Genomic DNA, 72089 nt, shown 5'->3' with positions numbered 1-72089 from the left:
ATTCAACCGGATCGCATTTGAAACTACGCCGAATCGAAGATATAGGCCCTATTTGGCTTTCACGACTCTATCGCAGTCTGCTATTAGTTATCGTAAAAAAAATTAACATCGTCATCAGCCCGCCAAATCCTGCATCATATCCTCTGTTCTAGACGACCTGGCTCTGGCTGATTCTGGCCAATCAATATGACCACAAATTTTCCAGGATTCAGTAGGATTGGTCTGTTTTTTTTTTGCTTGTGAAATAGAAGATGTGAAAGTTTGTATGGAAGCTTGCATAAATTATTGCCTACACATAATTATATCCAAACAAGGCTTATTTATATTAAATTTTCAATTTTCTCTTTTTTCAATTTATGTATTTTTCGGTGAACAAAACTCGATGTTTCTGAGTCAGTTTATAATTTGTTAATTTAGTCAAGATTTTTTTTGCTAACGCTACATATACCGCGTAGGATGCTCTCCATATAATACGTGGAAATCTGAACACTGGATCGACATCAACGTATCTTGTTGAATTCATTGTCAGATAAGCTGAGCCAATTTTGATTAAACTCAAACGGCCATATCAACTGTAGTTTATATTTTAAGGAGTTCAAAGAGTTGGTATGACACAGATTTATGGTTGTTAGAAGTGTACATAATATACTCATATAGGTAAGCTTACAAGTAGATATATCAAGTACCTACACTATAAGTATACCAAAGATTTACAAAAGACACGTTTATACACGTTACTTTAAACAGATCATACAATTTTAAAAATATATGTACATACTCACAGGTAGGTACATGCAAAATATTGTTACTTAAAACTTTCTAGGTAGGTAAGTTCTTGATTTGGAAACTATCTACACTAATAATATAACGTGGAAAGATTTGTATTTTTGTTTGTAGCGAACAGACTCAAAACTACTGGGCTGATTTGAAAAAAAATTCACCAACAGAAAGCTACATTATCAAGGAGTAACGTGTATTTTAATCCCGTATTCCCACGGAATGGGAACTAGCTAGTTTGATATGAAAAAAACCAATCTTAAATATAATGATGCTGTTAAGGTTAACGCACATTACACTGTGCCAGAAATGGACCATGTCAGGATTGTCACAGTTAAAGGTCTTAAGAGTGTGCAATATGTAATTTGGTGGTTACAAATGGTTCTGGATCTCAGATTCTGGAAAAGTTTGGAGCCTGATATTTGGGTAAATGATATTTCAAAGTGTTAGCTTCGTTATGACTATACAAAATACACAATTTGTAAAACTTTTCTTGATAGTTTATTTTTTTGAAAAATACATGTTTTGCTCACATTTTTCTTTCAATCTCAGGAAAAGCAAACTTATTTTCTTGAATTTTTGTTTTGTATAGAAAATTAGGTATATATCTTGAACATGGCCATTTTGTTTTTCGTTATGTTGTTTAATTTACATGCAATTAGGTAAAAATGGTTTTGGTGCTCACGTCATAAAATTTGCGTCGCGCGTCAATCACTCCATGCTTTTCACTCACGTGAAAGTCATAATTCAGCGTCTCGCTTGCGCTTCGAATTTTATCCATATCGTACCGACACGCTGCGCGCTCTTAAGCTTCCTATTAACTAATTAATGCAGCAGTACGTATTAACCCGAATAGGTAGATATATGATTTTATTACTAATCGGTTTATAAATACAACTAAAAACTTAAAAGAAATCCATACAACACCGACAGACAAACGTATTCAATATCACACAAACAGATAATGATAAACGCATGGTGCTCTACAAAAACCGTACTTAACTACAAGCATCAGACGACAGCATATTTACCGTAAGAAAAATACCCACTACAGTAGCATCACTTAAGACTAAAGTTCTCATATCTACCCGAAACCGCTTTATCATTAATTATCTTCAAAATTCGAACCTTAAAAAAAATCGACCAATAGGAACGCGGCTTACGTTGTTTTAAAATAGAACTCTTCGGTCGAAGCAGACAAGTCGTTAATCATCGGGAGCAGTACACCTACCCACTAATATGTAATAATAATATTCGTCTGGTTCGGTTTATGTAAGTCTGTATCTATTTAATAAGTAGAGTGGATATCCTATGAACAATTAAAAAAAATTATTAATTTCAAAAATATCCCTTACCTACTTTGATTTCTGTTATCCAGGAAATAGAATTTTAGAATTTTAATATAAAAGCTACTAACATTTTGAATGGAAATAGAATTATTTTGCGGTAGGACAGGTTTTATCTTAAGGCTTCATATACACTATACTTACCTATCAAAAATTCAAGCGTGAGCTTACCTAAAGGTATCTATTATAGTAAGAAATAAAATTTAATAAGACGATGACAACTAGCTTTAACTAGTAGACAAAAGCTAAAATAAAAGTAATATTATATAGGTACCATGTCAAAGGTCTTGTTATAGAAACAGGTCGTTATGTGCTTTTCAAGTTTCTGCATAGGCTGCATGTATGTACCAACTCACTAGTTCACTAGTAATTTCATATTTACTAATTATTACTCAAGAGCTGGCGCTTATTTGGCCCAAAGGTTAAGCCTTGCCATCCAGAGGGTTAATGGCGCTAGCGTATTGGGTACCTTGCCTCTGGGTGAACGATTAGATGGTGTGTATTTCTTATAATTATTTTATTAAAAAATTTAAATTTAGTATACTGTGCGTAGTTTTAATTTATATATATTATATATAAACTTAAATATCTAAATCTGATTTCACTAACTTGCAATCGATCACCTTTAGAAAAGGTTGACTTAGCTAACTGCAACTGTTGACTTAAGAAAATGTATTCAATGTAGTTTACGTAAATACTACAACGAACAAGTATCTAATATTATGAACAGGAAATAATTATTATGAATCATTATCCTTTATTTTATTACCTACCTACTACTACCAACACTCATCTAAGATAAATTATTAATTAAAGGAATAGAGCTAAAAAGTCAAGGTAATTAATTACATGACAGTCTAAGCTGATTATCAAGATACCTTCAAAGTCAAGCGAAGGATATTACCTAAAGTATCATGCACAGTAAAGGTACAATTTGTACACCGTTGGTACTTTTCCTATTAAATTAACCCAAACTAACAATGAAGCTCGCCCAGAGACATAATACCTCCTTTTTTTTATTTACAAGTTAGCCCTTGATTACAATCTCACCTGGTGGTAAGTGGAAGTCAGATGGAAGCGGGCTAACTTGATAGGAGGATGAAAGTCCACACCCCTTTCGGTTTCTACACGACATCGTACCGGAACGCTAAATCGCTTGGCGGTACGTCTTTGTCGGTAGGGTGGTAACTAGCCAAGGCCAAAGCCCCCCACCAGCCAAACCTGGACCAATTAAGAAAACCTTAATCGGCCCAGCTGGGGATCGAACCCAGGACCTCCGTCTTGTAAATCCACCGCGCATACCACTACGCCACGGAGGCCGCCAAAAAGGTCCTTCTATGGTCCTCTTCTCTTAGGTGTCATTTATAAAAGCTCAAAATTGCCAAACAAAATAGAACACTATGATTTGTCAACATTAGCTTATGGCACTAAAAGCTCTCTGATCTGTTAAGTCTAAACGGACCTTTACTTAAAATACAGTTTCACTTTGATGCAAAGCTTTATTGACTAACGACATAGAAAGATAGATTTACCTAGTCCAAGAGAGAAGGTACACCGCGATAAGTCGACGCAAATCGCGGTGGAAATGGAAATATAATGGAAATTCCCCCCTCCACCCGCCGCCCCCCCGGCACACAATGCCGAATGGACGACTTGTTACATTTCATTGTTCAGTTATCAGCGTAGAGGCCTTTGTGAAGGCCCGATGATTGAATACAAGAATTTGTTTTGGGGCCTGCTTCTGATTTTCCACGTTTGCGAATGAAAGCCCGGAATCGGTTGGTATTAAACGAAATGAGTGTTGGTATTTTGTTGAGAACTTGGCTTCAACTATAATATTTTTAAGGTGGAATGATACAGTGATTTTTGATAAAGATAGCTTACCTTCTAACAGTTCTTAAAGTCAATAATTAAAACATCAGACTATGATTCGTGTTTTACATTGAGTACCAATAAGCTAGCTATAAGCTCGATTGGCTCACCAATTTTTAAATAATTAACCATAACCATTCAGTATTTTAGTACTTAACCAATAACAAGTAAAACGTTTTAATCTAGAAGATTTTTTCATTTAGAAAAATTTCATTAAAACAGCTCTAGAACAAATGCATGTTATTTATAGAAATTTTCAAAATTAAACCTTCCAGAGATTACATAAAGGTACATACATAGTCAGAGTTGATCTACTTGAAAAAAAAAAACTTTATTTACTCAAAAACGTTTCAACCATAACAGATTTCTTTCGCACCATTGAGAATTCAAACAGTTTATTGTTCGAACACCTACAAGAAACTTTAAAAAGTATTCAAAATATTTACTCACGCATTCGAATCTCTCATCCGTGTCCGCTAACATCTGAAAATAGTGGAAGGTACCTATTTTCCGCTTACGAAACAATGTTTTCCTTCATGTCGTTAGTTAATAAACTAGAATATTAAGGTTTGTAATCACATATTATGCCAAAAATATAAAAAAAACCAAACCAAACTGATGTTTAAATTAAAACACTTATAGATTAACTAGTAGACGCTGCACGGTTTCACCCGCGTGGTTCCCGTTCCCGTAAGAATACAGGGATAAAATAAAGCCTATAGCCTTTCTCGATAAATGGGCTATCTAAAACTGAAAAAAAAATTCAAATCAAGCAAACAAACAAACAAACTCCTCTGCAGCTTTATAATATTAGTACCTATAAATTCAGAAAGTGGAATGCGAACAGATAATAAATAGATTTCAGTAGTTAAAGTGACTACATTATTCCTTACCTACTTTATATTTTAGAATTTTGGATTCAACATAGACAACGTACATACTACGAGTAAGTGCACATTTCATTTTAAATATCTCTTTATTAGCATTTTACCCGACTTACGCAAATTATATGATTACTGACCGATTTCCTGTAGTTTCATGGGATACGGGGAGAAAATAATAGTCTATGTTACTTATTGATAATGTAGTTTTTCGTCGGTGAATAGAATGATAATGTCAGTCTAGCTAGCTTAGGCGTGAAAGCGTAACTAATAAAAATCTCACATTAGCATTTATAATATTAGTCACGATACGTATACCTAATTATAGGTAATACCTACTTATAATAACTAGTACTCGTAGTACCTAGTACTCGTAGTAATGTGTATGGTATTATGTACTTACCATTTAAAATTTCACGGACAGCAAAATAAATAAAATGCTAAAAACCTCCTCCTCCAAAGGCTGTATTACCGAAACCGTTTCCCCATGCTCGCTGCTGATAAGACCCATTGTGAATTTCGTTCATTTCATTCATTTCGATCACCATTGATCGATTGCATTGTCGCGGCAACAATGACGGTGAATGGTTGTTCAGATTGGAAGTTCCGATTCTTTAGTATCGAGGCTCCCCTTCAATTGATAGACCTGAAAGCTTTTCTTCCTCAAGGCGTTCATGAAATTACTTCCGATCCTTATGTAGTTTGCTTCTTAATATAAATGTTTTCCTCTCACTAATACCTTCCATTTACTTATTTAAAACTCCTCGGTCAAGAAAAAGGGACTCATATTATGTGATTTAGAATGTCTAAATTAAAAATCATTCATCTTTTTTTCTGAAAATACCCTCAAAATAATCATTGAAGAATAATGAACAGAGAACGTATTCCTTCTAAATGTTCTAAATTCGAATACATTTTGTATTTTCTTAGTCATTATTGATTAGGTGGTTTAAAAATTCCTTGCCAACCTCGCCCTCTGGTTACATGTGATGTTATTTGCATAAATATTTTTATTAAGAGGGGTGTAAAAATACTGATCTAATTCGGTACCGTCTTTCCGGTAGGACCGACAGCGTCCGGACGTTGAAGGATCGGCTTTCTTGTATTATTTTGGATACGGTGCCTTTGAACTAGGTAACAGAAAATAGAAATTTACCCTCAATACAGACTATCTATGCCTACCTGACTTTCATAACTGAGTATGTAGCTGCTACTGGAATTGGTACATAGAGTAGGTATTGTTCTTTGTAAATAAAAGGTCTTTATTTCAATTTCTGACGCCGATTAATTGGAATTTGATAATTTTGAGTCTGGCGAACATTATAATGATATGCAATTTAATATTTGCAATCTCCTAATTTTATTTTATCCCTGATTAGCACTAAATCGCTTATTGTGACTGCCATGTTATACCTTGATTGGGGTACGTTTAAGTATCTATGCCTAGTTCTTGATAATAACTTTTTTTTATGCTTTCTGCGTGTTTAGATGTTCTAAATATGTATATATTTATAATGATACTAGCGGACGCCCGCGATTTCGTCCGCGTAAAAATCGATAATAATAATAATAATAATAATTTATTTATTCATGAGAAAGTACAGAAGGTTTACAGAACTTGCTATAGACATACATACTTTCTACCTTGACAGGTGTATGAATATTAAAAATAATATTATACTAACTAATAATTCCAAAATTCCAATAATTAAATATTCAATCGGTGAACATGGTATAAATACAAAAATAAAAAAAATACAAGTACAATTAGCATAATTTGACGAAGCATTCTTAACATCAAATATAAATAATTAATATACTATCAGAATCCATTAAAATTAAACAATGTCAATATAAATGCTATGTCAGGTGTAATGCAACATTAAATGTCAACTTTCCACCCCTATTTCTCATTCTATTTTTCAAGTTTTATAACTTATGCCTAATTAATAGTCCACTTATCATTTTACATTCACAAATGTACGAAGAAAAATTAAGAGTAATTAAGATATATGATACCAATATATAATATAGCCTAAAGCACTCCCCGATAATGTAGCATTCTACTGGTGAAAGAATTTTTGAAATCGGACCAGTGGTTCCGAAGATTACCTGCCCCATTTAATGAATGTTACAAACTTGCAAACTTTACCTCTTTATAATATTAGTAGGTATAGATCAAACACTCACGTAATTAATTAATGATTCATCAGCATATTCATCTTTTAAAGACGGTTTATTATTACCATTAAAATTGATATAGATTTTTTAGTTTTATTGGACGTTGGTAGCGCTATAAACTGCCGTAGAAGTGTTACCGCTTGTCAATAGATGGCGCTGAAAGTAATAGAATTACAGACGAACTTTAGAATTCTTTTAAGGACTTACTTTCAACAAAATGTGTGAAACAAAATCCTAATGACTTGAACGGAACTGTTGATATGATTTTATAAACAATATTTCTTATTTCTATTTTGATACCTAATAGTTTAGAATTGTAAGATCTATTAAAGATACTTAATTTATTTACCAAAATGCCTTAAAATACAAATCTTTACTAAAACCAAGGCCTTATTAAAAAGCTATTATGGTTCACATAATAATACTATTCCACATCGAAAGACTCCAATCCCATCAATTTGAGTCCGCCGACTCACACACACGAACTATGAAAAGGGTGCACGCACATTCGAAAAGTTTGAAAATCGAATAGAGTTGTTAATGTTGCCACATGGCGATTTTTTCCCAATTTTCGTGCAACATACTCGATGACATAGTCAATTAATGCGGACTTGTATTGATTTTATTTGATTTCCATCATTCACAATTAAAACAATTTACTTATCTATACAACAAGCCTTCTTGGGTTTGTTGTATATGTTTTTGTTAAGATCTTTCTAATTCGGTTCAGCATCTTCTTTCCAATGGTAGTTTCTATTTTACCCTTCAGTTTAAATATGCATAAGTTCCATTGTTAAGTAGCTGGACTGAAATTTGAGGTGGGATCCCCCTTTGGCATAATAAAACAAAAAAATCAGCAAATACTTATAAATAATGTTTATTGTATAAACTTAGGTATAACTTCTTAACTACTAGCATCACTAACTAAGCTGTTGATTTTCTATTGTCAGGGAGGTATTTATTTAGGTAGGTATTTTTATATACATATTTTTTTTCGTGATACGTGGGAAATACGAACTTATTTAAAAATTATACGTATATCACTTAAAGACATCTTGTAAATAGGCATTTTATCTATCATTGAGCAGGTAGGTAATTACGTATGTACATGTACAACTACAATCTAGGGAATATATTTTAATATTATAGAAAGTTTCGTATTGGAAAATTCAATTTAAATTTTAAAATCAAAATACTTAGGCTAGTCATGTCATCCACTTTCTCGTTACTTAGCATGTCGACCCGGAACTTCAAGCGACCCGAACCAGAAATTGACTAAACTGCTAACTTCGAGAGAAACTTTTGTTCTATTATCTGGCAACATTCTGAGAAACTACTTGTCTCGTTCCAACTCGAATTCTCCTTCTCTCTTCAACGCGAAGTTGGGATAGCTAGCCCTACATTAATTAAACGTCGGGTTAGAACGCCAATCAAACTTTGACCGCTGCTAAGCCGATGAAGCCGAACTTATTATGTGGTATTAAAATTCAATTTTCGAACCAAGCATTCCAAATTGAAATGAACGTTGTAATACGGAACCATAATTAGGATATTAGATGCAATAAACTTTATGACGTAAACGATCCATAACAAGTTTCTATACTGATTACCTTTAATCGCTATAAATATTAAATTAGAAATGGTATCATGGAAACGTTATTGATGTGATAAAAGATGGATTCATTAGTGGAATTACAAAAAGCGCCGCATCGTAGGGCATCACATGTGCAAGTCAACGGGGGCGCATAAATCATAACGTATCATACTTACGCCTCGTACGTAGATATAGACGGAGGCGCGGAAAAAACCCCTCGTTTCCTGCCCGGAATCACACATGACCGTGCTGTCTATCTGCCAGACCCGTGTCAAATATTCTCTGGAGCGGAGACCGCCCCTGGGCGTTCGAGGGAAGCCTCCTGGGGCCTGCCGTCCCGCGGCGAACCTCATCTTAGACCCCTAATGCGTTCCCGAGATGAATTTTTCGTATGCGTTGCTATTTTCCTCCAAATTGGATAGCACGAAATATAAAATCGTATCTATATGTAGGTACTACTCGATACGAAGGGAAACAATCCCGTAGTGGTTAGTGATTGAATACTTTCTTTTTTTTCATTAAGATTTCGCGTTCACGACGGCCGATGAAAAATCACCCTCGCCAACACCTTTCATAACTTTTCGCTTCGTGATCCGATGCAATTACTCACATTCTATCGCCTTCTCAAATATTCATTTTTGCTTTCCTGCAAATTATTGTAATGGTCTCGGCATGCCGTAATTATGGAGGGAGCGACGAATTTGATACAAAAATAGTATTGGTTTATTGTTGTGTAATAGGCTACTTGCCTCTTTTGTAAACAGTGTTTAAACTTAATTATGGAAGTATTTTAAGCTATATTTTATTTTGTTCCGTCAATAATAACCAGTAAAAAATTTAATATAAATGAAAAAATATCTAGTACGTAATATTTTTGCCGCCGAAACACAGCACATTAGCAAGTGACGTCATTCATAGAGATAAAAGCGTGATTGGCGTTTGCAGTGATGTGATTATATCACGTCACCGCAAGCGCCAATCACAAACCGATGCCTTATAGCGAATGACGTTACAGTTTATGATTGGCGTTTGCGGTGACGTGATAAAAATACAATTTTGTTTTATAAAAATATTACAATTAGGCGATTATTTTCACAAATAAAAATGTGATTAGAGTTCCTAGGCATCTAAACTGCCCTTATGCAAAAAATCTTCTTAGTTTTGTACAGCAGGCGAGTAGCCTATTACTATAATAGTGTAACGGGAAAGTATAGTGTAGATCGAGCGGCTTTAATGTGGGATTGAAATTAATTATCGGCGTAGGCAGTGTGGGTGGGTAGGAGTCGGGACGCCGGGCGACGACAGGCGGAGTCGCGCGCCGCGCCGAGCTGCGCCTAACAAAGACGTCACCGGCCGTGGCTGCGACGCGGAGTTATGGCACCCATTGTGCGCAACAATACCCAACAAACGAGTTTGTATAAGCTATTAGGTACGCGCATTAATATATATTTTTTGTTGGCCTGAAAATTTAGCATTCCATTACGAGGGAGAGAAATGAAACGCCCGCCGCATGAATTATATTAAAATATATTTGAATATTTCATTTGACACCTTTTTTGCGGGGCGGAATTTCGTTCAATCCCCGGCCCGAGTCGCGTAATTTTTAGCGTACGCCGAAGCGGAATTTTCGGTGAATAACATTCCATTTCGGATGCGAAACACGACGGGAATCAGCGTCGACACAACACTGACTGATGGCTTTGTATTCGCGATATAAATTCTTTCCGAGGTCCGATGCTTTTTTTATTATGATTTCTGATTTCATCCGCCCAAACGCAGGATTACATTTTTGTAAGATGTTATTGACAATTTAATCTCTCATGTTATCGACACAAAGTACCTATTTCCGATTATATCGACACAGATATTATAAAGAGTAAAATAAAATTTGCGAGGTTTTAGGGTAAACTCTGGACCTACTGAACCGATTTTGAAAATTCTTAGAAAGACACGTTATTTGTGAGTGTCATAGGCTAAATTTTATTCTGATATTCCCGCGTTAACAAAAAATTCGCAGGTGAAACCGAGAGGTGTCTGCTAAAGAGATATAACGCTAAAATGGCTATAGTATAATATATTAATCAACCACCACCGAGTTACGTTTGAAAACTACTAAAGTAGAGCTAAAAATCGAACTTATGTATAATCTATCATCTATCTATATAAAACACACTATTCTCAAAAGTCATTAGGGCGTATAATGTACACGAGTAGGTATGCACATAGCTGGGCAAGTAGATAATGTCTCCGCCCGCCCAGCCTAGCCGATGATTAATGGATATCAGAGGCCTCCATGTTTCTGCCTTTTTTAATTCGGCTGTTTTAATCAATTCCCCAACCATGATTTTTCATATGAATAACAATATCTTCAGATATAAGTATGATACAATGTACCTACAATGCTAAATTATAAACGCGAAAGTTTGTATGATGTACCTATGTTTGTTACTTCTTAACGCCGCTACTACAGAAGCGATTTATCTGAAATTTGAAATGGAAATAGATTTTACTCTAGATTAACACATAGGCATATACTTTTTATCCCGAAAAGAATTGCGACAAACTGATGATTTTGGTGGTACGAAGGTTTGTTTTTTTTTGTCAAAAACTAAATTCCACGCGGACGAAGTCGTTGCCATCCGCTATTTTTACCATAATAATATGGTGCTATGTTGTACCACAAACTCTCGATAACAAATTGACAAGTGTACCTACTCGTAGATGTACTTGTCAATTTGTCATCGAGAGTTCGTGGTCAAATGCGAGCTTTGTCAAGTTCATCTAAATTGGCAATTCGTTTAGAGATTGATTTTTAAGTCTCAATATGAATGGAACAAAAGCCATTGATGTCCTTCCTCATTATAGTTTCTATGAAATTTTGTTCAGGATAAAACGAGAAATCATGTACCTACTAAGTCGTCAGACACCATCTTTAGGGTACTTTATCGGTGCCCAGCAAAAAATATAAAAAAATGGACGATACAAGGTTTAGGACTTTTTATTATAATTATTTCCGACATCTTGATTTCTCAGGAATTACGAAGTTAAACAGTTACTGCTTTACATTTTTATTTTTCGATTGAGTGTTAATTAAACGCACTGAAGCAAGTTTGACCTTCGCTTCTCGGACCTTCGAAACCAGTAATTTTATTTACGACGTGTAAGCGTTTAAGAGAAATTGCATTAATATGAATACACGTTTGATATCATGTGCCGTGTTGCAATACACCGAGTGGCGCCTCCGTTTCACAAAGGCGTAAACAAAGCGTGTCACCACAGGAGTTTCAACTCTGCCCCCCAGTTAATAAAGTTATGATTCAATCGTGCGCGAAATATGTTTTATTGCTATTCAATTGTATGCGAACGTATGAAATTGTAGGACATGAATTATGGATTGTCGATATCGCTTCAAGCTGTTGCTGTATATTTTTTTTCATATTCCTCCGCGCGATACCGCAACGAATTAAATTAAAAGCTCTTTTCACTTGTCATCCCTTGATGAATTTGGTAGGCATTTAAGTTTATGTCGCTGAAATGTATTTTTTGTTACCTAAATATACCGCGTAGGTACCGTATAGGTACTCAGTAGCAATCGCTTAGATAACACTTTTGTCGCAACTTTATTTAGTCTCCACATTTTTGAAGTTGCTGCAAGGCTTGGGACCATGGAAATCCGTACAAAAGGCATACATTATATCCTGGACGTCTATCGGCTAAAATGATGATATTACTCTTTTGTCAAATTCATGGAAAATATTGATTTTTGATGCTAAATGAGATTTGTTAAAATGCACCAATATGTATTGGCATTATTTAGGGACTATTAGGGTGATAATCTGAAAATGTTAGACTCTATTCTAAATATCAAATCTTAATAGGTAATAAGTAACGGGGTGTAACACTAGTTTCGGACTGATACTGAGAATTCCTCGGAAATAAGAAAAGTCAATATTTTCAAACCTCGACCCTTATATAATACATAGGTTCCAAAAGGACATCAGACTTTTATATAACCTAAATATTGAGAAGTGTGAAGGTATTATCTTAAGAAGGTACTTATGAACATTGTAAATACTGAAATACGAGTACTTATAGCTATTTATATAGTTGGTAAAATACTTAATCATCTATTGCGAGTATTCTCAATCTCACGCGTGTCCACGCTCGTCGTGAAAGTAATCCGGGGCCGACTTTGTTCCCCTGCCATGATTTATGTGCTCGCGCGACACATGCAGCGTCGCTGGGGCCACGACACACACGGTGTCACGGACACGAGCGGGCGAAACGCTGCGTTTTATACGCTCTACACAAACTCAATATCATGTATTTTGTAAGACAAAGACAGGTCTGTTACAACGATTAAAACAATAGAAAAGCTGAGTTTGGATGCTGCAGACTTTCCTATTTTTCTAAAGAATTTTGAATATTATAAATGTCGTGGTAAACCACAACCTCAACAGTGTCCACATGTTATATGGATCGATAGCTATCGTTATCTTCGCTAGCGTATAGGAAAGAGTAAAGTTCATCGTGTTGGTAAACAGCTTCTTGGTCTTTTCCCGGTTGTATTGACAATATTATTATCAACTTTCCCAAGCTGCAGTTTTCCCGCCGCATAATGTGTTTGAAATAAACAAGTGTTAGTAGTAGTTGAAAAGTAGTGGTAGTTGAAAACATTAACAGGAAAGCATTCCAAGCGCAATTAGCAAGTGCCTCTAATACCACATTTCGGATGCGTATTTTCTAAGCCTTTCTCTTGCCTTTTTGCTCAAGGCAAGTTATCTATTACATACTGTATAATTTCCAAAGGAACGAGATCTACTTGGGTGAACGAAATTTTATTGTAGTATGTAGGTATTAATATTTTAACCTCTACCACTAAGCTGAGAGATTCGGTTTCAAGATTATGATTGCCATTAAAATTTAAAATAACAGACCGAGTTAGTCGACTTCTTCTTCAAACTGCATTTTCAGATGGCATAATTCTGAGTGTTTTGCAAGCAGCTGCTTTATTTAGACGATGTTGTTTAGCTAAACATTAGGTCATTTTCAGTGAACTGGTGTTAGAATATCACATTGGAGTTACTAGCTTAAGAACTTAAATATTTTAATCTACTCTGTACCGTGTAGACTATGGTGACCACGAGAATTGCCAATTAAGTGCCTATTGTCTCTCTATTGAAGTCCCTGTGATCAAAATCATTGGCATTGTATTAACATAAACATTCCGTAAAACAAATCAATGACTTTCAGCTGATGTCAAAAAATGGCAGTCTGAAAAATGCATCACTTGACTTTTTTTTATTATGCGTGGCAGTCTGTTTTCGACCCAACACCACTGAGTGGTATTAAAAATGTATACGAATATAACTTTTAAATCAGAATTGTCGTTTAGTGCAACAACAACGTGATTGCGAAGTCATTCTAAATGGGTACTAGATGTCTATAAAAATACTTCCTATATAACATCTACTACTTGAGTACGTCGTAATTTTGTCGCCATGTACGCTTTCTGTGTGAAACGGATGCCTTGTCCGCTCACATACCTACTTTCTATTATGCTAATCTTTTATGAATCTCATTTGGAGTGTGAATGAATGTGAATGAAGCGCACTAACTGTGAAAGTCCAGATTATTTTATCATTAATTATTTCAATTAATTCGAGCGCGTTTTGTCCGCTCAAACGTTTTCGTATCCACAGTGCATTTGAAACTGGCGGGAAGCTATGTTTGGCGTTTCTTTACATACCAATGCATCATCATAGCTCGCGAACTATCTCAACTGCTGACCAATTAACATTTTATAAAATGCATCGAGCAATATTCGCTTCTAAATTAAGCTGTAAGTGTCTTGCCGCGAGCGTCTCACCCGCTCAGACGCGTCCTTTAATGCTCTTATTACGTACGGTTTAAATCTGACGGCGGGATCATGTTTTATGCATCTGAGTGCGCGATGAAACCGCCAGTGTAATATATAAAGCCCGCTGGGAAGGGGATTTCATAAGCTATATCGTATATGATTTTGTTTAGCGTCTTCTGGACGTAAAATTTAGTTTTCGTTGTCCTAGATGCTGCTTATAAGCTTTTCTTTTTTATTTTATACTTTAGTCTGTGATACTTTTGTTTCACCAAAACTTTCACAACATTTAATTTTTTTGGCTATTTTGCTAAAGAACTCACTAAACACGTCCTCTAATCCATCTGCCATTTTCTGGGTTATCCTTTAGTTATCACAAAATATAGACGTTGTTATACGATCAATAAAAGCAGTGATGCTTGTTTACGATAAATTGATTCCACAAAATTCGAATCACGATGAGGGTTCGATAAGGTTTTCATTACCAACGCATACTAATTCACATCAATAGCCAATATTCGGTGGCCAATAGCATTTGCATTCTTGAATGCGTCCCAAAATTCGGTAGCTGGGGCCACGATGAGGCTGTTATCAATTTCCTGCGCAACAAGTGGCCGATAATTTTGAATCCGCTACTGCTGCAATCCTACAGCTTGGAGCACTGAATCTTTTATACTTACTACTTTGACTATATTTACGAAAAACTTACTGAAACTAATAGTGATTGTTAAAGACTTGAAAGTTTTTTTTAATTTTAATTTATTTATTTGTAAGTACAATGTTTACAACTCTCTTTGTTCTATCTAGGTCATCTACTGTGCATATAAGTTTGACATTATCTTCTCGACATTTAAATGATGAATTCAACTTGAACATGATTGTGACTTGAAAGTTTTTTTCATTTAAATTAATTTATTTATTTGAAAGTACAATGTTTACAACTCTCTTTGTTCTATCTAGGTCATCTACTGTGTATATAAGTTTAACATTATCTTCTCGATATTTGGATGAATTCAACTTGACAGAGGTTTCTGTGCAAATATCACAATCTTTCTTTACACTCCGCAGATTTATCAACACCAGCTAAAAGCTTGCTAAACGCCGCGTTAGTCATCATAACATTTGTGTTTGTTTTTCCAAGTTATGAATATTGTCTTTCTGGGAAACAGTGGGCAGGACGTTATTTGCAATGTAATCCAAGTTCGTGTCAAAGTTTCCCCGAAGTTGGCGTGTTTATCTTGTATTGCAAGTTGTTTTGCGTGCTTCCGTTGAAATGAAAATAATCAACCGTGTTCGAAATTATAGACAACGTTGCGAAGTTTCTTTTGGCTGCCTTGACTCAATTTGAAATAAATTGCTTTTATTTTGAAACTGTCTGTTACACTTTGTATGAGTGAAAGGCTTAAGAATTAGTCATAGCATATAACAGAAGAGATAATAATACCAAATCATAGTAAACTGTGATGTATTTTATACACTAACATTTTTTTCATCTGCTGCATAATATTTTAAAAGTAGTAAGATTAATAATGTCTTCTAAACAGCTCGTATAAAATATTTCATCTTTAAATTTACAAACTTTAAAATATTAGATTCTTGTCAGACTCATCGTGTTTTCAATTTACGGCCCAAATTACAGCTCAAAGAATATTCTAAAACAAGTGAACATGGTTTGGATATTCTCGAAGATGAATGATTACAAAATGAAAAAGGCTACAGGCGTCTTAAATTATTTTAATTGGCATCGGTAGCGTTGTGGATACAAATCTTGGGATAAAGATGCGTACAGACGAATAAAGTACGAGTTACGACAAAGTTACCGATAATAAATAGGTAGATCTATTTCAAAATGTTCAGAATAATGACAAAAATATCCAGAAACAAAAGAGAGGCTATATGTTTGCAATGCTGGTTGGCAATTGATATTATAGATTTTAGATATTATTAGAAGTTCATTTGGGATGAAACATTACTCTTTTATATTTTCATTCTTTTACTAATACAACTATATGCATAAAAATGGTTAATTATTTAAGATGGTGATATAAGTTAGAACCATAACTTTGTTTAGTATCAAATAATTCAATTTATGTTTAACTCTATATGATCCATTAACTTAGCTACCCCCGACAACCGAGAGAAATGCCGAACAAGCAAAAACAATTAACAAATTGATAAGCTCAGAACAATTTTCAATTAACTTCGCCGGGAGTGTTCGCTGTTTACAAATAACCACCATTTGTCAGAAATGCCTATGCAGTTTTTAATGTCTGAGTAATGGCGCTGCCAGACTGACTTCGCACGTTTCTTTTTGTGCACACTAAAGTTTATTGTTCTCTGATTTCAGAACGAAAGCGGGGACGGCAAACGTACACCCGGTACCAGACCCTCGAGTTGGAGAAGGAGTTCCACTTCAACCGATACCTGACGCGGAGGAGACGGATCGAGATCGCGCACGCCCTCTGTCTCACCGAGCGCCAAATCAAGATCTGGTTCCAGAACCGGCGCATGAAGTGGAAGAAAGAAAACAAGACCAAAGGCGAACCCGGCTCCGGCGATGAACCGGACAACATGAGTCCGCCCACCTCGCCCCAGTAAAAGCCTTTAGCTTAGTTCGTGCGGTCCAAGTGACAGATCGATTTGTTTCAGATTTAGACCTCATGACACCGAGTCGGTTTGTGTCCATTTATTTTCATATAACATTGAATTTTGTGCACTGGAATGATGAATCTGAAACTTATGATCCGGTGGCCGAAGTTACTAGAACGGTTTAATTTGTATAAATTGTATGTTGGACTTTTCATGATAATATTATGATTATAACTAATGCGTAATTAGTGACTTGGCATAAAGAGTAATGATAGTGTGATGAAGAGATTTTTACAGTTGTTAAGTATAAATTAATTTATAGAACAATCTCAATACCAATAATTACCAAAAAAGCAGTGTATATGATTAGTGAAGCTGCATCAGTACCGATGTGATTAAATACATTTAACGTACCTAGTTTGGTTATTGTTTTGAATATTTACAGTAACTTGGGAGTCTCTCCTGAGGTACTGTTTATCATTTATCAATGAACAAAGTGCTCGGTATATTATTTTATGGTTTTCTTTTAAATTTATTTTTAATAAATGATTTAAAACGTACTTATTTAATTATAATATACGAAATCAATATAAAACTATTAATTATACCGGTTAAAGCACTTTGTAATAAGAAATGATAAACCTTTTGATTAGTATTGAATTACAAAACCATAAGGACCTCTTATAATTAACCATTGATAAGAAGGCAATTAGTAACGATATTGTTATTATTTAATATATTTGATGTTTTATTTCTAATTAAGCTATCGAAATGCTATTTTGTACATATAAAAATGATAATTTTAGATTTTATGATTATGTACAATTGTTTTAGTGTGAATAATATTATTGATATTTTGGAAATCGACGATCGGTTCTTGACTCGATCTTACAGGAACTAGGATATTTTATTTTGTGAATCTTCTCTGATTTTAACTCTCAACTTCGTAGTTGGAAAGGCCAGTTCAACAAGTGCAATGTATACGATTTTTCGATGACACATATACGTAATTAATGATACTGATAATAAATTCATAGGAAATCTATTTAATATTATTGTAAAATGTTGCAAGGGTGAAGCTTAAGAATCTTAATGTACTTTTCTAATTCTATTGAAAGCGGGCGTTTGTAGCGGTTTGGTATTAACGAAACAAATTGGAATTGAAGAAACAGACAGAGAAATTCACTCATTGTGTAATTATACTTAGTGGAACAAAAGTTACCTTCAGTTTTGTGGGTGCGGTGGTATTTACTTATTTAACTCATAATTTGAGACCTTTACGAGATGAATCTAAGTAGTTGCGAGGATGTGTACACAGTATACCAAAGTTAGGAAATAAACTGGTTGTTCAGTGTTATAGGCGCCTTCTAAGCGCGTTGAAGGTGCATGTTATTCGGCCATTTCATATTATACGTGTCTCACGGAGACAAACAAAGGTATTTTTATAAAATCATTGCCTATCGAAACCAATATACGTAAAAATCGAACATTAATTATTTACTTACTTGTATCTTGATAGTCTTATGAATAAGTACTGTTAAAGAAGAGTGGATAGATGTCTGATGAAAGTCGGGATTCGCGTTATACGTTTTTTCGATTTAATGTAAACTATTTATTGTAAATTGTTTTTTTCGCATACTTAGATATTAATTAGAGAATGTTTTATTAAGAACTCGGTGAGCCCGTTTTATCTTACACATATATTTTTATTTGTGCTGTGTTCGTTAAGTAATGTAAATTGTATTAACTGTATATTGTCGATATTTTACACGATATTTATTTATTGATTCGCTTTAGGTTCGCTGTCACATTTTGTTTTTATTATTTTCCAATTAGACTGGACGATGTTAGTGGTCTGGCTGGGATGCATTTTTTTATATAATTTATAAAATTTGCTCAAATATTTCATTTTATTTCGTTTAAAAGCATCCTTCAAAGTGAATTGTTACGGTAATTGCACAAAATTATTTGTCAAATACATTCTCAAGTGGGTTCGATTATTTAGTACCAGTATGTTTTGTGTTTTCTTATATTATTATATATAGTAACATAGTTTTCTTTAGGTATTATGAAACAAACCTTTCTATTACTTAGTCTATTTGGTACAGAAGATTCTAAAATTGATCGATCGTAATCCAAAATGAATGAAATTATGTTGTTTAAGCTTTTAATAAACTGAATTCCTGTATAATTAAAGTAATCCATCATTAATTAATTATCAATTTTTAAATTTACCTTTGAATAAAAAACATTAATAAAAATCCGAAGGTTTTTAACGGGCACTCATTATGATGATATTTTAAAGTGGCTAAATTAATGATTTAATGGAAATAAAAATAAGGATTTATGAAGGCTGGCCTTTAAAAACCTTTAGTGAAATAGATCCCATTTCTGATCCACTGGACGATTCCTACCACAGATAAATGCTGTTCCTAAATTAAAAAGAACGACTCATTTAAATGTATCATTAGAAACTTTTTGACACAGTGATTTAATTATTAATGAATGAATCAATTCATATTTTCTCGAAACAAAGCAGGTTTTATATTGGTAGAAGTTAAACCCATATGTATTTAATATTTAATTTCTTCTATTGAAAGCTACTGTAACAATTCGCTTTAGGTTGTAATAACATGCGCGTTGGTACCTAATGTTATCGAATCCCACAGGCTATGGCGGTAGAAGACCATAGAGTGTTATATGTTTTCTATTTTGTGCAATCTAACTAAATCCCGCGCCAGATGTTAGATATTTGGTTTGTAAAAAAAAACGAAATATTAGTTTTATAAAATTACAATTAAGTTTTGGTCGTTAGGTCTACTGACAGTTCTTGAATTATTAAAAAAAAATATTAGGACCGTAGAAAAGATTATTGGATCCTAATTTGGGGGATTTTATTTACCATTATTTCCTATCGATTCAAAATTTATGAAATATAACTATAATTAGTAACATAATAAGGTTAGGCGAGACGATATTGTCATAAATATATAAATAAATACATGAAATTAATAAAGCATAATGATTGTAAATTACAGATTTTTATTATACCATCACCTTACGTAAAGCACCTACATTAAGTAAATTAAAATTAAATGAAGAAAAGATAAACATACCTACTTGGTATAAACTTCACTAAAGACAGTTCATGTGGACTTGTCAGAGCAAATGTAGGCATGTATGAAGTAGCTAATATATTTAGATTGTGTTATTTTATACTTACCTAATTAGATATTGTTTCTAATAAGGTTGAGAGGTAGATAATAATTAACGTACCTAAGTACGAGTACGTACGTAATAATTATTAACGTAGGTACGTCTATGTTCAATGTTCAGCAACTGTAATGTCCAAACTAAAGTAGTTTTTTTCATCTATACCTACGAGTATCTAAAGTTGCAACAAAGCAAAATCCAAGGATTTAATAAGTAGTACCTACTTTTGTTAATTAAATCGAAATAGAGTTATAATTTTAAATTAACATTGATAGTACCTACCTGTGTATTTTTAAAAGTCGATTGGAACATTGCTTTTACTCAATACTGAACAAATAAAAAACAAACATGAGGACCTGTTTTTATGTAAAATAATATCAAAGAAGATAATATCAAGATATCAATCAATTATAATGTGAGAAAGTCACTAAGTGTTCACTAGATGGCGCTGTAACCATTACTTAGACAGAATATCAAATGGTTTGCTCTATCCAATAATTTTCAATTTCTAAAACAACTGCAACCAATGTTTTTTAAATATCTTTGTAAATTTTTGATTTTGCAAATACAACTAAGAAAACAGCGTTTTTGAATACGTAGTTACTACTGTTATGTAGGTATAGGTTTATGGGTAACATTGCCACAAATTAATTCAGAGTAAATTTTACAAATCTGTATTTTTGCACAATGAGGATACTACAGTAGTATGAATAAGATAAGCATTAGACATAGGTCCTATAGTAACAGATAAGGTAGGGTATTAAGTATCTACGCATTTTCAAGAGACGAAACAACAGAAGAAACTAAAGACGAACTTGTATTGCAAAATGAATGTTACAATACAGATTCAATCAATAATATTCATCAATTATGTAGTAAATCATATGGGATCCACTACACAATGCATTAATTATATAAACCAAGGATATAAATTGTTAAGATACTATCTCGATTTGGTTGTTATCTATAATTGCTAATTGTATTTTTTTTATACAAAGCATAAACGTTACATGAAACACTGTGGTAGGTATAATACAGGTAAAAGTACCCGCATTTCCAAACACATAGGCAATATCAGGCTAACGACAAAATAATGATTTGCGTGGAGGCCCCGCTCCTTCCGTGTCAGTCACGGTTGATTGACCCCTCCCTCCGGCAGTCGGCACAAATCTCAAAATTACTTTTTTGTTTCAACACGAACATTATGTATGCCTAGGTGTGGTGACGCTAATGACTATTTAATAATCCCCCTTCCAGCTGAAGGCGAACCATTATGGGAGGTGAACTAATGTGATTTTGACAAGTTTGAAATCGAGGCAATTACGGTTTTGCAGGCTTTTAAATGGCCGCGTATTTGTCTGTCCGACGTTTCATGACTGATTTGCCGGAAGTCATTATTGAGATTTGATTTTTGAAGTTTGCTCTCAGTGTTATTAGTTACCTTAAATACCAAATTGTTTAAGTATCATTTAAAAGGATACCTTTAGATGTGATACCTGTATAATGGTAAATAATGTTTAGTTTATCAAAAGTAGGTAAATTTTATCTATTTTATGTGCTTTTTTCTTAGGTACATATATTATATGTGTAGGTATACCTACCTACTAGTTGTTTGATATATGCTATAATCTATACCTACATCATAATAATTAAGAATACGATATATCAGACTTCGGTCGTTTTTATTACATATTCAATGCAGCAGAGTCATGATGGACACAATATAACCTAAAAGATAATAGGTACCTTTCAACTAAGTGAAATTAAATTCATACATTTTATTTTAATAAATTAACATATTATATAGGTACCTATTTACCGTGCACTTATTATCTTTTCTTAAATGCACTATTATTTGGTATACAATAAAATTTGCTTATTGCTTACTAAACATTTGTTCTGAAAATGAAGAAGGTTACGATTTCAGACTTTGTGTCAAAGAAAAATAAACACGAAGACACAGATTCTGTTTATTTAGGAGCATCTGTCTCACATCGACCGTATCTGTGAGTTGAAAGGTCAAAGTAAATTGGTCAGTCAGTCATCTCGCAATGATAGCAAGTGTGATTGATGAGCCCCCCTTGTGCCATTGCACTTGTACAGATTGGGTTCACGGCCGTACTGAGATAGTGAGCTAGGATCTTTGTTTTTTTGTTAGTCACTTGTAGATTTTTTTTTTTTTATTCTTTACAAGTTAGCCCTTGACTACAATCTCACCTGATGGTAAGTGATGATGCAGTCTAAGATGGAAGCGGGCTAACTTGTTAGGAGGAGGATGAAAATCCACAGCCCTTTCGGTTTCTACACGGCATCGTACCGGAACGCTAAATCGCTTGGCGGTACGTCTTTGCCGGTAGGGTGGTAACTAGCCACGGCCAAAGCCTCCCACCAGCCAGACCTGGACAAATTAAGAAAATCTCAGTCTGCCCAGCCAGGGATCGAACCCAGGACCTCCGTCTTGTAAATCCACCGCGCATACCACTGCGCCACGGAGGTCGTCGAAACGTATCGTAACGTATATATGTATAACGTCGTGTAGATGCGTATTGAAAGCTGCAGTTCATATAAACAGAAAAACATTGTCTACTCTTAGTGATTTATCAACCCCTTGTATTTAATTTTAAAAAGTACCTATGTCTAACTACCCCTAAAGCTTACAGGGGTTACCTTCTACATAATAAGAAAAAATTGTCTGCTTATTTGTATGTTTAAGTTTCAAACTCTAACATATTCGTTTCTACTTAATTTGTATCTACCTAGCAGATATAAACTATAAGTAGATATAAGTTATGTTTATTGACTAGATATTGTTTATGTTTAACCAAACTCAACTTTACTTAATTTTGATTTAAAAAGAGAAATAGGCTTTTATTAAATCCACTGAACATAAAACCAGAGGAGTGCAAAAGTTTTAATAACTAGGGTATGCACTATAAGAGAAAAATTGCAAAATTTCATGTCCAACTATGTTGGCATTCTATGGTCCGACATAGGTTTGTATTGCGACCTTGGGGTAGGCAGTGCTTTTTTGCATATATGAAGTGCACTGCACACAACCTATTTGAAAAGACGTAGGTACTTTTAATAGATGAATGTAACCGAGAGGAGACTCTACTATCTTGGTATGATCTTAAAAACTAAAAAACTGGTCCCAAAACACCGTATTGAACGTATTTTCGAGATGAAGACATAAATCACTATCTTTCACGTGCGACCTTGCCTCATAACATTCAATTTTATTGACTGTAATAAACCAAAGCAATGTTTGAATCAACGCCGCTGTATCGATATAAACACCTCGTAAATATTGTCCCTTCTTTTCACACTTATGAGTTATTGCACGAATCAAAAAAGGACAGATGTGTCGTCTCTTCATTTTGCCGGTACAGAAAATAGTTTATGAGAACTAAGGCTCTTGTACTCATCGCGCAAATTTAGACCATCAGTATAATTGGATTAGGGTTGTTTTTGCATTGCTCTGGACGATTTATAGCTTTTAAATAGGTCCTTAAATCGCAATAACGATTTGTTTATAGATGCTTGTGTGACGTCGGCAGTCTTTGCATGTTTAATTTATGATACGTAATGTTAGGACATTTATTACTCTGCTGTAAACATGATATAATCATTTGGATAACGGCTTTTTTCTGACGTAATGTAAATTTTATAAGGTTTTTTAATACGAACAGGTAGGTATGGTAGAATTGGTAGATAAATAAACATAATGCTTCTGTTATAAGCTTGAACTATTAAGTCATGTACAATATCAATATGTTTTTTTTTAATTTTATAAATTTATTGATATGATCTACCTACCCACTTATTTTGAAAATTCAATTATTTAATATTATATTATTTTTCTATAAAAGTATATGTAACATTAATAATTATATTATTAATAATTAATTAATGAAGTGAGTGCTACGTAGGTCAATCCATTTCAAACATTAGTATTTCAAAAACCCAGCTGATTCTAACGGTTCAAAAGGTTCCTAATTCAAAAATTGGCGCGTTCGCCAGCCATTTTGTTTTGGGCGGACCCCCCGCTCGCCCCGCCCCCCGCCAGCCACTCCCAGGCGTCGGCGACTCGGACGCAGCCCAACTCATTTGTTATATTGTACACTAGGCCAAACAAGTTGCGCCACTAAAAATACTAGACTTATTCGGTGGAATATTTTTAGATTATTCATCATTTACTCAATTTGGTGTAAATTAGTAAGTAGGTGAGTTGAGATGTTCTATTGTTAATTAAATGTCAGCGATAATTTTATTTATAAGTTCGAAAATACCTAGATAGGTAAGAAATCAGACCTTACACAATACAAATCTAATGAGAGTGATATGGTCTCTAAATTTTCTTCGTGTCAACTTCTTGTTTAGGAGTTCAAAACGAATTTGGTTCATAAAATTTTAAATTTTGACATAGAAATACCTACCTATGCGAGTAGATAGGTATGATGAGGATTCATTAAAATACGTTGAAAAATACACACATCAAGTATTCCTGGTAGGAATTTCAATATTCAATTCATTTTAAGGTAGGATAGGTAATACGTACCTATGAAAAAACCTACTTGGTTTCTAAGTAGGTCCTCAAATGTCCTCAATCAAATGATGAAGTTAGACATCATGAGGAACTTATAACTTAATAATCTGTAGGTAATCTTAAAATATACTTAGGTAATTTAAAGTTGGTTTCTAGGTATTAGATATGTTTTTAGAGTCAGTCAAAAACGATATTTTTAGCTATGAAGTAGGTAGTTTGTGATGTTTCAACAGAGATTTGGTTCTGGACAAAATTTCAATGCATCCAAAACCTTCGCTTTCTTATCTAAGCAGTTTTCTATTTCTGCATTTGGTGTTCGGCAAACAGTTGTTATTGAAACTGCTACACTGAAGACACGTTAATAGGACGACTAAAAGTATCTCCACGAGAAAGTTGAATTAACAAAAGCGTCTGACCGACCAGATCACAAGCGCTCTCAATGGTTAGCTGCACGAAAGTGCTGGAAGAGCTACCAGTACGCGAATGGTGAAGGATCATAAAGTCACCACCCCTTATGTGGTGAACACGACCACTCTGTCAAGTTCTACGATGAAGAAGAAGAATAGGCATAGATCCATGTATAACCCCTGTATGACCCCTACATAACTGTTCTTGTTCTACATAGGTTCTATTAATAGAACCTAATTTGATATAGGTAGGTATATCTTATCAAGTGATTATGGTATTAGGTGTACCTAATAGGTAATAGTTTTTCTGTCAAAATCAAACCTATTACATTCTTAAAAAAAGTTAACAAAATGGTATCATTATCTTTTTTTTCTTATTTTTGCCAGTATAATAAAATATTTATTATAAAGTCATTGGAAGGCAAACTTACCATCACAGGATACTCTACCCATTAACGTATTTGAAGATGACATCAGCTGACGTTGGCCATCTCCTTTCCATATATGGCAAGTTGTGTATATCTATCCTTATCTAGATTGTTTTTATAAGTTCCGACTAGAAGTGGAACGGTAGGGAGTTAGGTAGATCGGTAACGAGGGATGTATGAGGTAGCGAGTCACCTAGCTATGAGAAGTAGGTGTCTACGTATTCACTTACGCAGATTTTAATATAGATAGCTTCTAGGGTGTCAGCAACGTTTTGAAAATTTTACCAGATAGGTTATCTACCCCTGATTTACCAAGTTTCCCGAGCACTGATAACCTGAGCAAAATCATAATACCTGCCTCATCATCATCATCATCATGTCAGCCGATGGACGTCTACTGCAGGACATAGGCCTTTTGTAGGGACTTCCAAACATCACGATACTGAGCCACCTATATCCAGCGAATATTTACCTGCGACTCGCTTAATGTCGTCAGTCCACCTGGTGGGGGGTCGACCAACACTGAGTTTTCTGGTGCGGGGCCGCCATTCCAGCACCTTGGGACCCCAACGGCCATCGGCTGTACGAAATATGTGCTCGCTCATTGTAATTTCAGCTTCGCGACACGTTGAGCTATGTCGGTGACTTTGGTTTTTCTGCGGATCTTCTCATTTCTCGATCACGATTCGATCACGCAGAGATACCTACTCCTAGCAGTCTTGGAACCATAGGTCACCACTGGAAACACGCACTGTTCGAAGACTTACCTACCTGCCTACATAGGTCTAATTGTCTAACAAAAGATTTAAGAATTCATGATAAATGTTCATAACCACTGGTATAGATAAGATAGGTAGGTACATACATACATATATCTAGAATATACGTAGGTATACCTACGCCTTACGGGATAGAAACACTGAAATACGAGTAAATAATAAGGTAAGCTACCTATATAAGATTTTCTAATATTTAAGTTAGCAAGAAGTTATAGTTAACAAACTTGTTTGTATCTTAAAACAAGTTTCATCTAATAGTTGGTATCTGGCATTCGAACTTAGAACCTCTAGTAACAAGGCTACCAACGTTGCCAGTGAAGTTGTCACTCTCAAATACTCGTGCCAATATTCGTGGATATATTTCCACGAATAGGTAAGCCCTGCTTACTTTCCTTGGTAGGGTCTTCCCTCTTCCGTCACTCAAGTATTGTTTGCCTGCGGCATAAGGAACACGACCTACCAAATGCTGTCTGGACCATCAATCCGAAGCATAGGTGTTAGGCGGCTACCTAACATATGGCTGTAATTACACTAGCAGCCATGCCTTTCTCGCCGAAATAGAACCAAAGCTGCTTAGTGACAGAAACAAACTTGCAGTAGTACCTACTTACTTCCCTTGACGAGCTCTCTCACAGAAAGCTCTATAATACTACTAAAATAATCTAGCAAAGATCTACTGTGAAGTTATCCTATTAGAGCAAAATGCTACCAAGATACCTGTAGATAGATACATGTAGGAACTATATTCTGGCAAAATAATTAATGATTTAATTCGAAAACATACCGTTGCCTCCCTTGCACAGAGAGGTAAGTACCTAGATAGGCCTCATAAGTTTGAGGAAGCTCGTTCGTTTACTATAGTTATGTTAAAAAACACAAGTAGATATTCATTTCATCTTTAAGTACCTACCTACCATACAATAAGCTACAATATCCATTATTTTACACCGTTTAGAAGATCCCACATAAGGAGGTGGCTGGTGGTCACTATTAAATCGCCATCAACTAAAGTAATTATCCCGATTAATGATGTTTTAATGGTGATGGCACACTTCACTCGGCGGCTCGGGCCTAATCCTCGCCGACAAAGTGCAAAAATGTTGTCATTATGTTTGAAAAATGATATCAATGTCATACAAGACTGATGAAAGCGCTCGGAATAATGTTGTTAAAGTGTCATGATTGTCATGTAATTATTTATATAGTCTTTAAGATGTCATGAAACATTTTTAAATGTTCATATTTTATCAGTGATGGAGTAATAATACATGTAGGTAGATATTACGCTATAATACCTACCGCTGCGTCGATTTTATTGTAACTTTAGTACCTAAACATCAGTCTATTTATTATCTGCCAGGCCTTATGCCTAATTAAGAGTAGATTCAGAGGTACGACCCACCACGCTGCTGCAATGCGGGTTAGCTTAGTGATAATGTTTGCAATAATTTATTAATAATAATTAAAAACCCATATTGGGCTCACTGTTGAGCACGAGCCTCCTCTCAGAATTAGAGGGTTAGGCTAATAGTCCACCACGCTGGCCCAATGCGGATTGGCAGACTTCGCACACGTAGAGAATTAATGAAAATTCTCAGGTATGCAGGTTTCCTCACGATGGTTTTCCTTCACCGTGTGAGACACTTGGTATTTAATTTCTTGAAATGAACATATCTGCAAAGTGCATGTCCCGGACCGGATTCGAATCTACGCCTGCCGAATCGAAGGCAGAAGTCATTACCACTAGGCTACCACGTCTCTGTGCACCTATAAGATTATGTAATGTATAAGGTAATAGAGAATTTACAGGAGATCGAAATGCTCTGTGCTGTATAGGAAAGTCTAACGTAGGAATAAACCCTTTACCTCATAATTTAACGTCGATAGATCTTTGGACGCGTATTTTTGTGAGACTAACATACCTACTTCGAATCCGACATCCGACATCAAGCGGGTTACAGAGAGCCGCTGGATGCTGGCGGCTCGAGACCGTTGTGTTTGAAATTCCATGCAAAGAGTGGTCCATCGGCTGATAATTGAATGAATAAATGATGAATACACTTACCGAAATTGATTTTTAGTCACCCAATTATAAAGATTAGATAGACGCACCTCTATAATGTAGGTACCAAATAGTGAAATTAATATCTTGGAAGGTGCTTGACATTTAGCCGTCGGAAGTTCCCGAATAGAACCGCCGACGGGAATAGACTGTCGGTAGATCGCCGCTACATTGTTGCTTATTTATATGTTTATATGTAACACTTTGTAACGGTCTAATTGTTTGGCTGACTCGGGGCCTTGAGACATAGGTCTTTAATCAAGGTTATATACCTAGATACTTATAATTACATTGATAGAAAACCAAAGCTAATATCATAAGGGCTTTAAATATAGTACCAGTTAATTATATAAACGTAAGAGCCCAGACTATATTAAGAAATTAAATAGTTATCACGTGTTTCAAGTGGTGAAGGAAACATTATCTACCTGAGAATTTTCTATATTATCTACATGTGTAAACCCATATCCGCATTGGGCCAGTGTGGTGGACTATTTTCCATTTTCCCCTCTCTTTATGAGAGGAGACTCGTGCTTAACAGTGAGCCGAATATGGGTTGTTAATGATTACAATGTGTTATATAAAAATACTATAGATTCTGTTAGACTAACACTCCACGGTAAAAGGGCTGGACTCACACCTAATATTTACGTACCGCAAAGGGTCGTGGTTTGCATGGACACTGGCTTCAAAAATCCAGAAAGTAAATAAAAATAAACAGTATTTTAGAGGTGACTGTAGCTAAATAGGTAGGTACTCGATAGGATAACATGTTATACGTAGGTATATCACAGTTTCCCCTTATCTGCAGGATTATCTTTATTAAATTACCACACGCTGGTCCCAGCAGGCTTGCTTGCAAACGTTTTCCGACGTTCTTTATATCTTTATATAGGTATACATTGATTTTTTATGGTTTAATTTTAATTTGTTTTGTACTTACATCTATTCTATTTTTTTAGCCAAAGGTTCTAGGTTCTAGGTTCTAGGTCGTATGAATAGGTATCTACGAAAGGTTACGTAACTTTTCGTAGATACCTATTCATAGGCTACGAAGATCATCATCGCTACAGAATACTTCGATACTTTTGTACCTGTTTTATACCTCGATAGTGTTTCGAATTCTTCTCTATCTTTCACTGTATAGTTAGACAGAGAGACAGAAACATTCGTTCTAAAACTATCTACTCATACTATTGAGTTATAAAGGCGTCTTTGCAGAAAATGCTACAATCGTTAACGGTTTTGCTACACTATATGACCAAGTGACGTCTGGTGACTAGGCTGCGCCAGATCACTTTTTGTAAGTATAGTGTTGGAGTCTATTGAGAAATAGGACGTAATATCTAGAACTACTGGTCCTGATTTGAAAAATTCTTTCAGTGTTAGATAGCCCATTTATCGAGGAAGGCTATAGTCTATATTTTACTTTATTCCTACGAGAACTGGAACCACGGGGTGAAGCCGCGCGACGCCAGCTAGTATAACATAATCTAGGAAAAGGATTAAAGGCACGAAGTAAAGTGAAACAGACGGCATCGTTAGTAATACTCTATGATGGCAGGTACATTAGTGTATTTAATGTAAGGAGAGTTACATACCCCGCCATATTTTCCTGCAAGAGGAAAAAGTTATCTATTGCTTAGGGGCCATAGTTTTAGTAGCTACCTACCTCGGCCTCCGTGGCGCAGAGGTATGCGCGGTGGATTTACAAGACGGAGGTCCTGGGTTCGATCCCCAACTGGGCCGATTAAAGTTTTTTAATTGGTATAGGTCTGACCCTACCGACAAAGACGTACCTACCGCCAAGCGATTTAGCGTTCCGGTACGATGTCGTGTAGAAACAGAAAGGGGTGTGGACTTTCATCCTCCTCCTATCAAATTAGCCCGCTTCCATCTTAGATTGCGTCGTCACTTACCATCAGATGAAATTGTAGGTAATCAAGGGCTAACTTGTAAAGAATAAAAAAAAAACCTGTATTATGTACTCGTAGGCAGAACTGAAAAAGTAAAAGAAACAAACATTCCAGAATGTATAAAAGTTTTATTACATAAAACACATAGCAGGTATTACATAGGACAGTATAATAAGTGTCAATGAAACGAAGTTAGAATACAGAATGCGAGCGCCCGAACCGGATATTAAACGGAAGCCTTCGACATTCGCCCATTTGAATCCTGCGTCTCTTCTGTAGCTTGTGTGGAATTTGTTTATACTTACCTACATCTAGGATTGTAGATTTTTAGTTTTTATACAGTTTGTAGTAGTAAACTAATGCAGTTAATTAATGATTTGATAGTATTAGATCATCATCATCATCATATCAGCCAATGGACGTATACTGCAGGACATAGGCCTTTTGTAGGGACTTCCAAACATCACGATACTGAGCCGCCTGCATCCAGCGAATCTCTGCGACTCGCTTGATGTCGTCAGTCCACCTGGTGGGGGGTTGGCCAACACTGCGCTTACTAGTGCGGGGTCGCCATTCCAGCACTTTGGGACCCCAACGTCCATCGGCTCGGCAAAGTATCTATTACTTTCATAGTACGAAGTATTACATACTTTGAATGTTTTACATCAAGATGTGAAAACTTGCATAAATTACTATAATTTTTTTTTCTATTGGTATGATACCGTCTGAGACTAGGCATTAGTTAGTGGTAGTAGCAAGTTAGTATCATCATCATTATTAACAACCCGTATTCGGCTCACTATTGAGCACGAGTTTCCTCTCAGAATCAGTGGGGTTAGGCCTTAGTTACCACGCTGGCCCAATGCGGATTGGCAGACTTCACACACGTAGACAATTAAGAATATTCTCAGGTATGCAGTTATACCTTCATTGTTTTAATTGTGCTGTATAATTGATACTAAATACATGAGAAAGAGTTTATAGTCGCCATACTCATAAATAGCTTTCCGGAGCTTTTGGATGCTACACAGCATCGAAGATGTACCTAACAGACATACAGAAGAAGTAACCTAGTGGAGTGGAAGCGGTACTAAATCGTACCTACTGTTTGGTTTAGCAATGTTTGTTACTCATCATAATCAATCTATTATTATCGACCACTGCAGGATCAGGCATCTCTCCTCAAAGATGAGGAAATTGGATTTTATATAGACCTCGCAAATCCAAATTCAATTTAATTCAATTCTCTGTTTGCTGAGTTAAGCGGGTTGATAGGCTTAGGGTGTAATTAGATTCTGTATAAAATATTTAGATTGATCTCTTAACCTGTAATCTGTACTTTATATACATAGTTTTCCATTAAACTAACTTGAAATATAATCGTAAGTAGCTACCAAATATATTTACATTTGTATGAACAGTCATTACAAATACATAATAATCAACTATTGCGATTCGAAAGTGAGACATTAAGGCCCAAGTGACACAAGCAAATAAACGTGACTGCAATCACGACACTATGCAAATGATGAGAACCGACCTTGTGGCTCGCGCAGGAAAGCGCTGCTTTGTAAAGAATGAGTTTCTACGGCTTTTAAACAACTATTAGACACAGGGACACCGTGGATAAAGGGCTTCTTTCTACCCTAGCGTAGCTCAGAAATGTAACATGACATCTTATCTACGTAATATTTTATATACTTACTTTTATGTAATAACTTGTGTACCTACTTACCTGCTTGCTTGCTGTTTAAGTAAAAGTTAAATTAAATATCTAGTATCAACTGATAATAATAACACATAATGTATCTTACCTTACCTTACCTTATCAGCCGATAGACGTCCACTGTTGGACATAGGCCTCTTGCATGGACCTCCAAGCACAACGATCTCGAGCCGCCAGCTTCCAGCGATAGGTAGATACCGCGTTTCAGACCTATATATTTGCGTATATACAGACTAGCAGATTTGGTAGTATCAGTAGTTCCCGTTCCCGTGGCCATAAGAAAATAAATTATAGCACTCACAAAATACTGTTGCATATATTGGAAAAAAATATATATTGTTTTAGTAGTTTCAGAGTTTACTCCCTACAACCCTTTACCTCTTTATATTATTATATCCATTCGATAAGAAACATCATGTGCTAACTAAAATTGTTCAAATTTGTTCAAACTTTTAATTGACGTAGGTAATAAGTGTGCCCTTAGCATGTAGGTACACGAGCCCTTAGGTAAGGGCTTTGACATGTTTGTAGACAAAGGGATGTATGATTAATGGGGTTTTCCCGCAAAATCTTGCTATGCATGCTATGGATTTCTCGACTAATTAAATTGTTTGCCGTGGAAAAGCTTTAGGAGGGTCATGATTAAACGGCGCTGTGAAATGACGTGGAAATTAATTTCCCTCCTGATCTTTGCATAGCACTAAGCACTTAGTTATATAACAACATCTTGATAATTTTTGATTAAGTATTTATAGCTTAAGAAAACTGTACCTAATTTGTTATTGAAAGAAAAGCTATTTTGTTTATCTAGTAACTAACTACTAGCACAAGCCCGTGACTTCGTCTGCCCTTAGGCCTTCTTAATCCGGCCCTGTTGCAAAATCAGACGTCTGCCTCCCAGCGGTTATCGATATCGCTGCTGCCCGTCACCCATTAGCCCCCTTAGCCAAGTGGCACGTCGATTCTCTTTTTACGATCGCTAACGCTTCGAAAATTAGAAATAGTATGGGAATGACATTTGCTATCGACAGATCACGTGATCAAAATCTATCATTCCCATACATCTTTCTAGACATACATCCAAACATCCATACAAACTTTCGCGTTTATAATATTAGTAGGATAGGATTTTTCAGCTTATCATTATCAGCTTATTTTAACGTACCTAATGCAGGGCCAGGTTTCCGCCCTTATAGGAGAAGGGATATGGAGCTTAGACCCACCACGCTGCTGCGATGTGGGTTGTAGCTATGTACAATGAAGGTATATACGAGTAGCTCTAAGTACTAAATAGACAAACATTTAATAAAAATCGTTCGATGCCTTGGTGATCATTTCTGAAGTTTCAAGAACCCCAGACTATGTACCCACGTGGGTAGAGTCGAATTGTCGCCACAACCGTTATTCACCTTACCGTAGTTAAGCTTATTATGTAGATGACTTCGTCCAATATAGGATGTATACCCACCGGCGATGCTTGATCTACCCCTTCCCCTAAATAGTATACATATCAAACTTCTGTTGAGGAATCTAATCATAGTTCAGGGGTCATGTGATTTTGGTCGGGTATCAAAGTTTGAGGTGAGCGGCTCCATTGTCGCCGGCAATTGATTAATGTCGTAGTTTATCTACCGATATGACAACAATGGCGTCTTACCAGAATGCCTTAATGCGGTCTATAGGTTTTATTTACCAACCCTTTTATACATGATGTTTCATTTCCGTTTGTTTAATATATTGCTTTTTCTACACTACTCTATTATAATACAATAAGTAGATTGTATTTTAATTGATGAAAGCCGTGATGCTTTAAAGATTAACGTTATAGCAGATCTCTATGCCTAAATACTTAAGTAACGTTTATGTTTAATAATGTTTAATTGTTCTATTTTTTCAGATGCTGAGGCGATGCGCTGTATTGTGTATTATTGAAATAATCGATAAATCCTTCTATGAACATTTTATAATAGCCAACCTGCAACTTTGAAGTTACTTTGTAATAACGTCGTGTCTGTAGATTTTTAATTTTATTTGATATGACATAGTTGTTGCTCTTTCTAGTTTCTATCTGAAAAAATAAATATAGTTCAGTATTAAACTAATTTATAATTGTATTTTTTTTTGTTTTTCAGGTGCAGTTGTAGCAGAATCTAATTGAAGTCTCCATCTGGAAATAAAGAAAGTTTATATCAGTACAGGGCCTCTAGCCATGTTACACACTCATTCTAAAATCGCCATCGCCAACGCTTCGAAAACTAATTATAAGTATGGCAATGACATTTGTTATCGAATGGTTAGGTGATCAATCTACTTATTATATCGTACGTTCATATTTTTTGAATTGTACGAGTAGAAAGATAATGCAATAAATCTGTTGAAGTTATATAATTTACATAATAGGTACACATGACATACCTACACCTACAAAATAATTATCAACGTAGGTACTACATCACCCTGTATACTGTATAAAGTAGTAACCGTCACTCATTCGAATGATATACGACACTGCAGCTTCGTCTCATTCTATGCAAATGTTCGCTCGCATGTTCTTAATATTTTGATAGCTAACATTGATTGATATGGCTAAAGAGTGTTGGGTTATTTTATAAACTCTAATGCGCCACCTTGTCGTGACCATAGATCAAAGTTTATCTAATAATAATTTATTTATGATTCATGATTGTTATGATTTATGTGTGTGATGTGATAGGTGGTGTCGTATGTTATAAAATATGTAAGTAAAATCAATAATTACTATTACTTATTGATGGTTTTAAGTGTATTAGAATTAGAGTACAAATGAGTTGTCTTATTTTATTAATTTTAGGTACGTTTAAATAGCAGATTAGGCCAGTGTGGTGGCTATTAGCCTAACCTCTCTTTCTGAGAGGCGACTCGTGCTCAACTGTGAGCTGAATATGGGTTGTTAATGATGATGATACATTATACTAACTCGAATTATGGCCTCTAAACGAAGGACTTTACACGCAGAGAATTAAGAAAATTATCTGGTAGGTATGAGGTTTCCTCACGATGTTCCTCCTTCAACGTTTGAGACACGTGATATTTATTTTCTTAAAATGCACACAACTGAAAAGTTAGAGGTGAATGCCCTGTATCGAACCTACGCCCGAGACATTTTGACGGCCATCGTGGCGCAGTGGTATGTGCGGTGGATTTACAAGACGGAGATCCTAGGTTCAATCCCCGACTGGGAAGATTGAGGTTTTCTTAATTGGTCCAGGTCTGATGATGGGAGGCTTTGGCAGTCTCTAGGTACCGGCAAAGACGTGTCGTACGATGTCCTGTTGAAACCACAAGGGGCGTGGATTTTCATCCTCCTTCTAATAAATTAGCCCGCTTCCATCTTAAATTGCATCATCACTTACCATCAAGTGAAATTATAGTCAAGGACTAACTTGTAAACATTTAAAAAAAGACAGAAGTCATATCATGGCTAGTTAAGTCATATCAGTAAGTCATCATCATCATTATCAATATCAACCCATATTCGGCTCACTGCTGAGCTCGAGTCTCCTCTCAGAATGAGATGGGTTAGGCCAATAGCCCACCACGCTAACCCAATGCGGATTAGCAGACTTCACACACGCAGAGAATTATGAAAATTCTCAGGTTTCCTCACGATGTTTTCCTTCACCGTTTGAGACACGTGATATTTAATTTCTTAAAATGCACACAACAAAAAAGTTGGAGGTGCATGCCCCGGGCTAGATTCGAACCCACACCCTCCGAAATCGGAGGCAGAGGTCATATCCACTAGGCTATCATGGCTCTCAAGTCGATCAGTAAGTAGTAGTAAGTTATATACCTAAGTATATTCAGGAGAATACGCAGCTGAGTGTGTACGACACCTCTCATCACGGGGTAGAGGCAACGCAGCGCTGTTCAGTGTCAGGGGAGCAGGACGACTGTGGAGATAATAAAAATGTTAGCGGCTTGGACAGACGGGCGGACAGTACCCTTTCCTATAAATTGTAACATTACACCTAATATAAACTAAGGTAACTAATTATATGGGCTCAAAGTTACTCAGCGGGCGATGGAGCGAGCGAGGGGTTTCTCTGCGTGATCGAATCGGAAATGAGGAGATCCGCAGACGAACTAAAGTCACTGATATAGCTCAGCGAGTCGCGAAGCTGAAGTGGCAATGGACAGTTAGCCACATTAGCTACATATTTCGAAGGACCGATGGACGCACCGGCAAGCGCAGTGTTTGCCGACCCCTCACCAGGTGGACCGAGGATATCAAGCAGGTTGCAGGCAGCCGCTGGATGCTGGCGGCTCGAGACCGTTGTGCTTGGAGCTCCATGCAAGAGGCCTATGTCCAGCAGTGGACGGCCATCGGCTGATAATGATGAATGACGATGAAACTTAGGTATCCGTATCGTATAGAATTTGGTAATTCTAATAATCAATACATACATACATATACAATTAAAGAGTATGTGTGTGATTTCAAGATAACTGAGTTTTTTAATAAAAATAAATTACTAAACTAACCCTGCTAATAAACTGCTGCATAACAAGCCTCAATAGCTCAATGGTAACAGCGGTTGGATTCATCGCCTAGGGATGGTGGTTCTATCCTCACCCCGTAAGTCTATTGTCGTACCCACTCCTAGCACAGTCTTTCCCGACTAGTTGGAGGGGAATGGGAATATTGGTCATATTATAAAAAATATGGCAAACATTATTGCCATATTTTTTATTATACATATTTAAAAAAAATTGCTGTGAATCGAACCCAGGACCTCTCTGTTGAGAAACAGCACTACCAACGGCGAAGTCAGAGAAGTTGTTAATCGACGCAGTTGTAAAAGTCGCTAAACGTTTTAATTTTTCTAAGTACCTAAGGTAAGTTTCTTTTTAAAGCTGCAAAAATATCCTGACAAAAATGGTATTTTGAGAAAGCGATAGCGAAGTAGATTTAGTAAGCTTCAATATTATAAACTCAGCAATATAAAGACGTCTTGAAATCATTAAGGTGAGTACATCTAAAAGAAACTAATGACTACGAGATAATGCGTAAGAAATAGACGAAGGAGCAAACGTAAGAAACGTCCTTTCTGAAAAAGTGAAAAAACGTTTCGTGATGGAGTAAAGGAAAAAAAAGACCGAATTTCGTCTCAGGAGAGTAAGACTGCAAAGCCTGAGTGTTCAATCCGATCCGTAGCGGCACAAACACCAAAAATGTTTAAATAAAAACAGTATCTAAAGCTCTGTTTCTACAGTTTATTTTGTTGTAACCGATTTGTAGGTTGTAGCGAACGTACTGAGTATACATAGCAGCGACATATTCGTGACTGGTGCGAGGGAGAGGACGGATTATAAAGAACGAGAGGTGTATATGGCATTTTGATTAATACACAGTCATTGCTCAGAGCGGGCTGTGTACCATTGCTAAGTAATGACCACTCCATAAAGACATGGTTAAGGTTAAAAGAAAATTACTTTATCAACGCCTTGTTTTAAATAAATATCCTGTTTCAGGAAATATTATTGTTGTTTCCAATACAAGAGATTGAGATGTTCCGATGTTAAAGATTCTACCGCATTATTTATTGCTACACTGGTGATATATTATTGGGTTCATTTATTTTTTAAGTACAGTGTGATAAGGTGCTGATTTCTCGTTTGAATAATGAAGTCATTATTAGATACGAATGGATAAATAATTAAATTATATTACTATAACCGGAATGAGATATTTAAATGATGGTAATATGTGTACTGTATATTGATTTAAATGCAGTTTGTATGTTCGAAATACATTATATTAATGTGTTTTTAATTTAAAAGTTACTAGCTATTGCTCGTGACTTTGTTTTCATGGAATTTGTCTTTTTATAGATGCTTGCGGCACAAAATTTATTTTTATATTTTTGGGAAAAAATATTACGCCCTTTTCAAAAGTTGTAATCTATCTTGTTCTAAAATAATAGATGCAGCTAAAAATATAAAATATTTACTAACAATTTATGCATAGTAGGACATCCATAATTTTTGAAGCCTCAATAGCTTTAGATGAGAGCCGTTGGACTCATCACCGAGGGGTGGTGGTTCGATCCCCGCCCCGATGGTCTATTGTCGTACCCACTCCTAGCACATACATACATACATATATACATAGTCTTTCCCGACTAGTTGGAGGGTAATGGTCATATTATGAAAAATAAAATTAAAATTAATGAATTCTTTAAAATTTCTGAATTGTTTACCACGCACTATAGCAACAAAATTATTAAAATGAAAATACACGACAAATTGTAAATATTTGAAACAACCTATAGTTGCTACAAAATTAATGTCAAATAATGTCAATTAACTACTACAACATACAAAATTATGTTTAATCCTGCATGTTTTTTATATGGAAAAGTTTTCAATTAAAAATGACCATGGACCTTATTTTAAGTTCTCAAGTAAGATCTTGATTTAAATTTTTTGCATTATCTATTAGGATGTATTAGAAATTAAGCGATAAAAAAAACAGATGAAGATCATTTGATGGGGGATGAATTTAATAGCTTATTATTATAGTAAAGATTAATTACATTATAAAGGGAATGAGCATTGTGAGACAGCTCGTTAATATTCATTAAATTATTCATACAAAATACCTAATACCTATAGGAATGTAGATGCGCATGCATAATAATCGATACCTACCCAGTACCCATGTTAACTCACGATCGAGTATAAAAACTCTAAATAAAACAAAATAAGAACAAAAAATACCCACTGTTGTTAACCATGAACCTTATTGGCTAAAAAGGGTTAAGTTGGAAGACTGTCTTCTACCAAAGGAATGAATAATGGCTTAAGATAATCTGTGACAGATTCGTCTTACTAAAAAAGCCGGCACTTGACAAAGATAGATATGATTATTCAGGTATATGCAACCTTGGATTTTCGGTCCGTGTTTTAATTACTTGAATTCTCACAACGTGTGTCGTATGATGGATATTTATTGGTAACTTGGTTAAAATATTTTTGTGCCGATGTGAATCACTCGGGAGCATACACCTAATGTAAAATGTGGATGATGGTATAATTAATTAATGTGCTATGATAAAATGCCGTTTTACTAATGTGACATTTTTCAAATTGCTGAGCAAAATCTCAGGCGGGGACAAATTAATGTACATCTTTGTAGGCGCTTGTTTGTCGTTACAAATACAAAACTTCGATGACTTTAATAGGAGATTTAGCTGACAATACTCATCATCATCATCATCATTATCAATCCATATTCGCCTCACTGCTGAGCTCGAGTTTCCTCTCAGAATGAAAGGGGTTAGGCCACGCTGGTCCAATGCGGATTGGCAGACTTCACACATGCAGAGAATTAAGAAATTTCTCGTATGCAGGTGTCCTCACGATGTTTTCCTTCACTGTTTGAGACACGTGATATTTAATATCTTAAAATGCACACAACTGAAAAGTTGGAGGTGCATGCTCCGGACCGGATTCGAACCCAAACCCTCCGAAATCTAAAATAATTAGTACTTACTTTATTAGCATTTCTATGCTAAGATAAAGTAAGTACTAATTTGAGCAAAACCCCCTTAGTCATGAGCTGGTTCTTGCAACGGTTCTATAATACAATTAATACATTTTTTATTTTTTATTTCTTAATTTATAAAATTTCTGCTTATCTGTACCACCATCAATTATGCAAAACACTTTCTATATTTGCACATTTGCAAAAACAAGATTTCAGACGCAATCTCAAATCAAAAATTGATTAATACCCTCATTATTCGTTACACATTCTTTATTCTTGTTTGTGTTGGTATTAAAATGAATTGCGACAAAAAAGAAGACAGTATCAGAAGCGTTAGTGATCAATAATGTTTGGCTAGGTAAGACCGGCCGGCAGTTAGGCGGAATGGTCTCACCATTACGGTATAATTCCTTGCCATTTGCTTGCGGCGGGAGGATTGCCGATGGTCAGCCGATTGTGAACTGAGGATATTTCTGTTGTGATTGCATATCTACATTCAATGAACACGACTTAGCGAAAGCTTTTATGAATGGACACTTAAGTCAGAAATTTTTGAAAGATTACTTAGTAACTTTAAAAATTTTTTATCGGCTAACGCTTCTCAATTAGAATTTTTCACAATCACCAAACACACACGCAAATCCATTTTGGGACAATTATGGGATAAGTAGTCTCTGAGGCTGAATGGAATAAGATGGTCGTCATTGGAATATCGCGTAGGGGAAACCGGGGCTGGTTGTGACATTTTTTTTACAAACTGTCATATTTTTTAATTGGTTTGATTGTTTTACCCGAGTATAGGCTTGTTTGATAAAATAACTATCCAGAAACTTTATTTAAAATGAAAGTTATATTGTAGACTAATAGTAATGACATAAATGTGTGATTTGTGGAAAAAAAACCGTGTAACATTCAACCCCGTGCTTGGGGCTGGTTGATACACTACATGTGGCAAGTTGTTAGGTATATAGAATGTCCCGGTACGATGTCGTGTAGAAACCGAAAGGGGTGTGGATTGCATCATCCCTTAACATCAGGTGAGATTGTAGTCAAGGGCTAACTTGAATAGAATAAAAAAAAGATGATAGATAAACTTTGAAAAAATTGAAAAAAAAAAAAAAACTTTGAAAAAAAAAGTCACTGTGAGATTAAGTTTATATAAAGGGACAGTGCTTAAACAGGTTAATTACCTGTAAAAACTGAATTGTAAACCTAGTGTTAGAAGAGTAGCGATAGGACGTCATCATGGAAGGCATAAGAAAATGGCGGTACAAGCCAACAAGTATAAGTCACTGCGCACTTCATTCGAGACGATTTTTGTGAAGTGAAACTCTGCCCTTTTTGTCTAATGAATGTTTTTAAAGATATTAATGATCTTTGATTTTTATTACAAAGTACATGTGCGCGTAAATAAATAATTGTGGATCGTTATTTTTATTCAATTTCCCTTCTATTTCCTATGACTAGTTTGTCATCTTTAGAAATAAAAGAAAAGAGGAAATAGATACTATTTTATTCTAGCTTGCTTCACACACTCAGTAATGAGATTTTTTTACTGAATGGGTTGTCTTGTATACGTATAGATCTTATCAGTCTTAATTCTTAGGTTAGGGCGCAGAAGGGCTGTCAGTCAACGGTCGGAGAGAAGGGACATCTCTCTAGAGACGTCTTTTGTGAGACCCCAACAGACAAACTTCGTATTTTAAACTATACCGAGACTTGTAACTAGGTTTTACCTCGCAAATGAATTTAAAAAAAAAAACTAGATTATAGTTTATTATAAAGATGAAAAATTTAAAGCCGCGGGGTATCTATGGTCATAACACAAAATAGTTTTAACATTACAGCTTTCACTTGTTCCTTTTGTTTTGCTTACGGCGGGATGAGTTTATGGTCAAATATTAATTGATTTTTAGTAGATGTGGATAACAATTGATATTTTTAATTAACGAACCTTGATTACGATTTATAAATGAGTTTAGGAGTTTGTCTACCGAATATTACGTATAACTTACCTAATGTTAATTAATAATAGAAATGTTTTGATCGTAAAATACGTGTACATTTTTTAGTTTGGTAGAGGTAAGGATTCGTCCACAGAGTAACCAGAGTGACAAGTGACAAGCAACGTACTGAAGCCGGTGAAACCCATTAAAAATTACAAACGTCACGCGTCTCCTTGACAACCGTATACACAAACTTTTATGTTGTTATATTATAATTTGTATTAAAATATAGGTATGATACCTGGTAAAATTGACTCAATTAATTCTTGCTATCTGTTGCTTTACATTAAGGTAGTCAATACACCTGTACGCTTAGACCGTAGGGCGGTTAAGGGGAATGGTCTCGCCGTTTCCGACTAATTTCTTGCAATTTGCTTGCGGCGAGGTAGAGCGATGGACAAACGATTGTTTTCTGCTCAAATAAAATAAAATGAAGTACTATATTACAATACGCTAATAAAGGTAATAAAAAAAGTCTTAAAAAATGTGTCTTAAAAAGTGGCCATGGGGAAGCCACATAGTTCGGAGAACCGATGGACGTTGGGGTCCCAAGGTGCTGGAATGGCGACCCTGCACTGGAAAACGCAGTGTTGGTCGACCCCCCACTAGGTGGACTGAGGACATCAAGCGGGTTGTAGGGAGCCGCTGAATGCTCGCGGCTCGAGACCGTTTTGTTTGGAAGTCCATGCAAGGGGCCTATGTCCAGCAGTGGACCAGCACCATTAACAGCTGATGGACATCAGCTATTAATGGTGATGATGATGATGAAAAAAATTAAATAATATAAATAACTATTTATATGTTCCTACTAAATATGAAATAATGAAGTTTTAATTAGAATTTTTATAATTGAGTTTTTTTTTATAGTTAAATTAAAACTTATGGGGGCCTGCGTTACAAGATAACTCTTACCAGCCCTTATTAACACCTTATTAATTTATGTATGTACCAAAGAATTATCTTATTTATTCGACCGTGAATAAGAAACTACAACTTCCTTGTCGTAGGAAATGTATTACACAACATTAACAAAATTATACAAAAGCTTTAAATTATGTTAGTTTAAGTGTCTACTAATTAGGAAGCCTTACAAGTGTACAAAATTGAAAGTGGAATCTAAATTATTATCATCAATCATCATTATTAACCCAAATTCGGCTCACTGCTGAGCCGAGGGGTTAGGCCAATAGTCCACCACGCTGGCCCAATGCAGATTGGCAGACTTCACACACGCAGAGAATTAAGAAAATTATCAGGTTTTCACGATGTTTTGCCTTCACCGTTTGAGACACGTGATATTTAATTTCTTAAAATGCACACAACAGAAAAGTTGGAGGTGCATGCCCTGGACCGGATTCAAATCCACACCCTCCGGAATCGGAGGCAGAGGTCATATCCTCTGGGTATTATTCCTATTTATAAATTGTACATCTACACGCAGAATATTATAACTTAAAGACGAAAAAAAGATATAGATCTGTTGCTGTGAGGTAAAGAGTGTGCATAATCCGAGAACCCAATTCTATTTACAGTTTTAAACTCAGAAATAATGGAGTATTATTCTGCATATTGCCAGGAGGTTTGTTGGTCCATTCTTTTGTTACACCCTATCCTCTTCGATGTTGAGTATATGAACTCAACAAATGTTTTGTATCAGTTATTAAGAACGTCCAATTTTAGTTCATTACTTATCACACTAGTAGGTACAATTAGAGCAAATGCTAAGAAGAAGGTTATATGATGCTTCGTGTCGAGAAAATAAAAATAGAAGGAAGTGAAATAGAGGTAGCAGAGGAGGAATATGGAAAGGTAGTCCTATTATTTCAGTAATTAATTATTTACCACCTACTCCAGTCCTATGTATGTAATCGACCACCAATGTTAAGGCGATGCAAATAAAATACCGTCAACGTTACCAACACAATTTTATGCCAAGGAATTGCCACATGTTACGTAGAGTCGATAGATTCCAGTAGTATAGATCGAATGTTTTATCGTACGACGTGACGAGACGTATCGACTCTACGACATCATGATGATGATGATGATGATGATGCCGTAGAGTCGATAGATTCCAGTAGTATAGATCTAATGTGGGCGGCGACGACGACGACAACGATGACGATGACGACTACGACGAAACGAAGACGATGACGACGATGATGATAATGATACACATTTTTTTACTTACATATAGGTGAGCCGTCTGCTTGTTCGACTATGACTTTTAAAAAAATATTACATAATGTAGGTACTTATATATCTTTCAGTCCCACAAAATAGGTCTGTGGCGCAGGATTATACCTCTACTTAAGTGTTAACACAAATATTGTGCCAGTTTCAAATGCAAAATCGCAAACTATCTGATTTACCTGTATGAAGTTTCGTGCGGTGGCAGTTAATTATTATGCACACTAGGTCACGTTGCACGCAGTAGGTAGGTACGTCTGAAATGGTTGCGCCATTACTACATAATCTGGAGTCATTTGTAGCCTCTGATTCTAGTCGCCTGCAGTTTGATTCTAGGAAGGAAGCTCTCTTAACGTATGTTAGATTCTGCACTAGGGATAAATGAGAATTTCGGCGACCTTCTGTTGCGCAGTTGGCTATGCTTGGCTTTATTGGCGAAAGCAAATGGGTTCATTTTGAACTCAGATAAATTCAGGGTTTTCTAAAAGAAATTTTTTTTCTGTGGAGTCTGATGTTACATCGTCATCAACCCATATTCGGCTCACTACTGAGCTCGAGTCTCCTCTCAGAATGAAAGGGGTTAGGCTAATAGTCCACCACGCTGGCCCAATGCGGATTGGCAGACTTCACACACGCAGAGAATTAAGATAATTCTCCGGTGTGCAGGTTTCCTCACGATATTTCCTTCACCGATTGAGACACGTGATATTTAATTTCTTAAAATGCACACAACTGAAAAGTTGGAGGTGCATGCCCCGGACCGGATTCGAACCCTTCCCCTCCGGAATCGGAGGCAGAGGTCATATCCACTGGGCTATCACAGCTCAGCACACATGTTACATATGTACTTTAAATAAGACTACTCACCGGCTGTGGGGATAAATGTAACTGCAACTGCGGTACAATACAGCTTTAGAACGCATCGTCACTTAACATTAAATAAAATCGCAGACAAGAACTGTCTAGGTACTAGGAACTTTATAGGTAAATGTACCTTAAGATCACTGTACGGTGTGAAGAGGTATTATCTAGTAGGTAATTTGTAAGTAAGCTGTAATGTGAAAAAGTAATTCATGTACCTACATGTACCTATATTTATTTAACAAAACCGATGCAAAAGAACTTATGAAATTACGATAAGACGTCGTGGGTAGTATTGGTAAGTGTACAGTACAACACATTTGAAAAGGTAAGATCAAAATTCAATTCGAGCATGGGTGAGCTCTTTAAACAACATTGAACTATTGACATTGAACCAAGAAAAGTGAACGCTACTTTCTCCCAAAACCAACAAAAATGAAAACAAAAGCAAACACAGAATGCAGTTTTTCCTCGCCCCCATCAATCACAACCAATATTTGCTATTGCTCGTAATCTGAACGCCCAAACTTCACCCTAAAGGGACGTTGTCCTGTATGGGACAAAAATCGACTCTCACGAAAATTATATTGATATTCAATACACAATAAATGGCCGCTGTCAAAAACTTGCTGTTCGCTCCTACGGTCATCCCTAAGCTATCTGTGTCATTTGCCATTGGAAACGTAACTCTGCCCGTCCCTTTCCATCGTGAGAAATAGTATTAGACGAAAAGAGACAACGATGTATAGTGGATTTAGCGCGCTTTTGTCACAAGGACTGAACTAATTTTTCATCATACGGCCCACGACAGTAACAAATGCGCCCGAACTGTCTCCTTCTTTAATAATACTTTTTTTTTCAAGGGTAGTTCGCCCTCCGACGAATGAAGATTTTCATCCGCGGGGAAAAAATTGGAAGAAGCTTAAAATGCTATTTGTTTTCAAAGCTCTTTAATTCTGCCCTAATTAAACAACACTGCCATAAAATTTCTTACCTGTATAAAATTCAAGAATATTTTAAACAAATTATAAAAATAAAACTAACCCACCAATAAATAGTAAAATTAGTATTATATTAGTAGTATTATGCATAATTTTATTGCTATTTTTTAATATTAAAAACATGATTTTTTTGTAGAACTAGGTGAATTTAATTCAATCTAAGTTTAAAATCGATTTTAAGACCATGTTTTCTTTTTTATTTATTTATCACTGCTCTGGAATTGAAATAAAAATTGAATTGAATTGGCTCCGGAATCTATCTAACTAGCCATTTTGGGCCTTTTGTGGTCATAAATTCATAATTTAGCATCTACTCGTATAACCTGATACGTAAATGAATTGTATGAATGTATCTTTAAATAGATGATCTATCTTTTGTTTCCCTTTTCCCTCCTGATACCAAATATCAGGAGGGAAATCTCCGTCTGAAATGGGGGGGAAAGACTAGTGACAAATTTAGGAGTGATTATTCTAGTACCGCGTATCTCGTAGCTTGTGCCACTGCAAGCTCATATCTTCCCGATATATTGACATATCTACATATGATTAAAGTGAGATGGTGAGGCAGAACTTCCTTAGATTAGTCATTGATAATTTTAGAGCTTATTAGTTCTTTAACAACCCAGAGTCGGTTCACTGCTGTGTTCAAGTATTTTCTCAGAATGAGAGAAGTTAGGTCAAATAGTTCACCACGATGACCCAATGCGGGTTGGCTGACTTTACACATGCAGAGAATTAAGAAAATTTTTAGGTGTGCAGGTTTCCTCGCGATGTATTTTTCTTCACAGTTTGAGACACATGATGTTTAATTCTTAAAATGCATATAACTGAAAAATTGGAGGTTACAAAGTTAAAATAAAAGCCGCTGGCCTGATTCGAACCTACACCCTCCAGAATTGGAAGCAGAGGTCACATCCACTGGGCTATCACGTAGCTATTATACTCCGTCTCATTAGAGTGAGCTTACGACTAAACTTGAAAACTCTCTTGCTTAGAAAACTTGCTCGCTTGCTTTAAAACAAAGAAAACATAGTATAAATATAAAAGTAAATCCAGTTTTCGTGACTGCACTATAATTCACAGTGCGTCCGTGGACATTTTTCGTCAGTATTTTTTTTAGTTAATACCTACCCACAAACACCCTCCGCATTATAATTCTGCTCCCCAGATCAGCCTGCGCCGATCAATCTCTGTACGAATCTGTCATGTTCGGTTTATGAGAAAAATTGTTAGAATGCGCCCTCCCCTTGGCTATGGTAAACAGTAACAGGGTTACTTTATATACTTAGCTAATATAAGATTTATTCTTAAATAATTTGGAATCGATGAGCAATTTCGTAAGCAAACATTTATTTTATAATACGTTTAGATAGCCGTGATAGCCCAGTGGATATGATCTCTGCCTCCGATTTCTAAGGATCAGGGGTTCGTTTAATCCGGTCCGAGGCATGCACCTCCAAGTTTTCAATTGTGTGCATTTTAAGAAATTAAATATCACGTGTCTCAAACGGTGAAGGAAAAACATCGTGAGGAAACCTGCATACCAGAGAATTTTCATAATTTTCTGCGTATGTGAAGTCTGCCAATCCACATGGTGGACTATTTGCCCTAACCCCTTTCATTCTGAGAGGAGACTCGAGCTCAGCAGTGAGCCGAATATGGGTTGATAATGATGATGATGAATATAAAAACACAATTTGGTGAAAAGTTTTTTTTTAAACCAAATGTTATTTTAATATATTTCATTGAGGAAATCTGAATATTTTCATAATAAAAATGAAAACGAGCGGAAATTCTTAAAACATTACTGAGGAAACACTTTTCTGGTATCATTTGTCTAAGCATGGGTCAATGCGACGCGGCAGTTCCCACGAAAATGTTCTAAGACTGCCACGTTTATTTTGCCGTCGTTAAACCGACTTCCGCGCTGAAACGGCTTTTATTACCTGGACAGTAAAATACGTTTTAAAGTTTGCAAACGTTTCGAAACTACATCTATATTATTGTAATGCTATAGGTATTTTGAGATGTTGCGCTAATCGACTAGAAAAAATATTTGCCGATTCAGCCCCCGTTTTTTCCGCCGCTGATAAATGTGCTCGGAATATGTATCTTGTAATTTGGAAGTAGTTTTCCCTTTCTTTCATTAAGTATCTACCGGGAAATTTCTTTTATTCCGAGAATAGGCGTAATTTTGTACGAGAAAGAAATTTTCTTTTGGGAAAGCTCCGTCCAATAAAAAAGTTTTTGATAAGTGTTTTTCTCTCTGTAGGTACCTTACAGGGTACAGTGATTTATGTATTGTAAAAATCCCATTCTACTTATTTACATTAAATATAAAAAAAAATACAAAAACCCAATATTTTGTACATAAATATAATCAATACTTTGTAATCATTTATTAATATTTTGATCGTTATTAATGTTACTAATCTATTCAATTTCATAGAATGAAATATAATAGGTAGGTATTGACCTAACCCCTCTCATTCCGAGAGCAGACTCGTGCTCAGCAGTGAGCCGAATATGAGTTGATAATGATGATGATGATGATGATGAAGTTTAATAAACTACATATCTACAAAACTCTTTTCAGGTGCTTTCACTCCAGTTGCGTAATTAGAAAACATTTTAATAATAAATAAAATGCAGAATTAAAAAATAACCGTCACATTGGAGCACCTTGATGAGTTCAACCTCCAAATCCTAGACTCTTGTGAGAAAGTAGAAACAACTACAATGGACAATAAAATATAAACTGATGATGATTTTTTTTTCTTTACAAGATGGTCCTTGACTACAATCTAACCCAATATGATGACGCAATTTAAGATGGAAGCGGGCTAACTTGTTAGGAGTAGGATGAAAATCCACACCACTTTCGGTTTTTACACGACATCGTTCCGGAACGCTAAATCGCTTGACGGTACGTCTTTGCCGGTAACTAGCCACGGCCGAAGCCTCCCGCCAGCCGAAAGCATATGCAGTTAGTATTTGATTTACCTACTAAGGTATTTCAGTAACAAAATACGTGAAATCGAAATCCTGCTTGGGGCTAATGGATTAATGAACACTGCTTCAAACTTTTTAGCGAGAAAAATCCTACTAATATTATAAACGCGGAAGTTTGTATGAATGTTTGGATGTTTGTTACTCTTTAACGTCGCAACTACTGAAGCGATTTGGCTGAAATTTAAAATGAAAATAGATTTTACTCTGGATTACAATAGACTACTTTTTCCCGAAAAAATCCATGGTTTCCCGAGATTTGTGAAACTGATGGTTTTGATGATATGAATGTTTATTACTCTTTCACGCCTCGGCTATTGAACCGAATTAGCTGAAATTATTAAGATATAGCCTGGGTCAACACATAGGCTACTTTTTATCCCGAAAAAATCCATGATTTCCGAGGTATTTGTGAAAAACTAAATTCCAGGCGGACGAAGCCGCGGGCGTCCGCTAGTGTAGTAAAAGCAAGTCTTACAATATTAGGCTGACACCCACACTGTCCTAATGTACCTAAGCTACGTGATGAATCTATTCCTTCATGTTAGAAAACACGCATTAGGCCAGCGGGTTCGGCAAATGGCGGGTAGATATTGAAATTCAAATGGCCGCCCGTGATTTAGTATTCATTTGCCGTGGAGGCTTCACCCCGGTTTAGGTTTCGCCAGGCGTCGTCTTCTCGTACATCATAGCGTGCACGCTTCAGATCAGCCGCCCGGGGGCACACCGAGCGCGGGTGTTACGTAACTTCATCGCTTTTTGTGTATCAACACTGGATTGGCTGTATGTGTTTTATGAAATGGATTTATTTTTTTTTAATTTTATTTTTCGTTTTTGTGTCTCTTAGTTACTTAGTTTTCACTGCCAAAAAAGTATGTGCAGAAAAATATTTCGAAGTTCCGCTCCAATATCCTGCCAGTTTTGTCACCATCATATTGTTATAATATTATAAATTATTGTTAATTGGGACTATGTTAATGACCGTAAAAACAAGTCTATTCAAATTATTCAAATTTAAAGTAAACTTGGAAGATCTGGACATTGCATTAAAAGCTTATAGGTGGGTGGACCGTTTCTCTGAAAGCTTCTTCTGTAATTTCAAGCCTTGCTTTAGTTACCTACATAAATTATATTCATTTTGATATCGTGACCCTTATTAGTCCAAAAAGTGCCTTATCTTACTTTTCACTAAATTCTTAGTTTCAGTCTGAAAATTTCAAATCTTGACCATATTTTTGAAAGCTCAAACATTCATTACAAAAGATTGGTATACCTATCAATTTAATAAGTAATTTAAGTTTCAGTTTTCTTTTTAGAATGTTCATAACATTTCTCTACTTTAGTTTTTATTACTGTTTGAATTTTATTATCAATTTTAACATGTTTTAGTTTTCGTGATTTGCTTGATCTATCCAGTTACATAAAAGTCCAACTAATTTATATACCTCCCAGTGTGCCCAAAACCCGAGCAAGTTGACGGCATCGTAATCCCAAAAGATTTCCACTTTGAGCGCGCATCGAGTCTCAGCCGCTACACATTCTAAATAATAAACAGCTTTACCTATGCTTTACCGGATTGTTACATTGGTCAGACATATGAAGAAGAAAATAAGAAAAAAGGAACACACTTTGTCCTTAACACTACCTAAATATATATTACGTCAAAAAAAATTAAAATAGGCATGCAAAGGCCATGTACCCATACCACGGGCAATATGCTTACTTTATGGCGAAGTAGTGACATGTGGAATGTGTATTGTATATATGGGCGGAGCAGACTAACAGTGGAATTCATAGACGTTGCAGGGGCACCCCCAAGGGCTAATTCAGCCGCTAAGTGTCAAATTTAACCTCTATTTGTTTGAGAATTTGGCAATCAGAAGGTGAATCATCCCCTCAGGGTACGCTTAAAACAACTATGAATTCCACTGTAAGTTCTACTTCTGATAACGGAGAAGCCGTAGCCTCAGAGCAGGTTCTAAGCTTTACGTGTCAAGGATGACAGATACACAAAGTAACACTATCATATATTTTTTTATTTATTTAGTTAGATATATTTCATTATTTATTTTGGCTTTATTTTATTGACCTATACATATATTTCTTTATTTATTTAAAGTCGTCCTTATAACTACAAGATCTTACAAGCAACCACTGATAACACAAGTGACACACAGAAAGCGGGATTCGTAGAAATAGTTATTTAATGAGAGCTGACGTAGATATGGTATTACTAGTGTAACTTGCAGGCGGCTCAAGAACGGAGATTTGAAATCCCTATGTCGATAATTCAGCTAAAAATAATAATTTTTAAAGAAATCCCTTTAACCATTTTCAGTTCTTTGAATGTTTCTCGGGTGAGTTATGAGATTACTAATATATATGTTTATATCTACAAAATCAACTTTCTATTAAATAAAATGCATTCAAATCGATATGTTTGATGATATCCCAGAAATACACAGATACAACATAAGCACATAAATTCTACTACTATCGGGTCGTCGACGTCGGGTCTTAAAAATACATATAGATTGGACATTAGGAGACAATCTTAAAAAGTTCTCTATATTATAAAACTACTTGGACGGATCTTATTTATGTCTGCAAATATAAATTAAAAAATAATAATGTGCTTTGATCACGTCTTGATCACAAGAAACTAGATCCACACCAAGATGCAGTCATTCACTCGTCAAACTCAATGTACTTATTTATTACCTTTAACAATGATTAATTAGCCTAAAACAATATATCATTCTGTAGTTCGTCATTATTTCTTAATGGTTTCAGTTCACTACAAATAGAATTACCTATAGCCATCTATCAACGTAGGAGTCGAGAGACTTGTTTGCAACAAGCTTAGTACTCAGATAACAAATGATCTAAGAAAGAAACTGCATATGCTGACCTTAGAATACCGATGGCAACCTTTACCAATCACACCGATTAAAATATACTGTTTCTGTACATTGCTTTTTATATTGATGTATTAAAAAGTATGTGTGTGAGGTACAGCGCAATGGTTGTTAAAAAGGGGTTTATCTAGCATTTGGTCGCACAAGTCGTTCTTATAGCAATAGTGCAGCGCGACTTGATACATTTGCAGTGCGCCATTGGGCCTTCGATTGATGTTCTCAGGACGGTGGACGTATGGCGGTCGTTATGCACCTAATGTCAATGCGACTGTTCGCCACTGTTCGTCTATTTCTATTCATTGAAGGAAGTATATTTCTGTGTCGCTGAAAAAGCCGTACAAAGTTGTGCTAACATTTGGTACTGTTTCTGTGATTTATCGATGCTGTATCTCCGAACAAATGTAACTTGAATGCATTTTTTATCACTACATTTTATCTACTATTATAAATATATTATGCAGAGAATGATCTTACGTAGATCAAACATCGTTCATTATATTAACAACAAAATTGGCTCTGATTTATAAAAAAAAAGGTACCATTTTTTTCATAAAAAGTATCTAATCATAAATTAACAAATCACAAAACTCACAAAGTTTATTAATAATATATTTTTCATCATTATAAAACAAAATGTAGGTAGGTAGATATAATTGTTTAAACGACGCTCTCTTTTGCTCTACTTTCTTAAAAAATATTAAGCTCTGCATTTTTAGTTCCTACTTACACGTGCATTGAAAATTCTTTGAGAAATGAATCTCAATCAAAGTTCACATTATAATTAAAGAAGAAAAAAGTTTATAAACGAAAATACAAGCTTCTGAAATGTTATAATTTCGATAGCCACTAATCCAATATGCAATAAGAATTTCAAATTAAAATCATCGCCATTCTGAAGTAATCTACGTGGAAACGCTTAAAAATATCTATCTATTTAATGAACCGCGTTGATATATTGCTATCTACTTCACCTATTTACTGATCCCGAAGTTCAACCCTTTTACTAACTGATTTGGGAACACTACGTAGGTTCAGGCGCGGTTAAAACCATAAATCTAGCTCGGCGGCTCGGTCGCGCGGAAACTTTTTGAATTATTAGTTTTAATTTCCGCCTAAGATCCGCCGCCCGTATCTGTCAGCCGGCGTACACATCGGAGACAGTACGTGTAGATCGGGATTAATATTACTAGCCATTTGTACGTGTGAACGTGGATTAACTCATACGATGTTTACCTTGAGGAAATATGATGCAATCATCCCTTTTATAGACTGCAATGCAATCTATGTCATATATATTGTATGTGGATCAGTTAATAATAGATAAATCGAAAAGATTGGTAATGAATAAATTCTGAAACTTCTACATTGTAATCTTGCTATATACCTACGAGAATTTCTATGAAAAAATCAAGAAAGTAATGATTTCGTTTCAAAATTTTACCATTAATTCTGTAGGAATGCCTACATCGTAATTGTATCTTAATGACGATGCCACTTATAAATGATTTAATTTTGCATCTGCTTTTGTACGGTGGCAAAATTCAACCTGGCTATACTTACCTAAAACCTAGGACGTCCAGCGATTTAGGGTGGCGATACAAAATATTCAAATCAGTGTGGTATAGAAATAGTCTGAATAAACTTAAAGTAACATCTTCCAATTAAAGACTGGATCGTTACTAAGCATCAAGCGCTAACTTGTAAAAAAAAATCAAACATCGAACATCCGATCACCCAGTTCCTTAGCACTCCATTAAAATTGGGGGCTTATTATGGGATACGTTCGTAACAACGTGAAGGCGGGATCGCCACCGGGCTAGTGGTTGTTGACTTTATTACCACCGCAGATCGAATGCGAGATACGTGGGCAAATAACGCGTGCGAGTTAATACGCACGTTTTACAGAATAAAATCACCTAAATGAAATCCTTTTTCAAAATGGTGGGCGTATACCTGTTCGAGTTTCTGAGTGAAGAAGTAATGGGTAAGATTGGAGATTGCCTTTTAATTAAGATATTAAGATTTGCATGTATTTTTAACAGCACTTTGTTTACTTTATTTGGATAGTTGTTTAACTTCATTACTCGTTGACATTTAGATATACTAATATAACTGTATTAAAAACGCTGAAGAGTATATTTGTATTTTTAAACGAAAAAAATAATGGTTTTTTTTAATTTAATTTAAAAAATCTGGTAGGCTTTTTGTCACATTTTTTTTCTTGAGTTAAGGTCAAAAGTATCAGAGATATTAGATCATTCACAACCGGATGCGGTAATTGCAAAAATTTATTACATTTTAAGCAAAGAACTTTTTAAAAATACATAGAAGTCCACTACTTAGTTAATTGTAGTGTACCTAATAATAAATAATTAGTCTACAGGATGTTTATAAAATGTTCAAGTGATCAAATCTAGTCTTTGATATTGGTTACAACACAAACATTACAGCTTCGATACAAAAAGCCAAAAATAGAATCAACAGGAGCCGTTTAATAAATTTGTCCCGTGGAAACTCGGCGTTTTCATCGTCCGCCATATCCGCGCGTGTTTCCACATTTTTCACGCGATAAATCATATTTTTTCACCGCTGCCGCTTTTTGCGCCGTCCTTTCGGTTTGTTGGAGCGTACTGTCATTTTTTTCACTCGGACATGGGAGTTTGCACTTGGCCGTTTCGCTGTTGTTTTGTACTGTGAATTTATGATTAATAATAAACGCGACGGCGAAGTGAGGTTGAGTAACCCGGACGTCGCTTTGGAAAGTATGTATTTGTCTTGCTTACGGACTTACCTACCATCTCGGTAAAGGAAATGGTTCACTTTCTAAATTTGTTTAGGTTCAGTTTTTGTCTTCAAAAACCTAGTATCAAAGAAACTTATATAGTAAAAATAAAACAGAAATATAGCCTTCAGTTTCTAATATTACCTATCTAAGAGTAAAAAATATTTTGTAGCTAGGTAGGTAGTTAGGTGCATAATTTAAAATCAAATCCACGTGCCAGACAAATGGAAGATAATGTTTATAAATGTGTAAAACTAACAACAGATTATGATATGAAATATTGCAATAATCATTAATATCTTTGTCATAATCTTTCAAAACTTGTACAGCTAAGAAAAATCACAATAACATCGCGTCATAACAAATGATATTCGGACGGCGATGAAATACAACACCGCGCTGCCGTACATTTTAATTTAGCTACCTCATCGCGAACAATTTAATTTAATTGCCAAATCATTAAGTTAAGCACAAAATATTAGCGGCACTAGCGCAGCCGAATTAATAACGAACAAATCAATGACGCGTTGTACGGTAAAAATGGCGGACACACTTAATACATGGCCATAAATTAAAGCGTGGCTCAAAATTAAGACAACAAGCCTCTTTAATCTACAATAAATGGTCGTCGCTCCGAGACCGGTTCCGGAGATGGAGGCGTAAAAGAAAAAGAATAATCCGGTCCGAAGCAGGTCCAAAATATGATAGGCATCTATAATATAATACAACATGGCCGCTAAGCCGATGTAGCGCTCTCTGTCCCTCGCGCGGACCCCGCATAAGCCTATTACACTTTATTAGGCTGACCACATGTGGAGTATCCGCTAAGCCTAACCTTGATATCATACTCTCGATTATACAGCGTGTTCCTAAAAACTTTCTCATTCGCTGTATTAAAATTGACAACATAAATAAATCGGCTTAAAAACGTCTGTAAATGCATATTATTTAAAATCACCATCGATAACGATATTATAAAGACATTAAGTAAACATTTATACTAAGGTGACTCATGTTTAAAAATTTTGAACAAATGTCTGCATGATGACAGGATTTAATTAATGCATCGTCTTTACTCTTACTTTTACAATGCCAGTGCATTGAAAATTGTATATTTAATGATAAATACACCGTAGAAGTAATAACCATGATTTCTTTAATCGCAACGGCAATCAGCCAACAAAAATAAATTAAAAAATAGATCTAAGATCAAATTGAAAGCACTTTCCGGTTTTTTTTAATGGCTCACAGGTCACGGTGACTCAATGGTGTAACTTAACAACTCTAGAGCTAACAAATATTAGGTAATATTAGGTAAATTTTTGTAAATAAACGATTGTAATTAGTACCCCAAAAAAAATAATAGTTAGCTGTCATATCGCTTACAAGTTTTTCTGGCTTATTTCTGGTTAAACATTGAAAGAACATTCGTTTTTTACATATACGAGTAAGTCAGTGGCGAACACCCTGTATACGTTAAGGCAATCCCTCCTCTCCGGCCGGCCAACCGTCGGGCCGCGGCACAACATTCCACATTATTACGAGCACACCTCACAAAAATAAAACCGCTTACGGTCCTACCTGGCCACAAATCTCCGGGAAAATAACACAAGAGTATACCAACCTTATTGACATCTCCGATATGCTGATACATAGATTTATCGAGCCCATTTTATATTACCCGAGTGATATACGTTTATGCCATCACATACTTTCGTATTTTTCAAACAACTTTAATAACTCGCTGTAAATACTTTAACATTATTTAATCTTGATAAACTTGTGTGTTATCACTTTATAAGGTTTTAAATGTGGTTTCGTTTTTGACACTGTGTTTTGAGAAAGGTACACTGTGACTGGTATTGATCAAGATTGTGGATGTACTGAGCTTTTAGATGTTAAATAAAGTGAAAATGAAACTATTGGGCTATTGTTGTTTGCGAATAATATTCAAATGGACCAGTTATCCGCAGGTGGTCGATTGTTTATACGCTTTTGTCTATGTGTTCCTTTTAAGGCTATTCAAGTGTTTTTGCACTACGGTGGTCACTTTCGCTTGTATTCTTGCGAATTTTAGTCACGCCTTTTATACTTTCTGTAGTGAGAAAAAATTGCATACGATGTTTTGTTTTCGTGTTTGTGGCTGAACCCTTCAAGTGGTTGTAATGGGTTGTAAATCAGTAAACACTTTCTTTTGGGTTAAAAGGAGAGCACAAAGAAAGTACCTGTTACAATTTCGCACAGTATTTCATAATGAATTTGTTAAGGTTCTTTTATTTTGTCATCGTGGTAGACTTCGTAGATTTCTCAGTATCCAGGTTAAATTGTTAGAGGTTGTAGGAGATTGCGGCACAAATTTTCCAATATCAGTCTACATTGAACTGTCACGTAGGTCCATTGGTTAGAGTAGGTATGTGGCGATTCCTGGACAGGGTGTTTCGTACAATTTCTCATAACTTTGAGGTTTTGATGAAACCCTTATTGGAATCGAACTGCATTTCTAATATTTTATTAACTAAAACTATTAATGTTTAAATACAAATTAATTCAAATAATTCCGACTATCCATAAAACGCACGCCCATAAATTACAATTAATACACACCCTGGTGATAAGGTTTCGTTTTTAAAAACTTCAAATCTAAGTAGCAGACTGGAGTGAGGAACTTTCCCCATGCCATGGAGAACACCTTAAAGTCGTTCCCGTATATTATCATTAATATCTGATTGTTATGTATAAAGAGTCAAATACGTATAGGTACTCTAAGTTCGCTCACCTGCTTCGGAGGAGAGTGGTGGATGTAAGCTGTAATCCCTTCTCCTGCAAGGACTAAAAGCCAGGGAGGTATGAAGCCATCATCATTATCGCGACTCGCTGAGCTATATCAGTGATTTTGGTTCTTCTGCGGATCTACTCATTTCTGGTTCGATCACGCAGAGAAACCCCAAGCATAGCTCTCTCCATCGTCCGCTTAGTGACTTTGAGCCTTTTTATGAGGGCACAGTTAGCGACCTTCATATAGTGGGCCATTCAAATATGTTGATAGGGTTTTAGTACGCAATCATTATTTTGTTCGTATGCGTAAATTCTCTACAACCCGTTTATCCAGAGATACGAGATACGAGAATTAAGAGAGATCTCGTATATCGTAAAAACTTGAGGAAATAATACACCTAATAATTTTAATGAAATTAAATACAACGACAGTAACTAAAAAATATCAAATTAGTATTGAAATCAATCGTGAAAACCAATAAAACTGTATCCGGATAGCATGATACGATATTCATAACAGATGTTTTGCTAACATTATTAATCACTTGTAGTCTATCAAATTAAATTTATATTTTTATAAATATCGCATGCTTCCGTTACTAATTTAACTTGAGACCTTATAATTTTTTCAACGATAAACGCAGTTTATTTAATAGTAAGAATTACTGTAAGTTGGTAGGTATTAGGAGTAATTTGTTCAATTATACCTTTTATGTGTTTGACTTGTTTTCTATGTGTCTTGCTGCCTAGCCTACTACAAAAAAATTTAAAACAAGTCAACCAATTGATGATGCTTTTGAAGCATTTGTTTTCCTATTAACGGTCATTACTGGACTATTGCTATCGAACAGGGTTGCAATTCCGCTATTTCACACTCATCGACGAACTTTTCACGTTTTATTAGAATTTGAAGGAGGCCAAAATTAAAACGTTACTAACAACGAAGTTGCCATGGAAACGAACGATAACAGCGCTGTAACTTTACAAAATGCAGGGCTCCTGTGACGCCGGGAGCTACGTCGTGCTTCACACGGCTGATTTTTTTACAGCTGTTGTAGAACGTAGGACGTTGACGTCATGACATAGTACTTGTACGATATCGGAGCTGGAGGGCTATTCTGTAACAATGTTTTGTGTAACTCGCAAAAGCGAGCTGCGAATTCACCTCTATCTCTCTTTGTCTAACACGATACTATAGAAAGAGAAAGATAGGGGTGAAAATTCTCATTTGCGAGTTATACAAAACATCGTTACAGAATAACCTTCCTGTACTGAATACTGAGCTGTTAATGCCCGTCTAAGGGTCATTTCAGACACATCAACTCGGAAAGGGTTTTCCCAACCTCCATCTCCATCGCAGTGACGCCAAACGTCAAGTGACCAGTGCTCAGCAACTTTGCTTGGTAATACTTGTTCGGGTGAGCAAGTGTTACTAAAATGACCAACTCCGAAGCCTTTGTGATGGACCTGCCAATGTATAGCTTTAAGTAATTTGTCAAAAAACATTTACTTAGTCGAGGTTACTACACCTTTGATGAGTTCCTCAATGCTACACCATTGATGAGTTCCTCAATGATAAAGATTCTTGGAGGCCATTAGATCAGCTTCCACCTTCACACAGGAAGTAAAACTTTTAAGAAATTGTAATGTTGTCATCAAGTGTAAATTATAATATTTACCTATGAATTTTTTAAAAGAGCAACTGTTGAGTTTCTTGACCATTTCTTCTCAGCAGAACCTGCCTTCCGAACCGGTGGTAGATTCTTTACAAATAGTCAACTGACGTATCAAAAGTGTTTGTAAACTGAGCCTACTTGAAATAAATGAATTTTGAATTTTTTTTTAATTTTGTAGCCTGACTGTTCGTTCTAAATGCTGTAACGGTACAAGCCAGTTGGTACTACCACGAAGTAGAAGACACGCATGACCGCGAGGGCAGCAAGAACAAAGCGCCTAATTCCATTGAGCCGCCATTATCTAATAACCGGGCACACCATCCATCATGGCGTCCAACGTCCCCTTCTTACTTCCATATCATTAATCAGTATCTATAAACGCAGTGCCGACACTTGTGTGTCGAATTTATACTTTTTTCGTGTGATAGTATCGAGGGTTCTATCCGATGTAGCCGTAGTTTAAGAAACTGCAAACTATAGCATACTAGCAGACGCCCCGCGGTTTCTCCCGCGTAGTTCCAGTTCCCGTGAGAATACGGTAATAAAACATAGCTTAGGGCACTCTCAAATAACATGCCTTTATATTGGAAAAATAATTTATTAAAAATCGGTTCAGTAGATTCAGAGATTACCTCCTACAACTTTACAAAGTTCCTCTGTATAAAATTAGTATAGATTCACAATATTAGTATTTTATCACTACAAATATAACTTGCTGAAGCTTATTGTACACTGTACCGGGAAAGATAAAAGGCAAACGAAGGCCCGGACTTATTTATATCAAACCTATATCAATGTATCTTGGCTCAAAAATTTACGCCAGTGTTTAAAGATGAGTTCCAGAATACTACTCCGGTAAAAGTAAACAAAGTCAAACAAATCTATATAATGCTTGCTGACCTCAAATAGGAGACAGCACTAACGACAGAGAAGAAGAAGAAGAAGAAGTTTACTTAATGTACCTACAGACGCTTAATCTAGTTGGAAATTTCTCAAGACATTAAAACTTATCAAAAGCAATAAGTAACATAGTTTAAAGAATAGAAGAGACACCTCCATGTCGTAACCTTTATGTAAACCGCGCCTAGATATACCGAAAGCAAACAATGCCGAAATCACTCCCAGGAAGTTAGATTAGCATCTCCCATCACTTGGCTGCATGACGTGAATAATCCCGTCCAATAACGCGGGGGCTCGACTCGACATGCGGGCATTCAAACATTTCCAGCCATCTACTACGGCACGCAATCGTTTTGCTATTGCATGCCTTGATCGCACTGTTCTCGTGTACACTATCGGGCGATAGACTAAGAGCTCGTGGCATAAATTACATAAACAGATCATTGATCTATCTAATAGGTGTCAATGTGCATGTGAGTTTGTTTGTTTGTGGCAGTTTTACGTCGTCACTAAGTAACTTAATTAAGGCGTAAAAGTTTCATTCATAAACAAAATTATATAAACCTAAATACTAAGTATGTACATAATCTGCTTTTTCCTTAACAAAAGTTTTGTGGGATTTTTAAACATGTAAGCGAGATGCTGCGGTGGCTAAAGTGAAAATGTGGATGTTTTTATATTTTTTATTATTTAGGTATCAATTAATTAGCAATTGACTGCGATTTAATGACCATTAATAAGATTTTCTGATCCATAGATACCCTTGACTGGTTTCTACCCAGCATGGATGGTTTTAAAAAAGAAGCCTTTTATCAAACGTTTTCCTTTTACCGTGCGATGTCGCTTAGGTAAGTTTGTGAGAAAAAAGTAATCTAGCCAAATTGAGTTTAGTGTCTTAGACTGTGTCACTTAAAAATAGTTGAGATTGAAGGGCTACTTTGAAATAAAAAAAATCTCAATAGCACAGCGTTCTAACCCTGTCTTTGACTGACTGTTCTGACTTTTGTCGTACCCACTCCTGACACAGTCTTTTCCAAATAGTTAGAGGGGAATGGGTATATTGGTCATATTTTTTAAATTCTTCATCTTATTATTTCCCACTGTCTCTAACGCTATGCCGCATGTCTGCAGCGCGGGCGCCGCGCGTCCGCGGCACGCATGTCGCATACCGACGTCTGGTTCGCGTACTCGTGTGTCGACAGCCATTTGTCAGCATCGATCGCGTTTGCTATCACTCTACTCGCTTGTCCATATCGTGCTTCGCTGTGTTTACTGGTTCATTATTGTATTGCTGCTTTCATTATAACTCTACCTCAATAGTTTAGGAGCTTACATTTTATAGATTCTACTTTTAATTTTGTGTAAATATTAATACTCTAAATTTTAATATATAGACTACCTGACCCGGCAAACGTTGTTTTGCCTATTAAATTTTGGATGGACTATTTAGATAACAACTTATTCTCAGATCTACCAAATATACGTAGCATATTTGGTACCTATACGTACCAAATATGCTACGTACCTATAAAAATTCAAAGATAATTTTATTTATAAGAATATATTTAGTTTAGGTATTTACATAGAATAAAATGATATTATATGCAAATGTAACATATTATAATATACCTAATAGTTATGTGAGGTGTTATCAATCTAGGAAAAACTTTTCCTGCAGTCGGAGTGAAAAACGCGATCTTTAAAAAACTGGACTTTTTTGTATAAAGATTGCCTAAAGATGGAGTACCGCAAGGCAGCTGCTTATCACCGTGTTTATACGTCGTTTACACTACTGAATACGCACTGTAGTCGCTGTTAGCTGACGACAGTGCGTACTTTGCGTCATCCTTTCACCAAATCATCGCCATCAACAAAATGCAGCGTTTGCTGGATTTATTAACCGAATGGTTGGGCAAGTGGAGAATGGCAGACAATATGGGAAACACGGCCGCCATAGCATTCAACATTCGGAGGCCGCTACGTAATCTCCAGCTTTGAGGGCAGGGCATAGAATGGCAGACCTTAGTCCGTTACCTGAGATGCTACATCGACGCCAGCCTGAATATAATCTGCATGGTGGACCACACTGTGTCAGGCTGCGGCGGCCAGGTTGATGCTGCACCAGGTACTAACACCCCGACTCCCACTGAGGACCAAGCTGAAGATCATCAGCACCTATGTCCGCTCCCGTCTCACGTACGCGGCGCCAGCCTGGTACGCCCTGTGCTCCGCGTACCAGAAGAACCGGCTCCAGGTCCGGCAGAACAAGTGCTTGCGCCTTGCCACCGGAGCTCCGAGATACGTCAGGAATGACGTCATACACCGAGACACCAGGACGAACATCGTGGAAGAATTCATCCGGAATCTAAAGCACCGTATGTTCGAGCGCACGGATAACGGACCGTACCATCACCTCGCGAGCTCCTCCAAGTAGCCGAACCTGCAGGCGCAGACGCTTACGGCGACGAAGATGGCGACGAGATGGATGACGCACATACCAAATATGACATAGCCCCAACAGCCCTAGCGAAGGACAGCGATAGCATCGCAGTCCGCGTTGGGCACTCCACTGGACTTGACACCGCCCCAGCACATTTGATTGACATCCTGTACTACCCTTAGGCCGAAAGGCGTCAGCTCCGAAAGCTGGAAGCTGGAAGAACATGATCAGGGGAACAAGATCCTCCGCGCCTTACCCCGGCGAGGAGGCATAGCTTCAAGGCCCGTACCCCAACTTGGATTTTTATCCGGGAGGAGATGACCTGCCTGCTGCCTAAAGAAGAGTCTGAGAACTATTTGTAGGCTCAAATAAGTACAAAAACAAACAGGTGGTATTTTTAAGGGGTTCTACTTGTTGGTACACAAGTACATTAATTAAATAATAAGTAAAGAAAGCGCAACGTTATAATTACAGTTCCTTCAGACTACAGACAAGTTATTCGCAAACTTAAAGTAGATCAATTTGTCTCGCTTCTTTTTTCTTCAAGTGATTAAGTTCGCAATTAAAAGTACCCAACGACTTACGGTTTCTCGATCGGTCAAGGATGTCCGCTTTAGAACAAATAGAACTGGCTAAAATATTAAAAGCGTAATGGAGAATGTCTGTCTTGTGCACATATTCTGTTAATTCTTTTAATTTCTCCCAATTTTTCAGACCTATGAAATAAGCAAATGTACAGGAATACAAATACTTTCTATAAAAAACCGTCTAGCTCGCAAAATCTGTATTAATTCAGGTCGCAGAAAAATGCTGATCAGAATGTTTTTGGTGTAGCAACACAATAATTTTGTTAATATTTTAAATATTTAGACTAGTTCAAAGCTGCTTATCTTAATTGGTAGCTAGATTTTACGCGTTATTACAGGCTATGGGTAATAATGAAATCGGTTGCAATGCGCATTTAATAGTTTGTGGGCGTGATCGCATGCCGCGATTGCGTGCAAATTATACGTTAATGACGTCGATCGTTTACCGAGCTATGATTAACTATGATTAATATTGAATACTACTTAGGGATTCCCTTTATTCGATTTCGATTTTTGATGGATAATTAATAATAATATCAACATTCGTCGTAGTCGTGGTAATCATTAATAACTAACCCCTATGTTTCTTCAATACTCTAATTAATTATCATGGTAAAAGTTTTAGCATCCTAAAGCTAACATGGATAATTTTCTATAAATGGTAATTTGAATATAAATAAATACATTTTAGCAGACTCAGAAGTGATTACAAAAATAAGAAAACTAATGTCGAACAAAGGTTTATGATTCACAACAATTGTCAGGACAACTTTATTAACAAATCAAAATGTAACCAAAATAAAACACTAGAATGGCAGAGAATGACCTTGAGTGAAGTCACGCACTTGTGAACGATGTGTGTAGGGTTAACGAACACTCCCCTTTTCCACTCAAGTCACTCTCCCCGCCTATCCCAAGTAACCCATAAAGAATTACACAACAAGAGATGTGGACGGCTCGAACGCCACGAGCACACTGAAGCTATCCGTACCGCAAGTCGTTGCAACGCGGCGATAACATACAACTTAAGAGTAATTCTTACAAATATGTCAATTAAAACTGTAAACTTTTCAGACAAACTTTCTGTTGTGGTATTCGTACTGTCTTTCTTCATCCTACGTTTTGTGCAAAGGTAACCGAGTTAAGAGTTAATGTAGAACAAAATATCGAGTAGGCGGTAAATTCCACTGCCGCTCGGGCAGGCTGATTTCTTAAATAATGTCGGTTTGTGTAGGTAGGGCACAGGCATACGACCGCGCCGCGCAATCACTCTTATTCCGCGCGGACGAGTCTCGATTAGTCAACGCCCGCTGCAGAGACAACCTCCCCCAACCTCCTCTACGGAGTATCGATTATTCTTAATCGATTTTGGTTTATGTGGAATTATGTTCCATGCCATTATGCTCCATATAAAATTATATTACACAGTTTTTATTAACCATCTAGGACTTTTAAATATTGGATAGTAGCAGGCGTTACTTTGCGGAAGTTCATCATGAATATATAAGAAAGCTTTGCAAAGAAAACTTTGCAATTGCACGTTGTAGAGTCAACATCTCCTGAGGATGCTCCGGGTTCGGGGTGAAACGTACGTAGAGAGTATTTTGTCGGACCTGGATGACGTTGTCGCGTGGGTTCGTCGGATATTAGCAAAATAAATAAATTATTATATATCTAGGATTTTGTTCAAAATTCAAGAAGACAAGGCAAGGCAAGAGTGAATAGGCACTTTCTAGGCAAGCGCATTTCATCTTAGACCTCATCATTGCTTTCCATCATGATTGTAGCTAAGTGCAAGCCTAGTAACCATAAAAAAAAGCATTTCCTCTCACATATCTATATGGAAAGAAGCCTGGCCCTGCTGTGGGTTATTACCCAATTGAAGATGAGATTATTGTTTTTACAAGCTAACTAAAAACAGCATTCAATATAACTATTTATTTATATTTATTTTAATAGTCTACGAGTACATTACCTATTGGTAACATAGGCCAATAGTGCCTAGCCATTTCTACCAAATTTATCTCTAGAGGTTTTCACATTGAGTATATTTCTACAAAGACACTATTATTAAACTAAGACAGCTGAAATTCCTAGTTCCATTAATAAGAGATATAAAATTATCGACTGTGGAGACCTCTTTTAGGTTAATGCATACACATGTTATTTTTTATCCGATAACTAGCAACGTAAGCCGGCAATAAATTACAAGATTATCAGCTAGCCTCATCTGAGGCGCTGTCAACATGGTCATTATTAGCGTTTCCATCAAAACAAGTTTTACCATTATTATTTATCTATGCCCCAACAAACACCACAGCTTTATCAAAATTCATTACCTGCATTTTATCCACGCGTCTGTTATCGCGACTTTTCTCACTGCCACGATATAATGAAGAGTTTAAATTTAGGCGTAATGGTTGACCAATAAGACAAAAGCGAGAGAGCTACGGTTGCAAATACTAAACTGCAGATGAAACCTCCTTATTGCGTGCACTGTAAGATTCAAGATATAAAAACGTAGCTGCAAATCAAAGTGGTAGGATCGTAACGACGGACGCATGGACCGCGGCATACAAAGCAGTCGGCTACCAGAATAAAGTTATCTCGCGATATATCCCTGAATTAATGACCAACTCGTTACTTGTGTATTGAGATGTTCAGAACATAATAATTTTGAAGTCATCGAACTTTTAACTTAAATTACGGAAGAAGCGTTTGGATTAGTTTTAGGAGAATTTCATAAGTTGGAACGAATGGGTTATCAGATAATTAGAAAAAGGATTATTAGTTAATAAGAAATATACGAGTAATACAAGCTTAATCGGTCTACCTCTAAAGCTATTAAGGTCAACAAATATTTATGAACACTTGTTCATAAATATTTATTTACACGTTACTTACCTTATGTAGGTAGGTATTTCTGCTGAAATGATGAGCATGTAACTGGAAAAATTAACTTTCTCTAATGTAGATGGTGAAGTTTTGTATCTTTATCTAACATCATAATTTGAAGATATAGGTAAAGCCATCTCAAGTAATACATAATGAGGATAAAATAATTCTTATATAACCACGGTAAATCAATTAGATCCTTAATGCACATAATCTGGATAGATACTTTCTACTATATTAGGGTCTGCGAAAACACAAGCAATCTTGCTGAAGCAAATAATTGAAAAGTTTCCTCTTTGTATCGGATAATTGCAGTATTTTAAATGTACCTATCCGTCCTTCCAAATATGATAAAAAACAACTATTTTAACTAGGTATATATATAATATATATACCTAGTTATATAATAGTATATATATAATATATATACCTATATATATAATACGTATATCTTTTAATCTTGAACTCTTATCGCATATCAGAGTTTGATGCCTAGGCTGCGTTGAGAGGAAAGCCTAGGTTTCTACTATAATTTTCTAGTCTAACAAAATTATAGACATGAGACCTGCAATTTTATAACAACTTGACAACTTTATATCCCGTTGATAATCTTGAACTTTCCAAAGAAATCAGATATGAGCGACGTAATGGTAGAGAGGAGATTATTATATTACTAGCGGACCCGGTCAAGCTTCGCTTTGACTTATGTGCACTTCTTCCCTTCCCTTCCCTACTCTAACCCTACCCTACCCCTCCCTCCCCTACTTCTTCTGCTTAACTCTTAAACATTTGTATGAGAAATAGAAAACGGTTGTTTTTATGGTTTTCCCGGCAATTATTCTAGTTTTTCTCACCTTTTAGACCTTCTCTATACCTCCACGAACATTTTAAGACCAAGATGAGATAAATCCGCTCAGCCGTTCTCGAGTTTTAGCGAGACTAACGAACAGCAATTCATTTTTATATATATATAGATAATGTATAGGTAACATTGTATTTCATATATCATTATACGTCGCTTCTCATTCAGCACAATGTGTTTACTCTCGTACAGTTCTTCATAGAAACCTAATCTGGTAACCAAATGTTTATTCAAATGCTAAGGAGTCTTACCATTGCGTAGTCCGTTTGAAAAAACAAGTGTGTACGTTAAAATGTGCAAAGCACAAGTGGAGGTATGGAAATGAGGCGTGCGTCATATAACGTCAAAAAGTGTCACATAAATCATAAAGGCTATTGAGACGGCGCTCCTGGCGTCAATTGTCTTTCCGTCTTTGATAGTGTTTGGGGAATCAGGTCAGGATCACATGTGCTTCTGGCGCTTTGTTTTTAGCCATTGTGCAATCTTCCGGGTTCTATTTTCTATTGTGAAGACGCCGGCGTGCAATTTTTTTTCTCGCTGTGCTAAAAGTAGACAAAGGTTACAATTTGTTTTTAGCTTTTGTTGAGTTTCAAAGTACCGACCAATGTTCGGTCCAATTTAGAGCGTTTATTTTTGCACTTCTTTTATAATATTTAAACGGATATTATATCTTTAAATCTATCCTACTATATAACTATTCGAGTTCATTACAATTTCAATAATGTTTTATTTAACCATCAGTAAATGCATATTATAAACAGTATCTAGGTACGTGAGAATTCGAATGTGCGAAACAAAATAAATTACCGTGTCATTTCACCCATTTACTTGCAAATTTCGTGCAAAATTCGAAAAAAAGAATCGAGATAAAGGTACAAAAGTGTTCTATTCTAGTCGCCAAATGAATAATTACCTTTCACGTCGCTCCTTTCAATCTACGTCGGGCGATCGATCTCCGTCGCGAACTCTTTCAGCGTCACCCTCTCAGCCGCCGTCTCAGGTAAAACGCAATTAATCTAAAACATCCCAAATCAGTATTACATTAAAATCTAAATAAAAACCACCGTGCCTGCCGTTTTTTCGCCGCAGCGTTTTCTTTTCCATTCAGATTTTTTGACACCACGAAAAATGAGACTCATTTATTTGACTCGTACACAATGTAGAACTGTTTGAGTACGAGTATTTGCTATAAATACGCATTTTTCTTTACATCTCCTTTCTCGATGTGGGGTGAGCATTAGCCGAGGATGCGAAGGGAATCTCACGTGTTCCCTTTGTTCGATTTCGGGATTTCGGGGGAGTGCTGATGCTTATATTCTCATGGAATCCATCAAAATAATCGCACGCTCATGTATTGTGGATAGGGATGTCAACAAACTTATTTTTGTGATTTACTACTGTCCAAAGTAGGTAGGTTTTCTTTGCATTTCATCCAGAAACTAGTTCTTAATGTTATTTTGTTTTAATTAGGACCTACGATTAAACTCTTTATGTATGGCTGTAAACGAATACAAATTGATTGAGATCAATTTTAAATTAATTTGTACATTAATTGAATCATGTCTAAAAGTGCTCGTTACAAAATCAAATCTGAGCGAAATGAATAAATCAAATCAAAGAAAAGTGCATCGTTTTGTGGTAAAAAAGCAGGAAATAAGTAAAGTACGTATTAGTTACGCCAAACAAACAAACGAGTGTCCACTACATGCCTAAAACAAACTGCTACTAATTAAATCAAAGCAACACGTAAGGTATAACAAAAACAAGCAAGAATTAAATTCGTTATGAATATTAAAGCGCGGTTACAAAATGAACTCATTAGCACACACATAAAAGGCATTTGTTTCTTTGAATGTTACCTTTTGTGTATTTGAAATGCGTATGCGCACGTATTTGTGGCGTTCGACATTTGTCAACGTACTAATGGCTTTTCTAAGATTTTTAAGGTTGTTCAGTACATCGCCACGCTCAGTGTTAGCCAGTTGGCCGAAACATCGCCTCTTTGTGTGATTGATTGCTGAACATAAATACGGTATTGTCTTTGCTCATTCGGTTGAAATTAGGTAGCACAATTTGCTCTTGTGAATCGTTAATGAGACAGTTGGCCGGCGAGACTTCGAAACAATGACGCGGTAAATCAATTACGTTTTGCTTTGGAGTTACTCATAGTTGCGAATCGGTTATAAGATTAAATTTATCAACTATATTATTAATATTTGCGTTTTTTCATGCTACAATTTTTTCAATTGTATTTTTTCGTCATACGTATTTTTCAACTGTAATAATTTGTCGATTCAAAATTTTTTATTAGGTTTCTTTTAATACAACTTTTTCATATTTTCAACAAGAATGCACTTCTTTCACCTATAGTTAATTGACGATTAATTAACTAATTGGCTGAATTCTACGTAGCATCGTAATCAAACTCTAAATCATTTAAAGCTACCGCTTATTTAAAATAATTAAAAATGCTTCTCATGTAAAGTAACACTTGATCACTTGTAAAGTAACAGATGCATATCTTTTTATAATTAAATAAATTTCTTAATTATCAATATGTATATTTATAACCCTTATTAAGTAAACAAAGAAGACGTGTATGTATGTACATTGTACAACTATACTAATATTATAAAACTGAAAAGTATGTATGTTTGTTCGTTTGTTTGTTTGCTTGCTTGATTGAACGCGCTAATCTCAGGAACTACTGGTCCGATTTGAAAAATTATTTCAGTGTTACAGAGCCCATTTATTGAGGAAGGCTATAGGCTATATTTTATCCCCGTATTCCTACGGGAACAGGAACCACGCGAGTAAAACCGCACGGCGTCTACTATTATATAATAAATTGCGTACTTTACCTACGTTGTTACGTAATATAATATAATTAATTAATTGTACATGTAACTGTTTATTATTTTAATATTTATTCACATATAATCGCGGTGCGCCAGATGTCGATAGTACCGAAATTCTTATTCATGCCCAGATATCAATCAAGCTCCCAAACATTTGTACCAACCACTCGGCGATTTGTCCGAATGAAAAATTAATTTCGCCGATGATTAATTTAATGGATGGCAATAAAACGTAATTGCTGTTTTGAAGTTTTTACATCTTCTTCTTGTCTAAATTAATTTATTAGAGTGAGCCTACCGCTCGGTGAAATTAATTTTACTAAATAAATACTTATGATTTTCATGATGGATAATATTTTAGTAAATAAATAATAATTGTTTGATATATTTTTATATATCAACTTTGTATATGTAATAATAACCAGTGCACAGTAAAACCAACTGTGGTTTGTGTTGCATCATGGTTAGGCTTAATTTAATTTAAACATGTTTTTTGTAGAATGTAGAAATTAATTGCATTAAAATAATTAAATAATAAACAATATTGTTAATATCAAATTTTCATTGTTAAAGCATTTTATTTATCTTTAATATTTATCTTAATAATACTCCTACTCCTAGTTGATCACGTTAACCTAATGTAAGTACCAAATTCTTGGGTATATTTTTGTTATCATAAAATATATATCAATTAAAATGATAAGTTACGTACTAATTAACTTTTCTGCGTTATTAAAATCCTCAAAATATTACCATCGGAAGCCATTACACAGAAACAATCAGGTGACAGGATAAGGTATGACATTTCGTAAAACAATGACTCCCGCTTTAATAATGGAATGAAATATCTGCGGTAACAATTTATATTCTAACACTGGATTCAACTTGACAATTTATTAATCAAACCGATTACCTCCCCAGCGAAACCCTTGGCCTATTGTGAAAATATTGTCAAGCAAAACAATCCTATGAATAATTAAGGATTTAAATTTTCATACAACAAAGGCATAAAACAATAAGCGCTCCTCAAACTGGACAAAAGCATTCTGTGAGTGGCATTTTGTGTTCCCTCGGAGAAATTTTAATCTGCTGGACGGGGTCGCCGATTGAGGGTGATACATGATCTGTTTAGTTACTTGTAACTATAGGTACACGATATTCTTACAAAATAAATTTGATTTGCTAATAAATAATGATGTAGAAATTCTTATTGTCGTTGAAAAATTATTTTATTTAATAATAAAAACTAGGTTCTCCAAATTTAATATATTGCATCTAAAATTCTAAATAGATGTCTACTTGTCAAACACAAATATAATATAGGCATTATAAATGTTTTGTTCATATTTTTGCTCATTAAGATGGATAGATATGTGAGTTAAGAGTGGAATTCTTAGACTTAATGTTAGTACCTACCACAGGTGTAAGATATGCTTATTAAGTAAACTTGACCTAAAAATGGTAATAATAATTTATATTTCGACAAATTAAATAATAGTATATTTCGACAAATATTTCGTACCACAAAAGTGTACGCGTTGACTACATAAAATCGACTAATAGTCGATTTTTTTGCTAAAATATTTTTAAATATATTATTTTTATATTATATTTTTAATAATATTTTACTATATTTTCTTGTATTATGTAAATTAAGAACTTCTTTGTCAGATCAATCAATTAATTAATTGCATTATTTTCGAAGTGATATAAGAATCAATTAAAGGCCCCATTGGTTTGGCCGCGTCTCACACATGTCGGCCCCCACTTCCCTCAGCTTTTTCCATAACGACCTGTGAGCCCCTCCCTTCTTTAGAGAGAAAAGCATAATCCATCACCGCACGTCACCCCTATTTTGGTTCACTCCGTCCCCTTCCCTCGCGAGTATTAATACTATATCCTTCTTTATCTGACCTCGCTAGGGGTAGTTTCTCTCAGTCGCCGCTTGACGGGTGATCATTTTTCTTGTGGCGCGTTCAATCATCGCGTCACTATCCCCTTCCCTTTCGTTTATGGACTCTTTTTACTGACCTCTCGCTCGCACGAGCCCTTCCTGTCTTTCTATGTGTCCCTTATTTTCTGTTAGCGGTGCGTTCATTTTGTGCCTGCCGGCCAAATATGGCGTCTTTTGTGTTTGATTTTGATGTTTTAATTTTTGTAAATTAAGAGATCATTTTTTAATTGTACTGCCATTCTTCTTCCCAAACTTTTACATTTTTTAACGCTTTTATAAAGCCAAGTTTGTCGGTAAAATAAATTTTGACAATTTTTTTTTTATAGAATAAAAATTTTGTGAAAAATCTCAAGTTTCATTTCAATGTTTGGTTTCAGCGGTAGGTTTAATCCCATGTTCTAGCTTCAATCATTCACTATATGTACGTTTCTTCTGTGCGGTTACTCTAAAAGGAGTGTCTCCGTAAACTAAGCTAATTGTGGCAGAGTTTGCGCGGTGCTATAGTCGAATCCTAAGACTGTATAACGTTTGATATTTATGGTTATTGTCAGGAATACACTTTATGTAACTTTAAGTACTTCTCAATAACACTACTATAACATGTATTTGGTAATTTATATTTTATGCTGTTTTTCCACAATATCTGCCTTTTTAACAAAATCTAAAGACC

At 35.7% G+C, this 72089-nt stretch overlaps 1 protein-coding gene and 1 long non-coding RNA gene across 10 annotated transcripts in view; one reads left to right on the top strand and one right to left on the bottom strand.

Annotated features, from left to right (window-relative positions):
• LOC112057779 (homeotic protein antennapedia) overlaps positions 1-20129 on the top strand; it is a 301651-nt gene extending 281522 nt beyond the window's left edge. For all 9 annotated transcript variants that reach the window (XM_052883782.1, XM_024098322.2, XM_052883779.1 and 6 more), the window contains one exon: positions 16856-20129. In XM_052883782.1, coding sequence (XP_052739742.1) covers positions 16856-17106 — 251 coding nt within the window. In that variant the 3' untranslated portion in view covers positions 17107-20129. The remainder of the gene's footprint in view (positions 1-16855) is intronic.
• Positions 20130-30556: 10427 nt separating this feature from the next.
• Positions 30557-56347, bottom strand: LOC128198414 (uncharacterized). Its single transcript, XR_008251133.1, has 3 exons — positions 56097-56347; positions 36007-36106; positions 30557-34341 (listed from the first exon to the last, which is right to left on the bottom strand). It is a non-coding gene; the product is annotated as an uncharacterized LOC128198414 (long non-coding RNA).
• Between the last annotated feature and the right edge of the window lie 15742 nt (positions 56348-72089).

Source organism: Bicyclus anynana, chromosome 10, assembly GCF_947172395.1.
Source record: "Bicyclus anynana chromosome 10, ilBicAnyn1.1, whole genome shotgun sequence".
NCBI lineage: Eukaryota > Metazoa > Arthropoda > Insecta > Lepidoptera > Nymphalidae > Bicyclus > Bicyclus anynana.
The sequence above is the reverse complement of the archived record's forward strand: the minus strand, read 5'-3'. Positions and strand labels throughout refer to the sequence as shown.